Source organism: Macaca mulatta, chromosome 1 (assembly GCF_049350105.2).
Source record: "Macaca mulatta isolate MMU2019108-1 chromosome 1, T2T-MMU8v2.0, whole genome shotgun sequence".
Lineage (NCBI taxonomy): Eukaryota > Metazoa > Chordata > Mammalia > Primates > Cercopithecidae > Macaca > Macaca mulatta.
The window spans coordinates 172,086,503-172,158,591 of record NC_133406.1 but is presented as its reverse complement, the minus strand read 5'-3'; the positions used below and the strand labels follow the sequence as shown (position 1 = coordinate 172,158,591).

Here is a 72,089-nt window from a genome sequence, read left to right as displayed (position 1 = left end):
GGCCTCTCAGCTTTCACAGTTAGGTTTGTCCCTAAAAACCCAGGTAGATTTATCCTTTGAGAAGGGCAGTGCTTGACAGTGTTTCCTTGATTCTTACCAGTGAATTTTTTCAAGCAAATGGATTATTTCCTATAGCTAATAATGATACTGATAGTAATAATTACTGTCTATTGATCACTTTGTGTTGGATATTGCATGAATCATTCTATTTACATTACTCCACTTAATTTTCACAAAATCCTTAGCTTTTGTAGATAAGGGAATTGAGGCTCAGAATGTTGAAGTAACTTAGAGGATTCACAGACAGTGAAATGATAGTTAGGTTTGCATCTACATCTGCCTCCCAGCAGAACCAACATTTCTCTAATAAAATGGGCATGAAACCCACCACCCTTTCACATTCCCAGGTGCTTGTCACTGGACCTTCATTTATTCAGACACCTATGGAACAGATATTTATAGGACATTTACTATGTGCCAGGCACTGAACTAGGCACTGACAGTTTGAAGATGACAAAGGTGTAATCCTGATCCTTACGGAATTCCAATTAGGTAGCGTTTTTCTACCTTAGAGAAATAAAGTAAAGGCAAATGAAAGAAAATGGGTTCTTGCTATAAAAAGCCCAAACCACCTGATCTCTCTCCCTGTGACCCACAGGGGGAGTCTGCATTGAGAGATGCCAAGGAATAGGAAGCCAGAGAAGAGAGACTTTGACATAAAAGAGGATGGTTTAAAGATGGGCGAGACCAACCTGTTACATGAGCCGTGAGCGGCGAGGACAGTTCCTCCACAGTTTCAAACAGTTTCTTGTAACCACCAGCAGGATGCTCGACCCTGAAATAGTGGAAGAATAAGGAAGAAGCCCATGTTGACGCTCCAAGTCTGCAGAGATAGAGGCAGAGCTGCAGGAGACAAGGCACTCTAGGGCTGGCTCAAAGCCCGTTCTCTTCTGCCAGTCTAGTTTCAGCCGGTCGGTCGGTCGGTCGAGGGGACGGAGGCATGGGAGCCGGGGAAGGGGGGACGGGGGAGGGAGGAGCACATGAGGCTAGGGGTGAGGAAGACTACTCAGGTATGGAAGGGGGTCCCAGATCACTGCTCTGATGTCAAGAGAAATGATCTCTCTTTTAATGTCAATGGTCACAGTGAACTTAATCCTGTCCTCTGCAGTTTTTCCTTACTTCGGAAGACAAATCAATCAATCCTACTGCCATCACTTCACTTCCTAAAATTTGTTACTAAACAGGGTCCTTCCCACAGTATTCTCTCACCCTATCAACATGCTCAGCTCACTGCGTCATTCATTTTCTTGCCTCAAGGAGAGACTCATTTATCTCCTTCCTAGGGGTTGGAAGATGACAGCTTTTTGGGTCGGGTACCTCATCTTTCATTATTCACTCATATTATACCATAATTTTTCCCCATGATCTCATTTTTCTACCAGTCCCCAAGACCTACAGTACTTTTTCATCATAGTCAGACCAGGAGATTCAGGTTCTTTATTTTTGTTTATTTTCTACCTCCTCTGTTCAGTTTCATTTTATAACTTAAAAAAGTGGAATCTCTGACCAGACTCAATTATAATAATTACCTTTTACTCAGCAATTACTATGTCCTGCATACCATAAAAAGAACTTTGCATGGTATTAGCTCTTTTAAATCTCACAGTAACATAATGGAGTAAAAGCTATTGTGACATCTTTCTATATACGGGAAAAGCTAGACTTAAAAAGTTAGGTAATTTGTCCAAAGTCACATGCTAGGAAATGACTGGGCAAGAAGTGGAGCCCGAGTCTGTCTGAAATCCCCATACTCAAGACTGCTTCCAAACCCTGGGCTAAGTCACACAAATCCCCCATAATTTGGACCTGAATTCTAGAGAGTTGCTTTAATACATAAGCAGGAAAAAATGTCCCCACCAAAATTTAAGGGTCTTTCCTAAACAGGTCGTGAATCAATGCCTTCTCTTCAGGAGCTCTTGAAATAGCGCATTTATCATGAATCCACTAAGGTGTTTTTAAAAAGTCTCCCAGAAATACTTACTGGATAGACATTTTCTTCCAGTTCAGGATCCAGAGTTCTGGCACCAACTGCAGAATGAAGAAGCAAGTTCCCAGCCAGGGGCCTTTTTATGCCTTCTAAATCCCCTAAAAGGAGCTATGGCTTTGGGAGCCCTTTCCCACCCCTTCAGCTGAGGGAGGGGGAACAGAAGTTGCTTTCAGCTCTCAGATCCTCCTGATGCTTGAGCTTTATTTGGGCTTGCTGTTCCCATAACAGTTATTTGGCTGTTTTCCAGAGACCTCAATCCTTCCCAAGGAGAATGAGAACAGATTAGAAAGAAAGGACCCGGGTGGGAGTGGCCAGCATCAGGCCTGAGCTGATCCCAGTCACCCCACTGGACCTTGGCACCGTTCTCTGGGGCCCACCTCCCTGTAATGCCTCTGTGCCTTCATTCTCACCCTCATTCATTCACTCACTTATGTTTAAAAATATCTATAAACATACTATCTAGGAACCAGACAGAGATGGGTATTGTGCCTGTCCCTGTCTTCACAGGTCTTATAACTCTGTAAGAGTTACACGAAACAAACTATTCAACAACTTTTGATTAGTGCTGAGATTGGAGAAGTATAGAATGTTATGGAAGCACATTGTGCACCTCTAACCCTCTCTGGCCACCTTATTGATAGCATTCAGTACCAATATTCTTCCAACCAGGTTGAGGACTTTTGATTTGCTGAGAATGAAATTCTGCATATCTTTGCTTGTCACTTATGCCTGTCTGTTCTCTGCCTGACCTTATTGTCCATTGGTATATATTTGGCACTCAGAGAGTATACAGCACTAATTCATTCATATCTCCACACTCTTTCATTAAGTCTCAGTTGTTTGCCAGCACAGACATGGTGCTGCCCAAAGAAGTCCTTGGAAAACAGGCAAGATATATACTATGCCAGCTGACAACCTTAATATTTTTTGAGAAACTCATTAACAATTTTAAATTCAGTTAGTAGTTATGGCTACTTACCCTAGGGGTCTTCTTCAACAAAACTGTATAACAATTAATCCAAGTGCTTCCCAAGATATAAAACAATACTTCATTTCCTTACAGTGAGGGCATAGGCATGTGATGGGCTCCACCCATTAGGAACAGTGGTAGAAGTCCTAGTGGTAGCACCTGGGGATCAGCTTCCATAATATCTCTGCCCACCCAGGGAAATTGTAGTGTCTCCATTCCACCGTGGAGCCTAGAAAATTGTTACTGGCTGGGTAGCCTCCAAGGTCCATCCTTTAGCCATCCCAGAGATTCTGTTACCTCCCTAATATTTAAAATATTTGCATTCTGCTTTATTAGAGTTAGTTCCATTATTTGCAGCTAAGAACCCTATGCCTATAAAATGATGGTAGTATAAAATACTACCATCACTTTTTTGGGGGGTATAATCACTTTTGTTGAGTCTTGGAGAGCTAGAAGGGGAGATTAATATCTATCTTTGCACGTTAAAAGACCTATTTCCAAAATACTTCAAATAAGAAACTTCTCCTCAAAGTACAAGGATAATCCAAATCTTCTTAAACAGCAATAAAAAAATAAATTTTTATTTATAATTAAAGCAAATACTTCTGTATCATAAACACAATATTAAACTTCAATAAATATATTGCTAATTTGGAGTGAGCATTTATTTGCACAATACCATATATACATTTTTTTGCTATGAGAATGCTTTATTAGGCAAAACCACATACTATGAAAGTGCTTTAAAAGGCAACAGGAGGAGATGTGAAGACACAAAGAACAAGGGCATAGTGACACATGGATATTAGAACACACCATGGTAACAATCCACACTGCTTCCACCCTTTACCCAGAAAAGGAAGGATCTAGGCCACCTCCTCCTCATCACTGTAGGATGCTGTGGTACTACCCAGGAAGAATATTGATACTAGCATTAGGAAGCTCCAGGAAAAAAAGGAAGTATCTAAGCTGAGGCAGGATAAATATATAAAAGTTAGCCAGTCAAAGGGCAGGTAGAAGAGTTCAGGCACAGCTTGTAGAATTTACAAAAGTCTAGAGGCTAACGTAAGGTGGGAAAATAGCTAGAGATGAAACTGGACTAGAGATAATCATAGGCCAGATTGTGTAGAACATCATAAACCAGGTACAGAAATCCAGACCCTTGTCATGAGAAGAGGGGAATCACTGAAATATTTTATTCAGAGGAGTGACGTGATCTGATTTGCATTTTAGTAAGACCACTTAGACTGCATTGTGGATAATATACTGGAATGGGAGATTTGGGCAAGACACTTTAAAGGGAGGCACAGATCAAACAAGTGGAGATAGCTGTTATAAGCAGGTACACTGAGGGATGGATAGGAATAGTCAAACTCAAGAGATACTTCAGAGGAAGCCTAATCTAACTCTGGCACTGGTAAATGTGTTGGGGAAATAAAAGGCATAAAAAAGGATTACCAGTAGGTTTCCAGTTTCTGGTACAATTCATTGAGATAATGCACACTGTGTGTGTGTGTGTGTGTGTGTGTGTGTGTGTGTGTGTGTGTGTGTGTGTGATGTTTCAGGGATACAGAGAAAATGAATTATGATTGTGATTTGAACTTATTTATTAAAGGAGAAAATCCTCGGGGCCTGTAATCATTTGAGAGCCTAATAGGGAGGCTGAATGAGTTAGCATCTGAAGGATAAGCTCAATGTTGACACAGAAAAAAGATGGAGGTGGCATTCCTAGGGAAAGATGCAGAGTGAGAGAAGGCAGAGGAATGAGCATGTTAGAAAGACTCTCCTGCAGCATTTTTGTTGTATTTTATTTTCTCAGCAGAGTCTCTTCTCTTCGAGAAGAGCTACAGGCCATGTTGTCATACCTGTACATTGTCAGTTCATTGGAGAGAAATTCCACTAATATCCAGATCCAGCAGCTTTTTAAAATTTTCACCTCTCCCCTCCCATTACAAGAGGCTGAAAGAGAAGGCTCTGTCGGAAAGAAAGCGTCTGTTAGTTGAGCGATAGAGCATTAACAAACTGCATTTAACATCACTTCCTGGGAGATGAGAATCCTGTCTTACTGGTGTCCATGACTGCACCAAGTGCCTTTCTTAGATACCTCTGTGCTGCCTTTGGTATTCTGGGGCTGTAAACACATTGTTTAACGACAGCAACCAGTTTTAGCACTTTTTGCATTGTTTTGCATCTGTGGTATCCTTTATGCTTCAACGTATAGATCCTAGAAGTCAGCTTCTTGAAGGATATTTCTTTCAAAAGTGCAAATCATGGCAATTCATTCTAGGAAGGCTCACAAACTCATAGGCCTTATGAATCATCAAATTAGTATGCTTGGAGAAATTCAGGATGAAAACTAATTTCTGTGTATTAAATTTCATTGAACCCTGAGTTCCTCAGGTATTAGGCAGGGAAAATATGCAAAAGCATTCTTTAGCCAGAAGTATTCCATACAAATATTAAGTAATGCTTATTAATGTCAATTCTCAGGAAGTTTGGGAGTGTCTAATCTTCTGGCTTATACTTCCTACCTCAGAAGTAACCCATTTTTTTTTCCTATTCTGCCATTGGAGTGAAGTTAAAGATCAGATATCCACATCCTTTCAAAGCATGATTTTGACCTCTTTGCTCCTATAGCCTCAAATGTAGACCTCTTTTCTAGGTCTTACTTTATCTTTCAGTGGTTTCAGTGTGATTCACTGGATCCCCAATGTATTGTTACTTTTCCTTTCATCCTCTCCTTTTATTCCTTCCCCACCTTAATTTTTTGCCTTTTGGTAAAATCAGATCTTTATGTCCAATTTCTATGTCTGCCTAAGAAACTGTTTTTGATATACTTTGGTACATTTTGATATACTTTGGTACATTTACCAAAATAATATTCCATGAATTAAAATAGCAAAACACCTTTCTACAGAGGTTTCTAAATAGAAATGGATTCCACATTTCTTTGAAGAAACTGGTTTTGAGGGTATTATAAAAGCTGCTTTTTCATCCTGATATTAGGCAGATCAGCTGGGGCCTGCAGGTCATGGTGAGGAGTTTGGATTGAGTTCTGAGAGCTATGGGAAGATATTCAGGGATTTAAACAGGGGAATGACTGAGGGATCTGATTTATGTTTTGGAAAAAAATCACTCCCACTGATATTTGCAGAATGGATTATAAGTGTCTAGAGAGGAAGTAGGGAACTGGCAGTTCATTTCAGGTGAGATGATGATGGTGCTTGGATTAGAGTAGAGCAATGCATATGGAAAAAAGATGGAAAGATTTGAGATACGTTTTGTAGGTAGAAATTACAGGACACATGGGATAGGTTGATATATCTGGGATATAAGAAAATGAGTTAAAGGTCATCATGTATCTATTGCTAATATTGTAGCATAAAAGCCAGACAGCAAACCTCAGTGTCACACAAGAGTAAGTTTCTGGGGTGGTTGGCGAGGTATATCTGCAATGTGTCTTGATTTACTTTCATAACTGGAGTTTACCTTGCTGTCTAGATACTGGCTGAGATAAGTGAGGTTATTTGGCTCTGCTATACCTCTCCTCTCCAGCAGGCCAGCCTGGGCTTATTCTCCTAGCAATGACAGATGAAAGAGCAAGTGAAAACAGGAGAAGCCGTTTAAGGCCTAGGCTCAGAACTAATCTACTGTCACTTCCACCACTTTCTACCAGCCAAAACAAGTCATGCGGCCAGCTTAGACTTTGAGGTGGGTGAAAATAGCTTCTAGCTTGGTAGTCTTTAGTGAGAAGAACTACAGTGTCACACTGCAGAGGTCATGAAAATAGGGAAGGATGTAGAATTGAAAGCATTTGTTTCAGCTTAGCACATGGGAGACCCAAATTTGATTTCTAGGTTTTAGAATGAGCAATAGAATGACTGTCACACTACTCTCCAGGACTAGGGGAGAAATGGCAGAGCGGAAATAGGTATATTACGAATTCTCGGTCAAACACCAGATGCGAGAAGCCTGTAAGACATTCATCTTTTCCAAGACACTTACTTGTCCCTCTTGCTCCTTCCCTGATAGCAGCCCTCATCCTCCCTTCCCTGAAGGAATTTTCTCAGTAGAGGTAGGATTTGACCCAAAGTAGTCTGAGCCTATATTTTGTAAGTATTTCTTCCATCCACATATAGAAATTCTAGCAAATATAATTTTCTTGGTTTCATTACCTGCTCAATGATACTTTAGTACTCCTTATAGACAGATGATCCTGGAGGCTTCCCAGCTGTCTTGCTGGGAAGTTAGCTGGGAAGGGCTGAAATCTCTTTTCAACCCTTTCCCAACCATACTGCCAGAGGCATTCTTTTAAAGGAAAATCTGACCATCTTCCTTCCTTGAGGTTTTTAAGAGCTCTACAGAACTTACTCGATAAAGCACAGCTATAAGATCCTGCCCATCTTGTCCCCTGCTGGCTTCTTAGTGCCATCATCTGCCATTTTCCCCTTTCCTTTGTGCTCCAGAAGGACCAAGCTGGCCACTGTCTCTCATGGAGTGCATATTGTTTCAGGCTTCCCTTCACTCTGTCTAGCCCTTTGCTTGGGCCTCACTTCCTTCTCTTGTCTATCTGTCAAATTCCCAGTGTCTGTCACAACCCTGATAGAGTACAACCTTGCTGGGATGCCTCAGACAGGATGGTATCCTTTGTTCTTTTTCTGAAACTCATATATGCCTATTTTTGTATAGATCCCATTATATTATTTCACTTGTAAGCATGTCTGTCTTGCTGTTCTTGCTTATTGTAGAGAAATAGAATTGTCATCCCTAGCACACTGATAGTTGGCTAAACTGTTCAATATCTGCCATGCTGGAAACTGGAGACAGCCACCTGTTCCCCCAGGGGAAAATGGACAGACTAACAAAGCTTTGCACTCACTTCTGCTTTACACCTATAAATCACACGCAAGGCAACCTTCCTTGCTCCTCTTGTCTCCCCACCACTGTCAGAACTTAGTCTCTCCTGGCATGATTCAAAAATGTCATGGGGAAGAGGGACCTAGGGATAGCCCCGGCCACGTATCTTTCTATCTCCCCTCCTCTAGTGGATATCAGAGTGCCCTCTTGCTGGTGGGTTTCATCCCTCATTTAGAGAATCCTTCTTGCCTTCCACATGCCTGTGTGTGTAATAAACATCAAAATTACTTGTGGTCTCTGGCTTGGGTGTGATATGTATTGACATTTGATATCTTGAAAATGTAGAGCATTACGCTCAGGGCATCAGTACTTAAAGAGCTTAAAACTTGTCGATGGTTGACTAAGTTAGTAGAGGCCACTAGAAGAGCTGCCTGAGTGAACTGAGCAGGCAAGAGTAAAAATTTTGTTTATAAGTGAGTGCTTAAGGATTTGTTTTTTTTTTTTTTTTAGAGAATTTGAAATATTTTACTTAAAATCTTGATTGTACTCTGATTTTAGTTAATCAGCTCTTGATTCACACCCACCAAAAAAAAAAGCACAAAAGAGGATTCTGGGTCAGCCCTGTTGGATTAATGGCGGCTCAGCTATTGAAGGCCTGTGGTACCTCAGCTATTGAAGTTCTCAGGTCATGACAGTCGGTGCAAATGCAAAGAAGAATGGGCAGCTGAAATCTTCTAGGAAAAGAGACCCTTCTCCCTGACTCTTTGGACCAGAGAACTGGTTTATTTGATCAAAGAACCTCAAGTGTAGATTAAAACCACTTAACCTCTGACTGTAGGTATCAGACAAAGAGCTATTCTAATAGCATTAGGAATTCTGGTTATGCTGAGCCAGTTTATGGAATTTTTTGGAATTATTAGATTGCTTGGGGGGGGCCTTCTCAGACAATAAACAATAGGCTTCCTAATAGGAGATAGTTATTAATAAATTGACTGAATATCCACACTTATATTTATTTTTCTTTCTACCAGCATGTTTTTATTATCTGTTTTTATGTTTGACTCCCTACCTAGAGAGTTTCTTGAGAGTAGTGTCCCTGTTAATTTGTCACTGTATTGTAGAACCCATTAGTTAAAAAGTAAATCCTAGTCATCCCATTCTTTCTAGATTCTCAGTTTCATCTCCTCGACTCAGAAAGTGTGTTGCCTGGCTTTATCTACGCTCACTTCTTGCATATCACAGCCTGGAAACTTTTTATAACACTAAGATGTTGCAATTGGATGGCTTTCACCTTGTTTAGTGATTATTGTTCTTTATTCGCTGATGTCTTGTATCTTAAACACTGTTGTTTTATTTTTAAATTATTTTAGGCAGAGGCCAACTATGGTCCCTAGGGCTCAATCTTAGTTGGAAGCTGAAGTTCATAAATTGATAAGTACTTGTTTTGAAATAATTTCAGAGAACTGTCTGACCTTCATATAGAACAGTGGGTTGGGTTGGGAAGCATTTATGTTGTGAATCTTTAGATATGAGAAAATGAGATGATAAAGTTTCATGACTAAAACCATTAGGTATGATATGGTGGTAGTGGAAGTTCAATAATATAGGAGGCAAGAAACCTAAGAAAGACTACTGTTAGACTCATAAACTATAAAAGTTTCCTGTCATATACTGTGTATATGGCAGTGAATTAGAAGACAAAGTCCTTTTTTAAAATCAAACTTCATCCTAGTGAGGCAACAGACAATATAACCAAAAAATACACAACATATGACTTATGTTACATTATAGCCTTATGCTGCCCCTGTTATAGCACTTGTTACATTATTTTGTAACTGGCAATGTATTCATCTCTTTCTCCAACCAGTCTGTATACTTCTCTAGAGTCAGGACCAGAGTATCCTATCTAGTCTTTTATCCCCATTGTCTAGCACAGTACAGAGCGTATAGTAGGTATCAGTGAATGAATAGGTAAATGGACAGTACGAATTTTTTGTATCAAAATTGATGGTCAAGGAAGTTATTTTGGATAAATGGTCTTTTGGTTGCTTTTAGCTAATTGCCCTGACATCTCAGAGTTGAATGGCCAATGCATTCATTCTCAACCCCCACTGAGGGTGGTGTGTTGTAATATGTTAAGTCTCCGTATATGTTTTCTAAAGTTCTAATAATAATCTTCTAGTGACGACTTTGTTTTTCTAGTTCTTTTGCCTTCACATTTAAACAAGTGAACAGTTATTCACTTGTTTGAATCCACTAAATTCAAAGAAGACAGAAGCTAATTATGTGTCTACTTGTGTATTATTCAGTACTTACTTCACAATATGGTCAAGACAGCTATGTGGCAAAAAATGCTAAGGCAAAAAAGGACAGCAACTAATTGTGTACCATGTCCATGGCAGCAGGATCCTTGAACCTGTCCCTAGGATCTCAAATAATGTTTCGAAATGAATGAATAAATAGATGAATGGACAGTACCTCAGGTATCCTTCTCAAGGCTAATTCACCGTCAGTAAAATGAGTCTGAAAGGCTAGCTGGAAAAAGGAAGGGTAAGCCATTTTCCATAGAAATATCTACATCTGATGAGGATGCTTTTATCATGGTTTATAAAGACAATTCCCATTTCCCAACAGGTGTCCTCTAAAACTGCCTGTTCAGCAAAGTGGGTATTTTATAACCAAATGGATGGACTTGGGCTACTATATAGAGAATGGGCAAGCAGGCTATTTTTAAAAAAATATCTGTGGAATAAAATGTTTTAGCTCAGGCCAAGCTATTCAAGTCATGTTCAATACCTTAAATTTCAATCAAGTTTATAAAAGAGAGTTCGATTTGAAAACCTCTGCCAGAATTAGTTGTATCTTGAAGGTCCTTGTATGCAAACAATAAAATAGGACAAGAACACACAGGAGAAGAGAAGGAGAAAAGTCACATATAAGAGAAAATGTGGTAAGGTTATGCATAAGTTATTAGGCTTTAATCTTATTTTATAATTAAACATTTGGTCAAACATTTGATAAGACATCAAATGTAATTATGAAAAGGTAAAATAGCAGACAATAATCCGTTAAAGATGCCTAAATCAGACTTGTTAAATTAGTTATTTCCAGAATCTGCTTATCTTGCATATGGAGACTTCAAAAAGCTTGATGGTGGGCAGATTAGTAGATTCTAATAGTTTACCATGCAAGCTGTGATGATTAGTTTGCAGCTGCTGATATGTGCATTAAAGCTGTGAAGTATTTCATGAAACTGCTACAATGTCATTCTCTGACATCAATCTGTAAACGCAGAAATTCACACTCAATCAGATCTGCTAGCAATTTTTTTTCCACTGTAAATCCTTCATAATCTTTCTTTAGCTAAGTTAATCATATCTGCACAGGCTGTGTGCAGTTAAGGTAATTACCCAAAGAATCTTGGCCTTAAAAAACACTTTGATCGCTAATGTTCATACTTCTAAATGAACACTTTATTTCTTGTCTGAATAATCTAGTATTAAGTTCACATTTCATTTCTCTTTGTGAGGACAAGTTTTTGAATACCAAAATTATTATTTTTTGCATTCATTAATTAGAGATGTTTTGTTTAACTAGGAATTTTTTTAACAACTGGATTTAGAAAGGTTCCAATTGCACTTAAATTACATTTCAACTGTTACATTTAAAAAAATCTACCTTAGATTATTATGGCTGCAAAATTCATAATTAGCAGATGATAACAGATTTGGAAGAATCAGTAAAGTTAAAATTTGAAATGGGGTAGAAGAAGAAGCAGGGTGGCTCCTTTCTTCCTTCCCTCCCTTCCTCCCTCCCTTCCTTCCTTCTTTTCCTTCCTCCCTTCCTCCCTCCCTTCCTTCCTCCCTTCCTGTCTTCCTCTCTTCCTGTCTTTCTCTCTTCCCGTCTTCCTCTCTTCCTTTCTTTCTTCTGACAGAATTTTGCCCTTTTGCCCATGCTGGAGCACAGTGGTGATCATAACTCATGGCAGCTTCAAACTACTGGAATCAAGCAATCCCTCTGACTCACCCTCCCCAGTAACTAGGATTAAAGGCACATGCCATCATGTCTAGCTAATTTGTTTATTTTTATTTTTGTAGAGATGGGGATCTCTCTATGTTGTCCAGGCGGATCTGGAATTTCTGGCTTCAGATGATCCTCCCACTTCAGCATCCCAAAGTCCTGGGATTACAGTCATGAACCAACATGCCCAGCCTATTTTCTGAAGGGCATTAAGGGAATTTCTGCACTTTGAAATCAGTGAGCACTATTTCAACAATCGTTGGAGCATGGGACCATTTCAGGTCTGGAACAAGAAGTAAAGGAATGACAAGGAATTCCTTCTTCTTTCCACTTCCATATCCAAACTTGGATTAAAGAAAAATACTAGCTGGGCTTGTAGAAACACATTATTTATTGGTCTTTATCATATTAATCAATCAGTATAGTAAAACTGCAATCAATTCAATAAACGTTTCAGTCATATCCATGACTTGTTATATTTTGTTTGACTAAACTGACTCTAAGAATCCAAGATTCTTGTCTTTAAAGGAGTTTAGAGATAATCTCATCCAAACCTCCCATTGTACATATTGGGAAATTAAATTTCAAAAAGAATAGTAATCTAACCTATTAGTAAAAACCAGAGGGGTATCATTACTTTTACTTTCAATTCAGTCAAAATTGAAATGGCATTGTTACAGCATATAGCAACTAGATTTTAGGCATGTTAGAGCATATTTGTTTTTCTATTTATCAGTCTTATTCTTTTCTGCCACCAGAGAATGTTTATTTCCAACAGCTGATGTGTAGCCCATATGGATACTAGATAGCAATTTTCCACATCACATTTAATTATTAGGAATGGGAACCCTAGGTCTTGCCTCCTGTTTGGGCTATACCCAACATGTTGAAACAGAATGCCCAGACTGAGTTTCCAGGCAAAGTTTATTTCTCACCACGAAACCAATTTTCATGAACCCAGCATTTAGGACTCAGTTAAGTCCATCAGAATTAGACTGTATTTAAAGTCAATCTAGTTAATAGGTATGGCAGGATTTACCAAATCTACATGATTATAAGACTCACCAGGGGCACTTGTTAGAGATACAGGTTCTCTCCTGAAGACTGTGACTCCTTAGGTGTGTTTTAATATGTTATGCAAGGTTGAAAAACACTAGAATAGGATATGTGAGCTAACTGAAACAAGGCAGACAGAGTAGAGTGTATAGATGGCTGTTTCAAAGAAGGAAAAGTTTAAAAGGCAAGCTCTAAACAGAAGCAGAACAGACATAAAGGTAGAGGATCTTAGACTTATTGGACAGTGAGGACTTCAAAGTTGAGGTTGTTGAGTGACGTTAGTGGCTCTGAGGACAGGCTCACTGCTCTCGACTTTCCTATTTGGTGCTTCCTCTAGAATTGTCTAATCAGTTGAGTTTAATATATCAAACCCAAAGTCCCTGTGGATCTTAATATGCCCAGTGCCCGACACCATTGTCACTTGATACATATTGCTGAAATTAAAATAAAACAGATTCCATAAAGATGGTGAGGAAATCTTATGCAGAGGAATTCTTCCCATTACAAATGATTGAAAAGGTTTTCTTGTTGTTGTTGTTATTTTGTTTTTGTTTTCTGGCTGAGATGGTAAATGTACAAATATCTCTTTAACAATGATAGGAAAACTTCACTTCCTCAAGTACTTTAGCCTCTGAATCTTGTGGAAAAGATATGCCTTTTGGTGTGACAGGAGCTCTGTAAAGGTGTTCATGTTCTCAGATGATCCAGAGATTGCTATGAAATTATCATTACCATCACATAGTTTATCCTCTGAGGCCTTTTGTTTCCTGGTGCAAAGGTCTTAGTAAATTGTTTTACCTTCCTGTGCCTCAGTTTCTTCACTGTAATATAGCAAGAATAATTGTACCTACCTCAAAGAATTCTTGTAAAAAATAAATTATGAATATAAAGTGCTAAAAATAGTGTCTGGCAACAAGTTCTCAGTAAATCGTTAGCTATTATTATTATTGTTGTTGGTTAAGCAATCTAAGATACTAAGGGGAAGAAAGAAAAAATCATTGGACAATGGGGAAGATTGACAACAATGGTGACCCAAATTTATGTTTTCCCTGTTTCCATGCTTTCTGCAATGTGTCTGGGCAACTCCTCTTATCAAGAGATAAATCTATTTTTCCAACTCTTAAATCTGGGCTGTCCATGTGACTTCCTTAGGCCAGTAAAATGCAGTGGAAGGGACGGTGCACCAGTTCCGGGCCTAATCTTCTGCAGGCCTTGAACAATTCCACTCTGTCTTTTGAGACTTTGCCTCTATCTTGAGAAAAAGCCCAGGGTAACCTGCTAGAGAATAACAGACCACATGAGGCAGAAATGAGACATTTCAGCTGAGACCATTCTACAGCAGCCAAGACCAGAAAACTTGCCCTTCAGACTCCAGATGAAATTGATCACCTACAGAATTGTGAACTAAATAAGTGCTCATTATTTTTAAGTCTCTAAATTTTGGGGTGGCTGTTTAATGCAAAAATACTTACCTGATACAAGCTATAATTAAAAATAAGGGACAGGCATTAAGTAATAAATATTTGCTTATTTGCTGTGAGTCACCTCTTATTAGCAGTTAACTAATCCTATAGAACATATTATCATATAATAAAATTTGAAGTAGACCTTAAAGGTCTCTTGGTGGAAAATACTCCGTTTACAGGTAAAGACACTGAGACCCAAAGAGGTTAAGTGATTTGTAAAAGATCATATAGATCATTGTAAACCTTGATTTACAGGGTGGTAGCAGAATAATAAAAAAGGCAAACCATAGCAAATGAATGTCAATTTTGGAAACACAGTAAAGAAAAACGCTCAGAAACTCCTCTCATGAGACAGAAGAGAATGACACGTGGAGAGCTTAAGAGAGCAGCTCTGCCTGAGTGGGGATTTTCCCATCTTTAACAGTGTTCATGTGCTTCTCAACTCTCTTCACCAAAATATGCTCCATGTTTAAGGCCATAGCCAGAGGCTACTGGCCGGAGGGACCACATTTCTTTGAAGTTTCTTAAAAATTCATATAGCCTACCACATAAAATACTATGTTTATATGAGTACACACTTTTTCTTCTCTAAAATGTTATGATAAATTGATTCTGCAGAAAGATGGGTCCTTTCTGTCCTGTGTGTTCACTTACTCCCTGGCATATGACCTTGAATGCTAATGGAAAAGCACATTAGATCAAGATGGTGGGGCAAAACAGTCACATGCTATGCACTGAGGACTCAGTAGTTAGGTCTCAGGTTTTCTCTGTGGTTCCTCATTGTGAGTCCTCCCTCGCTCATTCAATTCACAAACGTTTATTGAGTGTCTTCTATGTGCCGGACACTGTTTAGGCACTAGAGATACAGCAGCGAAAAAAACAAAAACTCTTGCTCGCAAAGAATGTTATTAGTTTCCAATTGCTGCTGTAACAAATTGCCACACATTTAAGCGGCTCAAAACAACACAGATTTATTATGTTATAGTTCTGGGGTTCAGAAGTCTAAAATAGTTTCAGACTTCCCTTTCTTTAGCCCATCGAGACCTTTTCTTGGACCTCCCTTCCTTCCCTTGTCCATCTGGCAAATTCCCAGCATCTGTCACAACAAACTCCTTCTGAAGCCCCTGGGGGATAAGATGTTCCCTTGCTGGTTCCGGTTTCTAGAGGCTGCTTATAGTCCTTGGCTTGTGGCACCCTCCTCCCTCTGTTAAATCAGCAGCACAGCATCTTCTGTCCTCTCTGGTTTCTGCTTCCATCTCCACACCTTCTCTCTTTGACTGATCCTCCTGTCCTCTTCTTATAAGGACCCTTGTGATTATATTGAGTACATCCAGATAATCCAGGATAATTTCCTCATCTCAGAATTCTCACTTTAATCACTTCTGCAAAGTTTTATTTTATCACATAAGGTAACAGAATCACAGGTTTTGGACATTAGGATGTGGACTGATTTGGGGGCCCATTATTCTACCTACCAAAGGAGGTTATATTTTAGTAAAGCTCATTTTTCTTTTCTTTCTTATTTTTTTTGTTGAGATGGAGTCTCTCTGTCACCCAGGCTGGAGTGCAGAGGCGTGTTCTCGGCTCACTGCAACCTCCCCCTCCCAGATTCAAGTGTTTCTTTTGCCTCGGCCTCCCCAGTAGCTGAGACTACAGGCATATGCCACCCCACTGGGCTAATTTTTGTATTTTTAGTAGAGACGAGGTTTTGTCATGGTGGCCAGGTTGGTCTTGAACTCCTGACCTCAGGTGATCCACCTGCCTTGGCCTCCCGAAGTGCTGGGAATACAGGTGTGAGCCACCGCACCTGGCCATAAAGCTCATCTGTACAGAATAAAGTTGAAGTTCTTGAATATGACTCAAATGAATTTCTGTGATGTTCTTTCTTCCTAGCCCTATCTCTAGTAATTCTCTACTACAAATACATAGTTCAGCATCCTGACCTTCTTCTATTATCCTCCCCAACTCAGAACACCTCTGCTATTTCTCACCCTTGTGATTTCCAGCTGTCTGCCAGGCCATACACCCACATTCCTCTTCCCTACATCTCTACACCCTTTGTCTGGGAAAATAATCAGCTAGGGCATCACCTTGTCTAAGAAATGGGGCCTCTCCCATTTACTCTCAAAAGACTCTGTGCCTGCCTCTACCACCAACTTCATCACACTATATAGATCCGTTTAGGTGTTGCCTGTCTTGCTCCATTAGTTAAAAAGCTATTTGAGGGCAGGGAAGGTGTCATTCATTTTTCTAGCCCCATCACTTAGCAAAATACCTGCACACAGTTAAGGGTTTAAGAAATGTTAATTGAACATGTGAGTATCACTGAAACGGTTTATCAGTTAATTAGGAGAGGAAGAAGCAGGGGAAGAGAAGGGGAAATAGTTTTAATCTTGAGTTGGTAAGAATGTTTAGTAAAGAGTGGATCTCTGCTGGTGTGGAGAAGGAACAGCAGACAAGGGAAAGATGAGATGAGATATACATGACTTTCAGGCAGTGAGGATAATGAGCCTGAGGCGCTGAAGCCTCAGGGCTGCATTTCTCAGCAGGGTTGCTTTTGATGTGTGCCTGCTTTGATCCCTGCTGTGTAACTATGGCCCAGGATGTTCTGGAATGAAGAAAATCTTATTGTGTCCTGTTCTCAGGACCCATGGTGTGTGAGAGAAGAAACACTAGGGGAAAGGAGTGGTTTTCTGGTGGCAAAATAAAATCATTTCCCAAAGGTAAATAGCCTTTCCAACGTGGTGGAGCACTGAAGCAGAAGAGAACACGCAGAGAGAGGACATAATGTAAGGTAGAGAGACACAGAATGCAACATAAAAGCTGAGATAAGATCAAACAGCCAAATGCAGAAGGGCTGCAACCCACGGGAGAAGAGAAGCAAACTCTGTTCATGGGAGCAACAGGACGCTGGGCCATAGGTGGAGAGAATTTTTCTGCCTCGTGGACAAAATATGAGAACACAGGAAGTGACACTTCAAATGTCCCTACACCAAGGAACAGGGCAACACAGGTGGGTAGATCATGGCTGGCAGAGAAACACAGAAGTAAGGAGAAACACAGAAACACACTGCTACCCCTTCTTGTATGGGAGGCCAAGGGGAACTTCCTTGTATTGTGTAGTTTAGTTTTAGAAGCATAAATTCTGTCACTAATTATGTGCAAGTTAAATCAACCTTATTAAATGTAACTGGGATATGAATTCAGTTATTCTCAAAAACCCCTTTTAGAAATAGTTTCCATTTTAGACATGTTAAATGTGTACACTAGTCAGGTCCTGTTGACCATCACAGACTAACCTAGTGTAAGTGTATTGCTATGTTAATCTGCCCAGGTTGTCAGAAAGAGAGAGGAGAATGTCATGAACTCTCAAAGGCAACATGTGGAACAGGCTTTGGAGAATTATTGTTTGAAAGAAAATCAAACACTCCGATGCCACACATATTAAGCAGTTTAAAGAACAAACAACTGGGGTGGTCCTTGTGCAACTACTTGATGGGACTTGATTTGAAAAAGAAGTACTTTTTAGAATATGCTATATTTTATGGTTAATTACCTTAACCCTATATCCCCATATTCAAAGTGGTATATAAATGGGAGTCAAAATCACTATAGTTCTCCTACAAAGATATAAATTATATGTTTTAACCCATGGCAAGAACCAAGGCAAGACCCTTGTCTATTTTAATCAACATTAGTATAGTACCTGCCCATCATGAATACTCAAGAACAGTTGATAGGCTGGGTGTGATGGCTCATGTTTGTAATCCCATTGCTTTGAGAGGCTGAAGCGGTAGGATCACTTGAGGCCAGGAGTGGACAATATAGCAAGACCCCATCTCTATGAAAAATAAAACAATAATTAATCGGGTGTGGTGGTGTGCACCTGTGGTCCCAGTGACTACGGAGGCTAAGGCAGGAGGGTCACTTAAGCCTAGGTATTGGAGGCTCTAATGAGCTATAATTGTACCACTGCATTGCAGCCTAGGCAACAGTGTGAGACCCTGTCTCTCTTAAAAAAGAAAAAAAAAATTGATAGAATGAACATAAGGGATGAGAAGCTGAGGCACTGAGTCTGTAAAATTTGTGCTTAAGAATGGGGATAATAACTAGGATAAAAGTCATGATTTCCCAAAGATGTGTGAGCCACTGAGGCTTGATTTCCTGTAGTTTAATCCTAGGAGAAAGTTAATAATATTCATACCTGCATTTTTATTGCATGTCCATTGTATGCTAAATATTGAGCTGGATAACTTAGCTATATTGTTTCTAATCCTCCGAATAAGGCCCCATAGTGTTATCCTGGTTTTACAAATGGAGAAATAGGTTATGAAAAGTTAAACAACTTTTCCGAAGTTACATAGGTAGTAACACTTACCACATAGGTAGTAAGTGGCAGCATGGTGACTCAAACCTAGATCTGACTGCTACATAATTACCTTTTATGCATACTACAGTATCACAAACAGCATCTCTATTTTTAAAAGCTTTATTCCTTGTCACAAAATTAGTACATATTCATGATTATAAATTTGGAAAATATAGAAATATTTAGGAAAAACAAATCAACCATGATACCACCACTGTTTTGTAAAAATATGGTAATACAATTGATTCTCATTATTTGTAGAAGTTATGTTCTATAAAGTCACTGCAAATACTGAATTAGTGAATACTGAACTTTTGTTCCTAGCAGATACGTAAGATTAGGCTACTGTAAGCCCAACATTTTTATCAACCAGTCAATACATTACCTTATTTTATGTTTATTTCTATTATAAAGACACATTATTTTATATATATTGCTGCATGAAACTCACAGCCAACAGCACTATAGCTCAGACCTGAATGAAGTTTATCTAACATACATGTTTTATCTGTAAGTAAGGCACATTGACCTTGTCCTCAGGAATGCTAGACAGTACCTTAGAACCAGACTACGTGGCCATTTCAGACAGTGAAATCGGCAACAAAAAGCAGAAAAATGTGGCACTAAATACACCTCAAAAAGGACACTTGTTTATAGTATAAGAGCCGAAACAAGATGGTAGAATATCACCTTGTTTGACTTTGATGAGAAATGGGTATGTTGGGTGACTCAAATATTGCACAACTCTGGGTAAGTCTTTGAATAGCCATGAAAGTGCTGCAAGTACTGATTTGGGGGTTACAAATACATTTTAGCAAGTAGGTGCATTTGTAAATATAGAATTATGAATAATGAGGATTGACTGTTTCCTTCTGAGGAGTCAAAAATCTGATTGATTTTATCAAAATCAAGAAACTATAGAAGAGGACTTTTCAGAAACATTTTCAAAGCTTTCTATGTACAGACTTTGGTGCCACAGGCCTGACACAAACCCATCCTTCCATTTATTTCATTTAACATCATTTGAATAACTTCTAAGTATATGTTAATGTAGGAACCAAGGGAAAATGTCTTTACCTTGTGAAGGTTCACTGAAAAATCACATGACAAAAGCCAGCTTGGAGAAAAGGCACATAAATCTATTAGCATGCACACGGGGAGAGTCACGGAGTGATGAAATTCAGAAGCTCATATACTATCTGGAGGATACAGAAAAAAATAGGGGTTCAGAGCATGGCCCAAAGTACATGATGGTGGTTAAATCAGGTTATATTGGCAAGACATGTTATGGGAGAGAGAAGAGAAGAGGAGACCTGGCTAGCAATGGTAGTCTTGTTATATAAATGAAACCTCACGGGTAGTAACCCTCAAAGAGAATAGATGGTAAATATTTCTTTCAGACCTTTAAAGCATTCTGACTCTCAGTTAATCTTTCCTAGATCTGGACAAGGGAAGGCCTGCCTGCATCAGTGCAGATTCTCTACAGATGTAAATCTCCTCCGCAAAAGACAGCTTAGTAGAGCTACTTCTGTTTACGGGATTTCTAAACAGCTATCTCAAAATATGTCAAGGAAATATATTTTGGAGTGAAATAGTTTGATTTACTTCACTAGGTACTGTGATAGGTATTGGAGTTAACAAGAATGAACAAGAAGGTTCCTATTCTCCAGAAACTCATGGTTTGACGGAAGAAGCCAGGCATATAAACAAAATAGTTTAGCACAATGTGGTAAGTTCAGTAATGGACATAGATTACAGGGTCTTTTGGGAGCACACCCAGGAGGAGATCCACTTAGTAGGGTGGGTGGTGCCTCAGCTGAGTACTAAGAAATTAGTCTGATTTAGTCAGGTGAAGGGTGGCAGAGGTTGGTGACTATTCCTGTGGATACTATGCAATAACATAGTAGATGTTAAAGTCTAATAAATTTGATTCAGAAGTCTTTGTAAACTACAGGTAAGATGATTAATTACCAATTATTCTAGCCTATATCTTAGCTATATCTATAGCTATATCTATAGCTATATCCAGATAGCACAGATTTTATTGTATCTCTTCTTACCTAACTTGGAATTGTTGCATCATCATAGTATGAGGAATACATGTAACATGCCTTAAGTGTTTTGTTAGATAGGTAAAGAATCTTGTCTTCTTGTAGCATATACCAAGGTCACCGTACTTATGTTAGTTTTCCACATAGATGGTAGGCTCACTTCAAGGCAGAGTGCTTTGTTAAAAAGTCTTCAAATAGAAGCCATTGTCTACTACATGACAAAGAGCCAGCAGTTGAATATGTCTACCTCAACCTCTGCTTCCTGAGAGAATTATAGGTAGTTTATTCTAATCAATTTTGAGGAAAATTGTATACAGGTTCCTTTAATAGTATATTTTATGATTTCAAAGGAAGTTTATACAAAATCTAATCGCTCTATTAAACTTTCTTTTTTTTTCTATCTTGTTATACTTAGAAGCAAAGATTAGATGGGGAGAGATAATTATCTTTTGTTTTGTTTTGTTTTGTTTTTGTTTTTGTTTTTTAAGGCAGTGTCTCACTCTGTTGCCCAGGCTGGAGTGCAGTGGTGCAATCATGGCTCACTGCAACCTCAACATCCCTGGGCTCAGTGATCCTCCCATTTCAGCCTCCCAAGTAGGTGGGACTTCAGGCCTACACCACTGGGCTAATTTTTGTATGTTTTGTAGAGATGGGGTTTCACCATGTTGCACAGGCTGGTCTTGAACTCCTGGGTTCAAGCAATCTGCTTGTCTTGGCCTCCCAAAGTGCTGGTACTACAGGCATTAGCCACCATGCCTGGCCTTATCGTCCATTTTTAATGTAAGAGTAGTCTCATATATTTTTGTTTTCTAGGTGTTTATTTTTGTGTGTTTTTATTTTCAAAAAGTAATACTGTACATGACTTAAATTAAAATAATACTAAGGATATACACATTAAGAAATAAGACCCTTTTATAGCTCCAAAATTCAGCAACCACTGTTTATCAATTTCTTATAACTATCTAACAGTTATATTCTATGCAGATATTAACATATACATCTATAGCTAAATTTTAAAGGAAGTCAGAATGAAAACAGGTGGATGAGTTTTCTAGGAAGACAGTTCCTTCATACTCTGTTTTCTCTAAAAGAGTAATGATATGTTCACAACTTTAAAATTTTCTGGGCACAAAAGCAATAAATGGTCTAGAGATATTTCTGTTTTAATTTCAAGGAAAAGGGCACTATTATCAATCGAAGGCATACTGTGTGCACATTCTGTACTAGGCACTTTATACATGTCATTTAATTTCAACTCTCAAACATGTAGTGAAGAAAATATTATCCCCTATAAATAAAAAGCCAGCATCTCAGAACGTTTAAGTAACATTTTAAAGGTTTCACACACCTGGTAGATAATAGAGCCCCAAGAATGCAGTTCTGTGTGATCCCAAAAATCCATGCTCATTCCATATATATTCCAGATGCTGTACATTATGTTTGATATTTTGATTATAAATCTAGACAGTCGATATTAGCTTAGTGGTTAAAAAATTTCTATCAGAGATCTGTACCTGTAAATTCACCCTTTTAAAATTTGTGAATAACATCACTGTGTATTTGATATTATAAAGCTGTATTTAGTGGAGCCAAATCCCTTTTAAGAAGAGATTTTCACAAACTAAAAAGAGCTGCATCAGAGGAGGCCTGCAGATGGCACTGCTGCCTGAGAGTCACTTAAAAAAATGCATAAAGAATTACTTTAGAAATTATCCAATGCTGATTCCAAAAGTTAAATTTCAATCAATATTTGAGTAAGTTATAATTTGTGTAATTCCTTCCAGTTTATGGTTGATGTTGAAATTTAATTTTCAATTTAATGAACAAGTAGAGTAATGCTTAGTAGTATTTCTATCCAGTAAAAGGTAGAATATAAGCCTTTGTGGATGGGACACATGAAGATCCATTAAGTTGGAGAAAAGAAAGAGATTCAGATTCTTTGCTTGGGCATAAGGTGCTGCCTGACAAATCAGATTACTGAGGAAACAGAAGACAGATGGAGACTGCTAAGATCTACAGATGAATGCAGGAATTTCTGAGTTATAAATTAGAAAGCTAATGAAAACACATGAATACAGAAGTCTGAGACATCAATTGTAATAAACAAAAATGGAAGGTCTTTTATCAGTGTATTTTTAGTGTTATCATGATTTTTTTTTTTTTTTTTTTTTGAGATGGAGTTTCACTCTTGTTGCCCAGGCTGGAGTGTAATAGTGCAATGTTGGCTCACGGCAACCTCTGCCTCCTGGGTTCAAGTGATTCTCCTGCCTCAGCCTCCTGAGTAGCTGGGATTACAGGCATGGGTCACCACACCCGGCTAATTTTGAATTTTTGGTGGAAACAGGGTTTCTCCGTGTTGGTCAGGCTGGTCTTGAACTCCCTACCTCAGGTGATCTGCCCACCTTGGCCTCCCAAAGTGCTGGGATTACAGGTGAGAGCCACCGCACCCGGCCTCATGAATTTTTAAGAAAAGTTATCGCAAATCCTTAACCCTAGCTAATCACATAAGCTTTAGAAGACAAAAAGATACTTTTTCTTGAGTAGTTAAGATATATAAAGTTCTGGAAATAGAATACTCCAAGATTTTCATACGGTCATATCTGGATGATAAGATTATAGGTGATTTAAACTTTCATTTTCAAATCATCTATAATATATATTTTTAAAATAAGATATAATCAATAAATATTAAATTTTAAGATAATCAAAACCATTGTTCTCATTCCTTCTGTCTCTGTCTGTCTTTTACATATTAACACAAACCGTTTTTTTTTTTTTTCTTTAGTTTTAAGGCTATGGATCCCTTGTAGTGAATGTGGGGTATTCTGCACAGATCCGTTCAGGGTTGAGTCATTTATTCCTCCAGCTGTCGGGAATATTGGCTACATTCCTCTTTAGGAACTGTGCTTGGCTAAAGGGAACTACGTTACAAAGCTTACATCTCTTCCCCAGGATCAGCCCATATCCATTGACTGGTTTATATGAAGGTAAAAGACCCAGCTCATTTATTAATTTAGGACAATTCCGAAAAGTCATCACAGCTCCCGGATCCTGCCATGGGATCAGCTGAGGCCTTTATTGCAATTGCATTGTGGTTAAATTTTTTCTTTTGCCCCATCCCACCTCCATCACTTTCTTACAAATGTCATTCCCAAGTAAACCTCATAAACACAAACATTTGTCTCAGTATTGTGGGGAACATGACCTAAGACAAAACCAGGAGTAGTCCTAAGAAGCTCACAGCCAAGTTAGCAAATCTACAATAACATATCACTCAGTTGTTTTCTGGATTGCAGTTTTTGACAAGAAATCTACCTTCATTCTTACTTTTTGTTCCTCTGTGTATGTTTTGTCTCTGGCTACTTTTAAGATTTTTTTTTTTTTATCACTGGTTTTCAGCAACTTGATTATATGTTGCTTGGTGTGGTTTTATGGTTTTTTTTTTTGAGGTTACTTTAGCTTCTGTGAGTTTTTCATCACATCTAGAAAAAAATTAGTCATTATTTTTGGCCAATAATTTTGTGTTCTCCCTCTTTCTTCTCTCCTTCTCAGCCTCCAATTGCACATGTTAATGTTTCGTATTTTTACACAGCTCACTGAAGCTCCTTTCATTTTTTTTCAGTTTTGTTTTCTCTGTATATATTATTTTAGTTTCTATTGCTATTTTTGAATTCACCAACGTCTCTTCTGCTGTATCTAATTTTCTCTTAATCTCATTCCATGTATTTTTTTCAATTTGGATATTGCATTTTTCATTTCTTGAATTTTTTATTTGGATCTTTTTTATGTCTTTCATTTCTATTACTTTATTTCTGATTTCCTTTTTATCCTATATTTATAATAACTCCTTGGAAGTTTGCCTGTTAATTCCATTACCTCTACCATTTCTGGGTATGTTTTGATTGATTCATTTTTCTCTTGACTCTCATCTTTTTTGTTTCTTTGCATGTCTGGTAATTTTTGATTGGATGATCAACATTGTGATTTTTACATTGCTGAATGCTGGATTTTGCTCTGTTTCTTGAGTGGGAAACCTTGTTTTGGCACACAGTGCTACTTGAAGACTAATTTGAACATTTTAAGGCTTGCTTTTAAATATTAGAGTAAATCCATAGCAAATTACTTTTATTCTAAAACTATTTGGCCCTGCTACTAAAGCACAACCATGTTGACGATGCCACCCAATGTCCCCTGTGTTACAAGCTTTCTCCATTTTGGCTGATGGGAATGTGAACTATTCTTAGCCCTGTGAGACCCAGGAACTATTTACTGCTTTCCAATCATTCTTTCCTTGGCTTTGTTACATTACCACTCAACTCATTTCCTTTACTCCATGCTAATTAATACTCAACAAAAACCTCTAGGGAGGACTACTCTACAGATCTCTGGAGCTTTTTCTCTGCAGCTCCCTGAGTCATTCTGAACTCAGTCATCTTTGGTTTCTCAATTGCAGCGAGACCACTGGGCTTTAGTTTGGTTCCTCTGCTGGCAACTGCCTTCAGGCAATAATTTGGGGAAATCACAAAGCTCATCACCTGTTTTCCCTCTCTTGGGGATCATAGCCCTGCATCACCTGTAGTCCAATGTTTGAAAAGCATTGTTTCATATATTTTATCTCATTTCCTAGTTGCTTATGGTAGAAAGGACAATTTGGAAGTCCACTAATATACATGAAGCTAGGCTTTGATAGAAAAATTGTGAGTTTTTATAATGAGCAAAAGTCAACAATACTTTCACTTGTCTTATAAATTGTTTCCTCAGTACACATTCTGAGAGGTTTTCAGAAGACATAAAAACAACTAATATATATATTTCTCCCAGTTCTGAGAAAACAAAAAAATCCTTTATAAAACTTAATTTGGAGTAAATACGTAAGTCTGAGTTGCTGTACTTACTGTATTTAGAACTGTTAAATTTATTTTGGTGAAACGATTTTTCTTTCAATTTAATATTAAAACTAGCTATCCTTCATTTCTTTCCCAGAAATACTTCAACAATAACACCACACACACACACACACACACACGCATGCACACACACACATTTTCTCTCTCTCTCCACTTTCAAAATAAAAGGGTGGTATATCTCTTGGTGGTACAGATTACCAGGATATAAAATTCCATAACCATTTTTAATTTCACCAAAAATGAGGTAAAAAATATTACCACTGATAGGGTAGAAAATATATTGTGAAATATAAGAAAAGAAACTTGATAGCAAAAGAGTTTTAATCAGTAGAGATCTTAAAGTCAATACAAAGCAAGAGGAAAGGATATAAAAATTTTTAATCAGTAGAGATCTTAAAGTCAATACAAAGCAAGAGGAAAGGATATAAAAATTGAGCATGGGCTTGCTAAATTCAAGATTTAAATATATTGCCTTTCTTTCGCTACAATCACAACTCAGTTAGGTAGATACTTTAATTCACATTTTATAGATGAGAAGATTCAGAGTTTAAGTTTCCCAAGGACAGAAAGATAAGTCAGTGGGAAATTCCATGTACATTCCATTACTAAATGCCACATAACTGTTTGGATAATGTGAGAAGAGTGGGTCATTATATGATACCAATTAGAAGATATTATGGATGGTAGAGGCAGTAATTTCTGGGATAAGAACTATAATTTACAGAATAACCAGACATCATTTGATCTGGTGAAACCTGTGCATTCCCACAATTAGACTTCACACTTTCTCTCTTTAAATGTGCAACACCTTCCCCATCCCCTCTTTACTTGTAGCAGTTGATTTTGATTCTTATATCCTGAGAAAGCAACTACCACCAAATCTACCAGTCAACTCATCTATATTTGAACTTAAAGATCTTTCTGTTAGAATGGAATCTATCCATGCTCCAGCTTAGGCGAAGCTCTTCTGAAGATATCCATTCCTTCCTTCCTCATCAAATTTTCCCTCTCGACTAGATTAAAAAATTTCAACGAGTAGGCATACTCAGAAACTTTGTCTCATAATGAAAAGATAGTTATTAACTTATTAACTAAGACTCATCAATTGTTCATAATTTTGTTTTGGTTCATGTCTGTCCAAAGCAACAGAAGGGACCATATTTTTGCTAAGATCTCTTCTAGTGCTATAATCCTAGGCGATTCTAGTAAAAGCTAATCTTTATAGAGTGCTTATTCCATGCGAGACACTGTGCTAACACTTTATATGCATTATCCTACTTAATCCTCACAATCCTAAAGAGAGGTACTATTATAATCTTCATTTTAGGGGGCTTAGATAAGTTAAATAACTTGTCTGAGTTTACCAGCTAGTTAATAGCACAGTGGATTCAAACCTGACTGGCAGAGTTGATGTTATTAAAGCATTGTACCATGTATTTTGTAATCTCTATTGCATGCACATTAATGCAAATGGAAGTTTCCTGCCTTTATGATTTATATATTTGTTAATAATACAAAAGCAAAATTATATTGTTACAAAACCCCAAATAATTTTAATCTCAATTTGCAACATAATCCACATTTTACATATCTGTAAACAATAAAAGTTTTAGTATATAAATGCCTTAGGAAGAATTCAATTTGGTCCAATAATTTTATAGCCAGGATAAAGTCATACTTATAATTTATAATTTTCTGTCCAGGTTTTTAATAAAAATCAGTAATGTTAAATGAACACTATCGTTTTATAGAGAAATAGTATGAATTTACATTGAGAAATAAGAATAGTCATTAAACATTAAGATTTCATTACAACCCAGGCATGATATATTTCTTTACACTTAAGGAATACATATGAAACAATCTTAGAGTAAAAAATAGAAGGTAACTTGCTTTTTTGTACCAAGTCAATCAGCAGAAACCTGAATAATCTTGTTTTAAGATGAGAGTCATTTATACTTGGTAGGCATTTTCTTCCAATGAAAAAAAAAAATCAATGTGCCATTATCTTGACCCTTATAAAAATGTTTATGAAAAGCATTTAGGCCATTGATTCTCACAGTTGGCTGAATATTGGAATCACCTAGATTAAAAAAAATACTAATCCCTATACAACATCCCCAAAATTCAGATTTAATTAGTATAAGTTAGGCCCTGGGCATATAGACTGTTTTAAAACTCCTCAGGTGAGTCTAATGTGCTGTACCAGTTTGAAAACCACTAGCTTAAAGACCTGTTCCATCATCATAGAAGTCAGTCTTTAGCTGAATGATTCTATACACCCTGATTTCAGTGGGTAGTGTTGTTATTTTAAGCATCTGATAGGTGTATCTCTCATGATTAAAAAATAAATACCTTATGGAAGAGATTATATGTTTTATTTATCATTGTCTCTGCATATCTGGAACAATGAAAGGCACATAGCAGTTGCTAAATAAATATCTTTTGAATGAATATATGATTGCCTTATACATCTTTTATATCCCCATCTTCTAACAGATTACGAAAATGAGAATTCAAAATATATATATATTGAACAAATGAATGACTGAAGCAGTTGGGGATAATATTTAAGGCAAAGTCAAATCTGATAAAATATACACATATTATAAAAACACATACATATATATAAATAGATCAAAAGTAGAAAAAGAATATATAAGAGAGTGCAACATTTGGCAGCTGAGAATTATTTCATTGAGTTTTCAAATATTCTTCACATTCTTATACTTAGAAACAAAGAAGTAACCCCAAACAACTAATTCATTAGCTAATATTTCAGAACTTGCACGCATGCAGATAAATTTTCTTTTAAAAACAGAATTATAGTTTAATCCCTAACACAGCTTAGTTTTCAAAATTCAAGTAAATAAAATTTTAGCACACATCATGATAGCCTTATTGGATAGCTGTGTTAAAAACAAAAAGTATTTGGTATCACCTATTGCTATGTGCTCTCAATTGAGATCTAGTTAGTTTACTAGGAGTCTCACATTGATAAACAACTATTTTGGCACTTCCTTACATAATGTGTTTATTTAGAAATACCTTATTAATGACAGACTTCCTTTTGAGTAGCTACATTCTCAGATATGGCTTCATTTATCAAAGTTCCACAAGTATTACATAATTTTGAATTCAGTTAGTATCTTAGACTACGGAACTTTGGTTTTCTTAAAATCAGCATTGGTTGCTTGATTGTAGGTTTGTCACCAAAAAGTGCTGCTTCACTCTCCGTGGTTGGAAATCTTTTCTGATATATCAAGGGATATTCCTTCTGAAACTTAAAGATGAGGTGAGAAATTAGAAGGTATTTAACATTATTTCCCCAGCTGAAGCAGTGCTCAACATTTTATAAGAATTCAGTGTCTTTCTCAAAGAAGTATTATAGAGATTAGTATCCTTTCATTTTATCCTTGCCTTTCCCTCTCTCTTCTCATGTGAATACTATAAGATCTCTTAGATCTCATTAACATTAACATTATAGGATTCTTTCTCTTCTGATGTTAACTATCCCTCTAAATTCCAGATCTTCTTTCCCACTGGTAAAACCTATGAAGGGCATAGGCATCTAGTATTCATACTTCTTTGAGTGTCTCAGACTTAGAATTGGACGTGCCAAAATCATGTGGCTACTGGGCTTTCAGAGCTAAAAATTCTAAAACATAGTGGTAAGTCACTCAAAGATACCTATCCATACCTTATAATTGTTTTCCCAGGCTAATCCAAGCTATAATTATACAAAATACTAGTGGAAAAGGAGAGTATATATTATTATTGTTAGTATTATTTCAAAATTCAGGATAAAGAGCAAAATCAGGTAGGTACTCACATGTTTTAGGTTAATGCACATATACAATACATCATAATATATAGTCCATATACCTCAAACTTAAAATCTAAAATATTAAAATAAGAAAGTAGATTCTAAATGTTATTAACAACCAGGAATAGCAGATTAGAAAATATTTACATAATTGAGAACTTGCTCATTCTCTTACCTGTTTTAGTTTTTTCCTTTTCTCTTTTAGAGGTAAACTCCTGTTTTTAATAATATTTTCTAAAAGTTCTGCAATTGCAGCTTGAGAGGTAGAAACTTTTTGCTCATCAAACTCCTGAGCACTAATCTGCTTACAGTATGAGTAAGTTGGCAAAGGAGCAAATAGTCCATCTCCAGGATTTTCAATCTGTAGTGAACAAAATGATATAACTCTGTTAATTCTGGTCATGTTCTTATATGATAAAGTATTCTTTTGACGGGATCTAGCACCTATTAAGTTACCACCAATCAAACATTCAGCACATTAAAAAAACTATGTATTATGCAGTAGAGGTGTGTAAGTCAGTAGGTTCTAAACCCAGCTCCATAATCTACTTCGTCTGTAGCATTCAACAATGTATTTAACTTTTCTTGGTCTGTTTTTTCATCATTAAAATGGAAATTACATAAGAAAATGTATATAAAGGGCTCAGCACATTATAAGCATTAAATAAAGACAGGTGTTATAATTATTACCATTAACTATGGATTTTATTCTTTTAACTATAAAATAACAATCTAAGTATTATTCTAATTCATCTTAAGACTTTAATGTTCCGACAGTGCAGATAGTAGATGATCAGCATATTTACTGAAATATTTTTAGTTTTCATGTATTTTTGTTTTGAGGCCTAGGGACATAGGCAGAGCTTCTAACATCTTCTGATAAGAGAAAGAAATTCTAGGAGATAGTTATAATTATAAGCCAGGGCAATATTAGAATGGTATGTATGGGAAAAACATAAACATGTATTGGGCAGCCAAAGACAATACAGTAGATGTCTGTTATTTTGGCTGCTCAGTATTCCTTCTTTCCTTCTCTTAATAATTCCTTTCCATTTTAACCCCTCTACCTTCACCTTTTGTGAAGAATAAATTCTCCTTTAATCTGTGTAGAACCAATCAGAGTAAGGCCCTATCTCCATCCTACTCACTCTTACCTAAACGATGCATATTTAACCTCAACTAGGCTAAGAGTTTATATTCAGAGCTTTTAAAATTGGAGATGGAGGAATGACTCTTTTTCCTTCGAACTGCAAATGTAAGGCTCTAACTCATGAACTTCAACTAGCCACATTCCTCATCATGTGAAGGAGCCACTGTCAAACACAGGATCAACACAGAAATAAGAGATGGAGGGATGGAAAGAGTCATACAGCTATTTGAGTCCCAGATTCTGTCTACATTCCTGACTTTTAGAGGTTGTTTACGGGAGCTGAAAAAGTCTCCCTTTTTGATTAAGCTACTGTGAGATGAGTTTGCCACTTGCAACTGACTACTGCAGAGAATTTTAAGACTCACAATACTTACATGTCCCTTTTTTAAGTAGTCAAGATGTTTTTCCACTGCAGTCTGTAAGTAAGAGGGTACTTGAAGAATTTCCTGATGATGATCCATTAAGAAAGAAACTAATCTTCCAGCAAGAAGCTCATCAAGATCCACTTCTTCAGCACAGCATAACACACATCGAGAAAAGGTATGTATCATCTAGAAAAATATTAAAAGATGTGAATTTAAAAAGCTAAGGTTGCATACAAACTAGAATATCAGTAATTTCCAGGTAGCATTATGTGAAGTATTGGGATAAAGTGATAAGCAGCCCTCAGTTTAAAAATGAGGACAATGATTTATACAGTTAGAAATGTAAGAATTTGATTATACTTAAATCCTTTTTAAAGTTTTTCCATGGCTGAGCATGGTGGCTCATACCTGTAATCTAAGCACTTTGGGAGGCTGAAGTGAGAGGCTCACTTTAGATAAGGAGTTCGAAGCCAGCCTAGGCAACATAGTGAAACCCTGTATCTACAAAGAAATAAAAAACTAGCCAGGCATGATGGTACGTGCCTGTTTCTTGAGCCCAGGAATTCCAGGCTGCAGTGAGCTGTGATCACAGCACTATACTCCAGCCTGGGTAACAGAGCATGATCCTGTGTAACCAGAAAAAAAAAAAAAAAAAAAAGTATATCCTTAATGTAATTCCCAAGAATTATAAAGGCTTTGGTTTTTCTACAATTTTGTCACAATTTTATCAGTAAACACCATAGGTTCTATTAATACCACATATATATGTTGCTTAAGCTTAAAGATGGTCAGAGAAAAATAACTAATTACATTAAATGAACCCCACAAAAAAACACAAAACAGGAGAATGTATAACATATAGAACACTTATATTCATAAGTGGTTGCAAAGTTGATGCCACTTAGCTTTTGAAATGCTGGAAAATAGTTTTTAAAAATGCTTATTCTGTCAGTCTTTAGACAGCAATTTAAAACACACATTTTTCAATTCCATCTTATGGGATCTTCAAATCCTGGGATAAAATTAATTACTATCACTTATTACTCTCATTACTCTCACTTATATCTATGCAACCCTCTAACTGTAACACACACACACACCTCATTCTAAAATACTTAGAAATCAGAATTCTGTTTTAAATATTTCATACATAGTAGAGGATTAGCATATTTACAGAATTGATAGATTTTCAGTTTTATTCCTACACATCAGTCAGGGTTTCCTGTCTCCTTCCATGGCTTAGACCTCAGCCTTTTGCTCTTTCTCCACATTCTCAGCCTTGTAGAGATCATCTACTCTCATAGCTTCAAGTACTATCCCTATGTAAAAGACCAAAACAATTTGCCTTCTCCCCTGATCTCTCTTCACCTGGCTCATAATTCCAACATTCTGCTGGATAAATTTCACTTAGAGTTCCTATGACTTCAAATCCTAAAAGTGCAAAACCAAAATTATCACCTTCCCAGTCATGTCTCTGAAAACGTCTTCCTCTATAAACTTCCTATGCTTTTTAATAGTGCTATAATTTCTCAAGAATAATTCCTCTTCTTTATATTAGGACTGTCATTGTTAAAGAACTATCTTTAATAACAAGTAGAAGAAAGCATAACTCTAGATTCCTTGCTATAAAAGCCTCTTGTCAATTGAAGTTGCATTTTGAGGAAGTGGTGACTTAAAAAAAATGAGAGAGAGAGATTAAAGATACTATTTCTTTTTTTTTTTTTTTTTTTTTTGAGACGGAGTCTCGCTCTGCCCCCCAGGCTGGAGTGCCATGGCCGGATCTCAGCTCACTGCAAGCTCCGCCTCCCGGGTTCACGCCATTCTCCTGCCTCAGCCTCCCGAGTAGTTGGGACTACAGGCGCCCGCCACCGCGCCCGGCTAGTTTTTTGTATTTTTTAGTAGAGACGGGGTTTCACCGTGTTAGCCAGGATGGTCTCGATCTCCTGACCTCGTGATCCGCCCGTCTCGGCCTCCCAAAGTGCTGGGATTACAGGCTTGAGCCACCGTGCCCGGCTAAAGATACTATTTCAAGAGTTCATTTCCAATCAATTATCAATTCATATGTCAAGGACATATGAATGCCCTTGTCCTCATTCTCACAAGGAGCCTAAGGCTGTTTGGCAATAGTGCTTCCCAACTTCTTGTCCACAATGACCTACTTTCCTATCACTATATTCTTTGAAACACTGACTTACTGTATTAAGTTCATTAGTTCTCTACTTCCACAGTTACAGTCTCCTTAAGCTTTCAACAGTACCTACATTTCCTCTTCCTTATCCACCAAACAAAACTGGCACAAGGCAACATAACATGTTCTGACTGGTCAATCACTATGAAGTGATTCAGGATGAATGAGCAGGCAAAATCCTCAGTCAAGATTAACACCAGCATGTGAAAGTATAATGAGTGTGTACAAAAGATTAATACACTAAAATTCTGCTGTTAGGAAAGGGTAAAGAGCCTTTCCAACCTAAGAATCCAGCACTTTAAGACTAAGACATCATTTGAGTAGTACTTTTACATAGTTTGGTCTTCTTATTTTGGTTTATGAATCAGATTTATTCTTTCTGTAAGAAATCAACTTACCAGTGATCTCGTACCCATTGCATCATGAAGTTTGGGCATATCAACATTTTGACTCATTCGGGAAATCATACGCATTAAAAGTTGCAGCTTTCTACGATTTGGTGGGGGAAGTAACAAACAACATAACTGTAGAGCATTGATGGCAACCCTCTCTAAATGAGGTTGCAGCAAACCTAGAATACAAAAATACCCCCCCCAAAAATCATCAATGACACTAGTTGCTTTCATACTACCAGTATATACACCTATAGAAAGAAGGTAAAATAATATCTTAGTATTTCATTTCTTTTAACTATTTCTAGAAATTACATTCCTCTAAAGCATGGTAAGATTCTCATTTTCTTTACAACTTATTTCTAAGTATAAAAATTCTTCACTTATTACAAATAAAGTGACTCAGAATAAATGAAATTGCAAACAAGAAAATAAGTGCTTTAGGTAAATAGAATAAATCTTGGTTACATCATAGACAAAAGTCTTTTATAATAATTCCTCTTGGAGGAAAAAAAATTAAGCAACTTCAAGGAATAAAAGCCAGGTAAGCAAAACACAGAGTTAGTAAACACTAAAAGTTAATATTGCATGCATTGAGAGCAACAGCCTTACTTTGTGTGCCAGTCAACATAGAAGAAGCTGGAAGTAAAGAATTTTCTGAAAGTTCTATTGTACTTTTGCAGAGTCTTTTATTGATTGTGGCACTAGACTCTCCAAGTTCACCTTCCATAGCTGTTTGCACACTTGTGCTGCCTTGTCCAACATTTGGTTTCATGATAATTTCAGCCACTGGTGTATTGATATAACTATTCCTTCTTGTACTACTTCTTAAAAGCAAACTCTGAGACCTACAAAGCTCTTTTGACTTGCATTTCCCATTACACAACTCCTCTTGGTCTTGAACAGTCAAAGTAGAGGTTCTCTTAAAACCAGCACTGAATGGCTTTTGAGTATTTTCCTCTGAATGAAGATTCAACAGGAATTCCTGTTTAGGCTTAGACTCTAAAAACAGTTTATTATTTTGTCCTTCTATGTTCGGAAAAGATTGATGAAAGACACTGGATGCCTCTTTACTTGAATTCCCTGACACATCTACAATTCCTTCCAAAGAACAGCACCTTGGTTTGTTGTTAGAGGCTAGATCATGCATACTGCTTAACCCTATTAAATTATGACAACTTCCTCCCATTATGTCATTAGCACTCACTCTTCTGTTTCTTAAATTAACTAGCTGCGTTTTCTTAGCACATCTTTCTTGAAATCCTGGATTGCTTATCTGTAGTCTCTCAGTAGAATCTGATTCTTCTTTGTTTTTTTCTCTATGAAGCAGACTGAGAAGAAGGCACTCAGTTGATTTGAAGGAATTCAAATTGTTTAAGTGAAGGAATTTTGAAGACTGTAGATCATCTTGGATTTTATGAATCCCACTGGATCTATCTGAAACTGTGACGTAGCCACAAACAACTACCAGGAAATGAAACAAAAATTAAGATGCAACTGTATGACAGTGGACAAAAATAAAACAAAAACAATAGTAAAGTTAAAAAATAAAGCATTACTACAGTGTATGTTGTTAGTATAGTATACATAGTAGTTGCTTAATTCAGAAGCCACTTAAATAGGACACATGCAACATTCGGTTACAAACGTGCAAGACAGATGAGTGGTTTTCCCACTTGTAATATAACTTTAAAAAATTATTTCAAGAGCCTAATTAAATGGATTGAGCCAGAATACGTTTAAAAATATCTGTTCTCAGTCTGCAAGTACTAGAAACCTCATAAATATAAGACAATTGTGGTGTTATAAAATACATATATTTGATCTTTGTCCTTAGTACCTGGTATGGAGCTCCTAAAATCCTTGGAATTTCCTGAATGATAAAGGTCTTTGGTTATTCATAACAAGCCTATTTCAGCATATATGAGTTCATGCTAAGGTAACTGAGGGCTGGCCATGGTTGGAATTTTCATCACCAACTACAACCTTGTGGGAGGAGAAATGGGCTAGAGATTGAGTTCAATTGACAAAAGTGACCAACGATTTGGTCAGTCATGCCTTGGTAATTAAACTTCAATTAAAACTCTAAAATATGCAGGCTGAGGGAGTTTCTAGCTTGGTCAAACACATGGATGTGCTGGGATCACGACATGACTAGAAAGGGTAGAGAAACTCTGTGCCACCCCTACCCTCATACCTTGGTCCTGTGTAACTCTTCCATTTGGCTATTCTTGAGATCTAGCTTTTATAATAAACTAACAGTTATAGGTAAAGTGCTTTTCTGAGTTCTGTGAATCATTATAGTGAATTATTGAATCTGGTAGGGGGTTGAGGGAAGTCCCGAATTGGTAGTTGGCTGGGTGGAAGTATGAGTAACCTGGGGACCTTATTTCACTGAATTTTAAAATAATTTGTAGGCTGCCACCTTCATATTTACCTATGGTTTTAGATCTTCTAAATTATAAGAAATGTGAAAACTTTAACAAAATGAACTAAAATCAGTAAAATCCATACATACCCAAAATGTTCACAAATAACTCGTAATATTCAAAAGTAAGTAGAGGTTCAGGGAGATCTAGAAAATAATCTGCGATTGTTCTGAATACATCTCGTTCAAATCCAACATAAGTTGGATTATTCATATCATTGCTTCTTGGCCCTAAGAAGTAGAAGGCAAAAGAAAAAGGTAAAGTATATTTTAATTTAAATACAATTTTTAAATACAAAAAGTATAAAATCTGTGTTTCATGAAGGAGTTATGTTTAACAACAAATTCTGCCACCGTTCAAAAATTTAAAGGGCATATCTCATTTTTCCTCATTATCTTTCCACTAGAAGCAGTCAATTGCTAGTATTTTGTTTTATTTTAACATTTGTATACCTGAAAAATCATACAAAAAGTAAAATTTTAATATCATTTTAAAAGCATTAGGGAAGCTTAGTTTACTAAGATTTTACTGTAATTCATTTTGTAAAGGAAAGAATATTTGGATAATACAAATAATTCCTTCAAATTGTCTTTGTGTAAATTTACATTTTCATGAATACATTTTGTCTGACATGAAACATAGCCTTAATGAATTTAAATAATATCTTTACATTGTTGTTTCTTAAGCTTTACACAACTATTGAAATAATCATACTTACTCATTTGTTTTTTCCTCAAAAATAAGATCTGATCTTATTTTATAGATAAGAAAACTGAGGCTAAGAGTACCTTGCCCAAGATGAAAAAGACTTTGGTAGCAAAGTTTGAATTAGAAGTTAGAGCAGTGTAAAATAAGAGCAAGGACCAGGACTTTTAGCTCCAACAACACTTAAAGTGTGGTTCATGGATTATATCACAGAATCATCCAATGTACCTATTAAAAATACAAACTCCTCTATGGAGACCAGAATCCATGAAGGTGGGGCCAGAAATTTACTGACCTAGAAATGTTTGCTTCTAGTTCACTAACTGAGTGGTTTCCAAACACTAACCTGAGAACCTTCACTATAATAATCTTCCGGGGGCATTTTTTTTTTTTTTTTAAAGATTCCTGACCTACTAAATCAACCACTTCAGAATCTCTGGAGAGTCTCTTTAGTGACTGTGGTGTGCATCCAGGTTTTAGAGCCATTATACTATCTTTCAAGTTAAAATGTTTCTCTTCCCAAGTCCAAATACTATTTCTTACTTCCCTGTTTCCAAACTTTTGTATGGACATACAAATGTGAGAACACACTAAAAAGAATTAAAGAAAACAATTCCCAATCTTAACAATAGAGCAAAATAGATATTTTTTTAAGGACATAAGAAATAGTATGTGGAATAAAAGATTTGATAATCATTAGAAAGTTCTCTAAGAAAATACATGTTTACAGGAATTAAAATATTAAAAATATAGAATTTATAGAGAATCCAGGTTTGAGCTGTAGCTCCTTTGCACTAAAAGAAGATACTCTAAGCTTTGGTTTTCTCTGTTGGAAAAATTGGGATGGTATACTGATTACTAATTCTTACATCTCACAGAATTACTCTAGGGGATCCAATAACAAGTAAAGTTAAGTCTTAACTGTGCCTCTGGCTAAATACATTGTTGCTAATTTGGAATCCAGTAAGTTATATAATTGGTATCATTTAGGTATTACATAGACTGGAAAGAGAAGGAAGACAGGCTCCCTAAAGACCAGATGTCAGAGAAATCCCTGTCAGTATGCCTATCTGAATTCCTAACCGTGAGCAAAGGAATGAAAGAGAAGAATACTTAACTATACTTGGAAAGTAGAAAGACAAATTCAAGTCTTAAGTTCATAATAAAGATTTTTATCTTAATTTGACAAATAAAATGTTTCTGTAAATGTATTTACTTTATTGCTATTTATTCAATGTCATTTTATCATATTGACAGCCAGTGGACAACAAAGGAATATAAAGTTACCCTCAACATTAATAAATCCCTATTAGCATTTTAGAAAACGCTAATTTTATATGAACTAGAAAATTATATTTGTAACTAAAACATAATTTAGCTTTTGATGATTTAGCTTATACCTTTGTACATTTAAAAAATTAACTTTGAAAAAATTAGGATTTTGTACTCATACTAGGGTTTTATGTTACAAAAATCAATTATCACTGATCATGATGAAAAAGCTCGATCAATTAAATGCTAAAAAAATTTCTGGATTAGTGACTGATAAGGTTTGGATCTGTCCTCACCCAAATCTTATGCCAAATTGGTAATCCCCAGTATTGCAGGTGGGGCCTGGTGGGAGGTGATTGAATCATGGGGGTATATTTCCCCTTTGGTGCTGTTCTTGTGATACTGAGTGAGTTATCACAAGATCTGGTTGCTTAAAAGTGTGTACCACCTCCGCACACAACCTTCCTCCTGTTCCAGCCATGTAAGACATGCCTGCTTCTCCTCCGCCTTCTGCCATGACTGTAAGTTGTAAGTTTCCTAAGGCCTCCTCAGCCATATTTCCTATAAAGCCTGTGGAACCATGAGCCAATTAAACCTCTATTCTTTATAAATTACCTGTCTCAAGCATTTCTTTATAGTAGCACGAGAACAAACTAATAGAATAACAGATAACCTTTTTTTTAATAACATAAAGTCACATTAATATATCTAGTATTCTATGCTTCTACACTATAGAAATCCCATGGAGTTCAAGCCATTTGAACTCTGTGCCTTATTCATGCGATTAGTGTGGATTTCACTTAAAAAATCCTTTGAGATCCTCTAGGCTATGACTTTATAATTTATGTGAACTAAACCATAAATAATATGCTTGAATTAAAAAATCACCTTCTTTCTAAACAGAAAAAGTTAAGGGCTTCATAATGTAATAAATTCCATTAGACTTTGATTTATATATCAAGATAAATGATATACTTTAATTTTATCAGGACTTTAATAAATTATTTTAAAAATTTCCTTGGTTCTTGTTAAATACTATCAATATAAAACACACACACACACACACACACACACACACACACACATTTAACTTACAATTTGCTAGGCACTTCATGGCAGATAATACCCAGTGAGGGAGGTCATCTACACAAAAAGAAAAATATTACTAAGTAAACCATACAATTTTTATGACAGTATATTTCAAAATATCACGCTTATGTGCAATTAAATGTATCTATACACATACACATACATGTTACATTTGTATATGTGTGTATTACCAGGATTAAAAAGTATTATATGTTTAATAAGACACAGGATCGAGTCAATATTTTAAAATAGAAAAAGTCTGAAAAAATTATAGAGATTCTGAGTTTGATCCATATTACATATAACAATTAAATACTGCCAAATTGAGGATTAATTATTTTGAGGGAGTGTTTAGATATAAATTCCACATTCATTTTTATCTACTATCACTACCTTTGCTTCATCCTTGTTTCTATTCTGCCTATTGCTATGCTATTTGAATATTAATGATTTGGGTGAGACCTATGATTGAAATGAACTGTATGTCGTTATTATGCTCCTTTTATAGTGAAGTTTGCTTAAAATCTTTCAAGTGCTACTGAATAAAATATGTTCCATAGAAATCTAGCACTTTTTTTACACAGGGTTACAAAGAATAGAAATCTTAAATGAGGGCATATACTGTTAACCATGTTATTTTAGATAATGGAAGAAGGGACTGGTCTACAGCCACATGCATAAGCCACATAGCAAACTCATCAGTTTTAACAATTACCTTTTGCTCCTACAATTAAAAACTCAAAGTTCTTGCCCATAAAAAGAAAATCAAAGTAATATATGTCAGTTAATTCCACAGCCAGAAACTTAGCACAAAAACATTAGCTACAATTTTGAGATTTATTGATACCTTTCTCATAATCTAAGTTTTCTAATACATCTATCTAGCTTGAATTATTTCCCTGATTTTTGTATCTAAATCTGAAATCAATCAACTATATAAATATATAAAACAAAAAAGCCTCATCTTTAGGAATCCTAGAATCCTCATCTTTAAAGTCTGAGCTTATTTTGTTGTGTTATTACAGTTTTGTATATATGTTTGACTCCTGTTAATTTGTACATAACTACTCATGTAAGCCTCATGAGCGTATGGACCATTTCTATCTTATCATTAAACTTTAGCACAATGTCTGACATGTTGGAAGCCCTCAACAAAAATGTGCTTAATCAAAACTTTTCTTATACTTGTATACCTTTTGGATGTTTAACTTTGTCATTTTTTTAATACCATGCATAAATCTATCTTAGCAGATAAAATATTTCTTATAATAGCATGAATAATACTCACTTATAAATTACTCCACTGTTATTACTAAAGCACTTATGATAGCCCCTCTGATGCTCCATGAAAGTATTCTACTTTCAACATTTGGGTCTCTCTTTACACTACTTGCAACCTTGTTGGCAAGTTTTTAAAAGTTCTAATTATTTTATTAATACCAACCTGATTTGTTTTGTAGTATAACTACTCCATGTTTACTTGTATTAGCCATGTTGTACATTATATATTGGGGAATTACTTGTTTTGGATTTATGACTTCTTCTAGGGATGGCACACCTAAAATGGTTTGCAGGCTAAATAGAAGAAAGAATATTAACTTTTTGTCTTTGTAAATAGGATAGATTATACATATGAATGAATATGACTAGTAAACAAAGCCATCAGAATATTTTATTTTTCTTAACTTCTAAAGACTTATATTTAGTATCCCCTTTCAAATGTATTTATCTCAGTAATCTTAAAAGGATTACAATATATATCCCAAACTATGGCCACAATGTTGATTCAAAGAAAAGGTGAATCATACCAAAGCATTCAATTTCTACTCTATTAAGCTATAACAAGAGTATTTATTTAAAAACACATATACAGGTTGCATTCTAACCTTTGATAATTAATCTGTTCTGATTCATTTGCATATTTTGATGTAAATGTCAAAATAATAATCAGAACACTTCAGGAACTTCATTAAAGCTTAATTTTATCTTACTAGATCAGAATAACACATTTCCAAACTTCTTCAACATCTTCCTGGCTTAGTTCTCTATTATCAGCTGCATTTTCTTGATCTTCATTGATTATTTTATGCTTTATTTTCTCGGCCTTTTCCTGAAAAAAGGATTATTTTGGTTTAATCTGGTATGCTCAAATTTTTAAATACTGAAAGCAACAATAATTCTATTACTATCAGTCCATTGTGGAGCTATAAAGTGTCTCCCAAAGAAATAATGTAACACGGTAATGGGGTTTTTAATTTTGCAGTTGTCCCTAGCACCCTCAAATCAATTTAAACCAAAACACACTTAAATTATATAACTATTGTTTTCAATTATGTCTCACTACCATTTTTGTTATTCTTTCTATGGGTCACAAACAATTTTATACATACATTTTCAGAACGTAATGTAGGTTAGGAGGTTTCAGTTCTGGATTTAAATATTAAAGAATCATTTACTTTTAATGATTCTATTATTGAGTATACCATAATCATATTTAAACTAGTAATTAGTAAAAGGATGTGTTACCTGAGATAAATGTAATCCATGCTTTTTAGGAGTTCTACGAGATAAGTTTCGTAATTTAAAAATACTATCTTTATCTTTGGAAAAGTTCTCTATGTTGTTTCTTTGCAACTCTGGATGCCTTCGTGGTGGAGTTTTAAGTGGCGAAGTTGCAGGAAATCTGGTTTAAAAATAATAAGCAATTAAATAAGGTGAGATTAGAAACAAACTTTTAGAGTCTATTTATTTCAAAATTCACATAAAGAGCCTGATTTATTAATACTACCAAGTAATAAAGATTCTAGACAAATAAATTTTCCCATTAAATCTTTAAAAAAATAGGTTTCTTCTTTCTTTAGTACATTGTGCATATTTTAACTTTATTTCTGGATAATTCAGGGTTATTACTAGGGTCAATTCTGGTAGAGGGGTATTGCTTACACAAAAAATGGCTCTAGAGTGCTACATTTTCTAAATTTCTTTGATGAGTTATCCAGTTTGTATATTCCCCCTTTTGTTTGTGCTTGTCCTACATTGTGGAACTTAGTTTCTGTTGCTTCTTTTGATTGTAATATTTTGGCCTCCTTTTATTTTAATATAAAATATTTCAAAGATATAATAAAACAATACCCATGTATGTAACTGGCAACCAATGTAATTGTTGACATTTTGCGACTTCTCCTTTATTATTTTTTTTAACTTTTATTTTAAGTTCAGGGGTACATGTGCAGGTTTCTTACATAGGTAAACTTGTGTTGTGGAGGTTTGTTATACAGATTATTTCATCACCCAAGTATTAAGTCGAGTACCCATTAGTCATTTTTCCTGATCCTATCCCTCCTCATACCTTCCATCGTCCAATAGGCCCCAGTGTCTATTGTTCTCCTCTATGTGTCCATGTGTTCTCATCAGTTAGCTCCCACTTGTAAGTGAGAGCATGTGGTATTTAGTTTTCTGTTCCTTAGTTAGTTTGCCTCCACCTCCATCTATGTTCCTGCAAAGTACATTATCTCATTCTTTTCTATGGCTGCATAGTATTCCATGGTGTATATGTACACATTTTCTTTATCCAGTATACAACTGATGGACATTCAGGTTGACTCTTTGTCTTTGCTATTGTGAATAGTTCTGCACTGAACATACGTGTACATGTGTCTTCATGACAGAATGATTTATATTCCTTTGGGTATATACCTAGTAATGGGATTGCTAGGTTAAATGGTAGTTCTGATTTTAGGATTTTAATGAATCACTATACTGTTGTCCACAATTCATATGGAACCAAAAAAAGAGCCCAAATAGCCAAGGCTATCCTAAGGAAAGAGAGCAAAGCTGGAAGCATCATGCTCCCAGACTTCAAACCATACTATAGGGCTGCAGTAAGCAAAACAAAATAGTACTGGTATAAAAACCAACACATAGACTAATGAAACACAATAGAGAGCCCGGAAATAAGACCATGCACCTACAACCATCCGATCTTCAGCAAAGCTGACAAAAACAAGCAATGGGGGAAACAATTTCCTATTTAACAAATGGTGCTGGGATAACAGGTTAGTCACATGCAGAAGATTGAAATGGGACCCCTTCATTACACCACATACAAAAATTAACTCAAGGTGGATTAAAGACTTAAGTGTAAAACCCAAAACTATAAAAAACCTGGAAGAAAACCTAGGCAATCTCATTCTAGACACTGGAATGGGCAAAGATTTCATGATGAAGATGCCGAAAGCAACTGCAACAAAAGCAAAAACTGACAGATGGGATGTAATTAAATGAAAGAGCTACACAGAAAAAGAAACTATCAATGGAGTCAACAAACAACCTATGGAATGGGAGAAAATTTTTGCAAACTATGAATCTGACAAAGCTCTAGTATCCAGCATTTACAAGGAACTTAAAAAAATTTACAAACAACTTCATTGAAAAGGGGGCAAAGGACAAGAACTGACACTTTTCAAAAGAAGACATATATGTGGCCAACAAGCATATGAAAAAAGTTCAATATTACTGATTATTGGAGAAATGCAAATCAAAACCATAATGAGATACCATCTCACACCAGTCAGAATGGTTACTATTAAAAAATAAAAAAATAACAGGTGCTGGCAAGGTTGCAGACAAAATGGAATGTTTATACACTGTTGGTGGGAGTGTAAATAACTCCTTTTTCTAAAAAACTGAAATTCTTTGCTCACTCATATCCCCCTCTTCCTGAGAGTAAAATATAAACTTATAGTTTCATAAAATAAGCCTATAGTTGTATTTCTTTTCCATGCTTTTATATTTTTAATAAATGTATATAAACAATATGTGATTTGGTGTTTTTTCACTTTATTGTATCTTTTACATCTTTTTTTTTTTCTTCTCTGTCACCCAGGATGGAGTGCAGTAGTATGATCACGGCTGACTACAGTCTCAATCTCCTAGGCTCAGCCTCCCAAGCAGATGAGTCAACAGGCACCAGGCACGTGCTACCATGCCTAATTTTTTTTTTTTTGTAGAGACAGGGTCTCCCTATGTTGTCCAGACTGGTCTCTAATCCCTGGATTCAAGTGACACTCCTGCCTCGGCCTCCAAAAGTGCTGGGATTACAGGTGTGAGCCACCCTGCCTGGCCTCATACATCAAATTTATTCAAAAAGTTTGTAGTGATCTCAAAAGTTTGAAGACCTCAGAAGTATGACCTTGGTCTTCAAAATTCTCTTAGACTTTTACCAAATGACTTTTAGAATCTGCTTATTAAGTTCCACAAAGAAACTATATTGAAGTTTTGAATGAAAATGCACTGAATTTCTATTTCATTTTGGGAGGAATTGACTTGTATATACATGATACTAAGTATTTTCATTCATGAACAGGGTATCTTTCTCCATTTATTCTATTTAATACAATTTAATACTTTTCTCCAATAAGGTCTTACACATTTTTGGTAAACTTTATTTTTACATACTTTATAGTTTTGTTACCATCATAAAAGACTAGGAGAGGCCAGGCGTGGTGGCTCATGCCTGTAATCCCAGCACTTTGGAAGGCCAAGGTGGGTGGATTGCTTGAGGTCAGGAGTTTGAGACCAGTCTGGGAAACACAGTGAAACCCCATGTTCACAAAAAATGCAAAACTTAGCTGGGCATGGTGGTGTGCGCCTGTAGTCCCCGCTACTTGGAAGGCTGAAGCGGGAGGATCGTTTGAGCCCGGGAGGCAGAAAAGACTAGGGGCAGAGAGACTAGTTGAGGATTTATGCAGAAATCCAAGTAAAACAAAAACAAAACAAATAAAGAGAAATCCAGGTAAGAATTATAGCCTAACAAAAAGAAGATTCATCTTGGAGAGAGATGTGCAAAGATCAGAGAACTACTTAGGCAGCACAATAGACTAAATCATATTTAAAGGAGAAGAAAGGGAAAGAATCAAGGCAACCAGAGGGAAGGCAATGCCATTTATTCAGATAGGAAACCTAAGAAGACAAAATTTAGGTTAGGGGGTGATAGTCATTTTTCTATATGGTATATTTGAAGTGCCTTTCCAGGAGGCAGTTGAAAAAAATGGGCCGAAGGCTCAGGAGAGATATTTCAGGAGAGGCCTGAAAGTCTTAAGAAAAGTAGGTGAAGACATGGCATGAGATTGCCTAGGGAGAAGATGAAGTAAAGACAAGGGCAGGAAGATGGGCGAGTTAAAGGATGAGCAGCAGTAAAGGAGCCCACAAAGATAACTGAGCAGTAGTTAAGACAGGAAAGATTTGTAGAGTGCTATACAAAATGGATTATTCATGATTGTTATTGTAGTTTACTTGTACGACATAAACCATTTTTGGTACGTAGGAAACAATAAATTCTTAGACATTTCATTTGAAAAGTACCTAATGTAGAAAAAAAAAAAGCATGGACATTAGATTCCACAGGCCTACTTTAATGGCTATATAACAAAGAACCGTAAGTCATAAGAGAAAAAGCAATTATGCTGACCTGTGGGAGTCAGAAAATCTCCACAGAAGAGGTTATGAAAGAGCTGAGATTAAAATAAATGTATAAGTTTACTAGCCTGACAAATGTGTACAGTGGAAAAACATTTCAGGCAGACAGAACAAGATTTGTTGAAGCATGGTCTCAGTTTCCCCATCTGTTAAAAGGGGTTAATATCTACCCTGCTTGGCTACTACAGCAATTAAGTAGGAACACATATGTAAATCATCAAATGGAGTTTCTGTTATATCTTAACTGCTTAATAAATATTCTCTTTAACCTGTGGTATACTTCTTCTGTTATCATTGTTATTTTTTGAGAGTCTTGCTCTGTTGCCCAAGCTGCAGTGCAGTGGTGCAATCTCAACTCACTGCAACCTCTTACCTCCCAGGCTCAAGCACTTCTCGTGCCTCAGTCGCAGGTGTGCACCACCACACCCAACTCATTTTTTGTATTTTTAGTAGAGACGGGGTTTCACCATGTTAGCCAGGCTGGTCTCAACTCCTAGCCTCAAGTTGATCCCCACACCTCAGCCTCCCAAAGTGCTGGGATTACAGGCATAAGCCACCTCACCTGGCCCTGCTATTTGTTATGTAAGATTTGCTATTACTATATTACATGTATTCTTAAATTAAATGTTCGAAGGGAAGGATCTGTGAACTTATAAATCTAGAAACTATGCAACTAAGGTCAGTAATATGTCCTTAAAACGTTATAAAGTGTTCAGAATATGCAGAAGTGATAATATCTCACTATTTCCCTTCCAATTCCCTACTTTATTATATATGCTAACACTTAAAAACTTTAAATTTTGTAGCAATTAACTTTCACATTATAATTTTTCTAAATGATTTTAATTGAACTGAGAGCATTAATAGTTTTCCAAAGAAATATTACTTCTTTGAAGAAGCTGCTGTTATAGTAAAAATATAAGTAGAGATAAAACTACAGTAATTCAGTTTTACAGTTACATATCTGTTCATTACCTGAAGAGCTGGTTGTTATCATCAACATTTTCTGATCCCCACCTCCCTTTGATATCTTCAATTACATGATTCTTAAGAAATTTCCTCAACAGTTGGATAGTCTGTTGCCTTGTAACTTCAGGACCAAAATTGCTATTATTTCTTAATAGATCATAAAGCCAATCCACTGCTTCTCCTGCTGTGAAACAATTACCATATTTTTTAAAGTGCTGTCTGTGTTTTCTTAGAGGCATTCCTGCTCGAAAAGATGTGGTAACTTCATTCCACTGTAAAAAGAAGGAAAATATTTTTAAAAATTTGAAGAAAAATTAAATCTCATATTGATTTGAAGTACATTAGGTAAAGATAATTCTTTAATTCACATCTGATTACATCATAAAAATTCTTGAAGAATCATTCATCTTATTTGTGCCACATAAAATTTTATATCTGGCTGGGCGTGGTGGCTCACCAGAAGTTGGGAGTTCGAGACCAGCCTGACCAACATGGTAAAAACCCATCTCTACTAAAAATACAAAATTAGCCGGGAATGGTGGCGCATGCCTAAAGTTCCAGCTACTCGGGAGGCTGAGGCAGGAGAATTGCTTGAACCTGGGAGGTGGAGGTTGCAGTGAGCTGAGATCGCATCATTCCACTCCAGCCTAGGCAACAAGAGCAAAAAAAAAAAAAAAGAAAGTACATCTTACACTGCTTTCTTTTTATTAATTCTAGTGCTGTAGTAATATTTTTATGTAATAGTTTTTTTATTAGAAGCACTTCATTGGCTTATCAGCTTGTTTAAGAAACCTAGAAATAAGGAAGAACTACAATCAATATAGAAAACATTCATCCTTGTTTTTTACCTCAATTAATATTAATGTTGGTAGCACTGTGCTTCACATTCATTATTTCACTTTAATTATCACAATTCTATGAAAAGGTACTATTAATTTCTCATTTTTCACATAAGGAAAATAAAGCAGAGAGATTAATAAAATGACCAAGGTCACACAGCTAGGTGATGAACGTAGGCATTCAAATCCAGGTGTGACTGACTCTAGAACCTGTACTCTCAACTACTGTGCTGGCCAAACAAAACTTATGGCAGGCAATAGTTTTACTGGTGAAGTATCTTTAACATGAAAAATGGCTTATGTATTTACTATAGCATCACTTTTGTGAAGATTCCTGTAATGAACATAGAACAGATGGGATACATTAAGTAAGATGAAAGTCCATTGCATATTTAATGACCCTGTGACATGTACATTTTGCAAAGATATGATATTTTTTAAACTGTCCTCAAATCAGCCAGACCTCTACATTTATGACCGCTCTAACGGTGGAGCATGGAGGTGATGTTGGTATAGAATAAACACATCACTTTTTAATAGAAAAATCCTACGTTAGCGGTCAAATCTAATTTGCAACCCATTATGCCACTATTAGCTATGTTACTGCTTTTCTAACCTATGTGGCCCCCATACCACAAGACAGAATTTAAGGGCTGAAAACTTGATGATTATATTGTTTTCTTTCCACACTTTCCCACTTTATATATTTATTTATCCAAGAAACTGATATTGAGCTGCTCACTCTGCACTGGCCTGAGGATACAGTAATAAAAATGACAGAAAGGGTCTCTGTACTAAGGGAGATTACAGAATGGCTTTCCTGAGATGTAGTACAGGGTAGTGGTTTTAAGAACAGGCTCTGGAGTTAAGACTACTAGGGTTAGTTTCCCAGTTCTAGCTCTGCCACTACTGTTTATGACATTTTGGGCCTATCTTCAATCTCTATGCCTCAATCTCCTTAACCACGAAACAGGGACAAAAGGACCTAACGAATGGGCTTATTGGAATGATAACATGATGTAATATATGTGAAGTACTAGTAAGCATTCAGTGCATGTTTTCTTTTTCAGCGGGTTTATACTACTTTCATCTAATGGGTTTTAAATTACGTGGCAGGACTACCTGATTGAGGTTCCTTCCTGTCCTAAATTCCACCCTTCATATTGATAAATATGGCCAATAACTTCCTAAGTAGCAGAATCCATGTGAGATTGCCATACCAGGAAGATCTGAATTCTACCTCTGCCATTTTCTGTTGATGTGACTTTAGAAGGCATGTAACGTCTGTGAGCCTCAGTGTGCACACTGGTAAAGTAGGGCTAATAATACATGCTCGCCTGAAGGGCATTCCTAAGAGGAAAATGCTTGTTATTCTGCAGATCACAACACACTTTCAAAAACAGCATCCTCCTGGGAAACCCCTTAAGGCGAGCATGTATTAGTAACCTTTACCAGTGTGGAAACAGGCTCGCAGAAGGTAGGGGACTCCCCTAACGTCACATAACCAGTACCACAGTATCCCATAGAACTGAAGACCCAACGGCACGAAACGCGTTGGGAGTGCTATACATGCAAATTCAGGAGCCGCCAGCAGTGGTTACTGACGGGTACTCAGAAATACCGTTTTGAAACAGGCAGCTGTTCTCCTAGTGCTATTCGGCCGGTACATCCTGCTTTAAATTCTATGGGTTCAATAAACAAAATTGTCACATTCGGGCTTGCCCACAACCTAACCCTACAAAGCTTTGGCGCTCACTCCCAATTGCTCCCTAATTGTGAGGCGGGCAGAAAATCAGACGGGGTGAGCGGCGAAATCGGAATATTCTAAGACGCCCCCAGGGCACAGGACTTGCTCCTCAAAGCGAGTCTGGTGCGGTCTACGCGCGGTGCTTCCTTTCGGACCTGAGACTCAGATCCTCAAAACAGAGGGAGCGGTGAGTCTGGCAAAGGTCGCATACCCGTTACTTCTCCTCGCCAGCGTTTTCACTGAACCTAGGGCTCCTGGGACTCATCCCTCCAACCGAGGTAAAACTGCGAACGGTCCAGGTGAAACTGCGGACAGTGGTGACCGCCGTCAGCTCGCTGACCGGTCCCGTCTATCCGAGCTGTCTTACCAGCTTGGTGGCCCGATAAGGCCCGGGAGGCACACCCCGACTCTCCATAGGTCTGTCAGCGCCTGGTGGCGTCCATGGCGGCGAAGGCGACACTCAGGCCCAGCGGCCCGGGTAGTGGCGAGTCTCGGCACAACCGTTGGCCCCGCCGCCGATTTGAATAGCATAGAGGGCTGCGCGGATTGGCCGCGCCGCGGGTCACGTGATGCCGCAGCCAGCCTTGGGACTGAGTCGGCTGGGGCGGAGGAGGCTCGGCAGCATTTCGGAGCTCCGGTAGCTGGCGCGGGCTGGGGTGGGCTGGGCTGGCCTGGGACCGCCCCGGTGAGACAGGTTCGGGTTTCCCTGGCGCTGCTTCTTCCTCCTCCGGTCTACGGCGAGGCGGAGTCATGTTTTTGTACTCAGAAGGGATGAGCTGTTTAGTTCCAAACGAAATTACTTGGAGTCCAGCCTTTGGTTTAAGGAAATTTGAAAAGACAAGAAAATACGGTTTTTCTGCCTGGCCCCACAGGATATTCAGCAGTTAGCTTAGAAAGCAAAGCAGCCTGATGGATATATATCGCAGTTTTTCTCTCTATCCTCTCTCTCAGCAGGGGCCATGATTCTCTGAAGTGCTAAAATGCAGGGTCACAACCCCCTAATTGTGCAGTAAAATGGATCATTCAGAACCCCCCCGACTGGGTAATAAAGTGAATCATAGGTAGACTTTCTTAAGTACATACAATGTGGGGCTTGGGAAAGGTTGTGTACAACTTGCCAAATTGCTTGGCTTAAAATCTACCACTGTATAAGAATCCTGGTTATGTTTGGATCATGATTATACACTTAAAATTTCACTGGGATCTTAGAAAATAAATCTTCAATAGAAGTCAGTTTTCAAATGACAAAAACTACATTCCGAAAGTTGAATAGACTTACTCAGTCTTAGGTCTCCTTGGCAGAGCACAGACTTCATGATTTTAATAAATACCCTGTCACCAGTCTGAAACTATTTGATGCTAAGAATCCCTTAGTACAGTGGGAGATTGCTTGAGTGATTTGAAGCTGTGGAAGAATTCACTTGGAAATTAAATAGCAGTTTAAGAGGATAGGATGCAGTAAAAAGAAGAGATAAAGGAAAATGTTCAGGGAGTGGTAGTGTAGGTCTGTGGAGTTTTCCTTAATTTGGGTTATTTAGGCAGAAACACATCTATTTTCTACCAGAACCAGTGGGTAGGAATTTTCAAAACACACTTGGTAACCAGGAACAATCTACTCAGTTTTCCACTTATGTTAAGGAAAAGTAAAATGATTGATGTTACAAAATAATGTTAACCATTTCTTACCTGGCTTTATGATACATTGTCCCAGGCTTTTCCTTTTTCTTTTCTTTTTCCTTTCAGAAGGAAACGGAGATGAGACTGTGGAAGCCAAAATTTATTTTTGCCCAGTTCCCCAAGTTGAAAATCATCTCACATATAGCCTTTGATATAAGTAGCCACAGCTTAATAGTACCTTAATAATCCACTGTGGCTATGGATTCACTCTGCACCATCCACTTTCACATTTATAGTGTCTTTAGATGATAAAATATTCAAAAGTCAGGTTTTTGTTGGGTGGTCTGAGTTTCTTTAAGGTAACGTTGCATACCTCTGCTCTTAACAATTATTCATTGATTGCATAGTTTATATCCTGGAAGTAATTTTATTTCCTCTCATTACCAATTCTGTGAGAGTCACTTTATCACCCTTTTCCTAATTCTACATCAGAATTTCTCAGAGTGGGTTACAAACTACATGTTTTAGGATTTCCTGCAATACCTGTTAAAATACTGATTCCTGGGATTCCCCAAAACCTAATCAGGGGTGCATGTGTGTGTATGTGTGTGTGTGTGTGTGTGTGTGTCATGGGAGGGAAAGTACAGGGTAAATGTGTAGGGTTGGAGGAGCCTGGATCTCTGAAGGCTATGCAGCTGAGATGCTGTAATGCCCATGAACTGCCTAGCTGTGGACTTATATATGAAAGAAATATGAGCCTCTGTTAATTTACTCTTCTAGCTGAACCTAACCTAACCTACTCATTGTGATACAATGAGTATCACGAAAGAAAATGAGCTCTTTTCTTTTGTCTGCCACCATGTGAGATATGCCTTTCACTTTCTGCCATGATTGTGAGGCATCTCCAGCCACACAGAACTTAATTCAGGTAGCTGGAGAGAGAATGGTGGATGGGAGGCAGGACTAGACGGCAGCTCCCACTTGGATGGAAAGAGCAGAGTGTGGAGGCTTGCATTGTGAACTTTTGCTCCAGAATGACTGTAGGAATAAATCAGGAAAGCTGAGAGAATTGATAGACCATCTGAAGGAAGCAGATTGCTCCTGCAGGACCCGGGAGACACCCCAAATACTGTGCTGGCTGGTATCCGTGACTGAGAGACCCAAAGACAGTTCACATCACACGGTTCTGTTCAGACAACCCCCAGTACCAGCCCAGAGCCTGGTAGACTTGCTGGGTGGTTAGATCCAGAAGAGATAACAATCATTACATCTCGGCTCTCAGGAAGCCACATCCCTAGGAAAAGGGGGAAAGCACGACATCAAGGGAACACTCCGTGGGACAAAAGAATCTGAACCATGGCCTTGAGCCCTAGGCCTTCCATATGACAGAGCCTACCCAAATGAGAATCAGAAAACCAACTCTGGTAATATGACAAAACAAGGTTCTTTAACACCCCTCAAAAATCACCCTAGCTCACCAGCAATGGATCCAAAACAAGAAGAAATCCCTGAATTACCTGAAAAAGAATTCAGAAGGTTCGTTATTAAGCGAATCAGGGAGGTCCAGAGAAAGGTGAAAAACAATTTAAGGAAATCCAAAAAATGATACAAGAAGTGAGGGGAGAAATTTTCAATGAAATAGATAGCATAATTAAAAATAAAAACTTCAGGAAACAATGGACACACTTATAGAAATGCAAAATGCTCTGGAAAGTCTCAGCAATATAATTGAACAAGCAGATGAAAGAACTTCAGAGCTCAAAGACAAGGTTTTTGAATTAACCCAATCCAACTAAGACAAAAAAAAAAAAAAAAAAGTATGAACAAAATCTCCAAGAAGTCTGGGATTATGTTAAATAGCCAAATCTAAGAATAATTGGCATTCCTGAGGAAGAAGACAAATCTAAAAGGTTGGAAAACATATTTGATAGAATAATCGAGGGAAACTTCCCTGACCTTGCTAGAGACCTAGATATCCAAATACAAGAAACTCAAAGAACACCTGGGAAATTCATCACAAAAAGATCATCACCTAGTCACATTATCATCAGATTATCTAAAGTTAAGACGAAAGAAAGAATCTTAAGAGTTGTGAGACAAAAGACCAGGTAACCTATAAAGAAAAACCTATCAGATTAACAGCAGATTTATCAGCAGAAACCCTATAAGCTAGAAGGGATTGGGGTCCTATCTTTGGCTTCCTCAAACAAAACAATTATCAGCCAAGAATTTTGTATCCAGTGAAACTAAGCTTCATAAATGAAAGAAAGATACAGTCTTTTTCAGACAATCAAATGCTGACAGAATTTGTCACTACCAAGCCAGCACTTATAGTGCTGTTAAAAAAACCTCTAAACCTTGAAACAAATCCTGGAAACACATCAAAACAGAACCTGTTTAAAACATAAATCTCACAGGACCTATAAAACAAAAATGCAATTGAGAAAAAAAAAAAAGGTAAGGTATATATACAGGCAACGAATAGCATGATGAAGGGAATGGAAACTCACATCTCAATACTAACATCGAATATAAACGGCCTAAATGCTCCATTTAAAATATACAGAATTGCAGAATGGATAAAAATTCACCAACCAAGTATCTGCTGCTTCAAGAGACTCACGCATAAGGACTTACATAAACTTAAGGTAAAGGGGTGGAAAAAGACATTCCTTGCAAATAGACACCAAAAGTAAACAGGAGTAGCTATTCTCACAACAGACAAAACAAACCTTAAAGCAACAGCAGTTAAAAAAGACAAAGAGGGACATTATATGATGATAAAAAGGCCTTGTCCAACATTAAAATGTCACATTTCTAAATATATATGCACCTAACACTGGAGCTCCCACATTTATAAAACACTTACTGCTAGACCTAAGAAATGAGATATACAGCAACACAATAATAGTGGGGGACTTCAATACTCCACTGACAGCACTAGACAGGTCATCAAGACAGAAAGTCAACAAAGAATGGATTTAAAGTATACCCTGGAACAAATGGACTTAACAAAACGCATTCTACCCAACAACCACAGAATATACATTCTATTCATCAGCATATGGAACTTTCTCCAAGAGAGACCATATGATAGGCTACAAAATGAGCCTTAATAAATTTAAGAAAATTAAAATTATATACAGCACTCTCTCAGACCACAGTGGAGTAAAACAGGAAATAAACTCCAAAAGGAACCTTCAAAATCATGTAAATACATGGAAATTAAATAAATTGCTCCTGCATCCTTTATTGGGTCAACAATGAAATCAAGATGAAAATTTAAAAATTCTTTGAACTGAAAAATAATAGTGACACAACCTATCAAAACCTCTGAGATACAGAAAAGGCAGTGCTAAGAGGAAAGTTTATATTCCTAAACACCTATATTAAAAAGTCTGAAAGAGCACAAACAGATAATCTAAGGTCATATCTCAAGGAACTACAGAAACAAGAACAAACCAAACCCAAACCCAGCAGAGAAAGGAAATAAGCAAGATCAGATCAGAACTAAATGAAACTGAAACAAACAAACAAACAAAAGATAAATGAAATAAAAGCTTATTCTTTGAAAAGATAAATAAAATTGATAGACCATTAGCAAGATTAACCAAGAAAAGAAGAGAGAAAATTCAAATAACCTCAAATAGAGGAGATGGATAAATTCCTGGAATGATACAATCCTCCTAGCTTAAATCAGGAAGAATTAGATACCCTTAACAGACCAGTAACAAGCAGTGAGATTGAAATGGTAATTTAAAAATTACCAACAAAAAAATCTAGGACCAGATGGATTCACAACAGAATTCTACCAGACATTCAAAGAAGAATTGGTAGCAATCCTATCAACAGCATTGCACAAGATAGGGGAAGAGGGAATCATCCCAAATTCTATGAAGCCAGTGTCACCCTAATACTAAAACCAGGAAAGGATGTAACCAAAAAGAAAACTACAGACCAGTATCCCTGACGAACATAGATGCAAAAATCCTTAACAAAATGCTAGCTAACGAATCCAATAGCATATCAAAAAGATGATTCACCTTGATCAAGTGGGTTTCATGCCAGGGATACAGGGATGTTTTAAACATACACAAGTCAATAAATGTGATACACCACATAAATAGAATTAAAAACGAAAATCACAGGATCATCTCAATAGATGCAGAAAAAGCATTTGACAAAATCCAGCATTGCTTTATGATTAAACTCTCAGCAAAATTGGCATACAAGAGACATACCTCAATATAATAAAAGCCATCTGTGACAAACTCATAGCCAACATAATTCTGAATGGGGAAAAGTTGAAAGCATTCCTCTGAGAACTGGAACAAGAGGAGGATGCCCACTCTCACCACTTCTCTTCAACATAGTACTGGAAGTCCTAGCCAGAGCAATCTGACAAGAGAAAGAAATAAAGGGCATCCAAATTGGCAAAGAAGAAGTCAAACTGCCACTTTTTGCTGATGATATGATTTTTTACCTAGAAAATCCTAAAGACTCCCAGAAAGCTCCTAGAACTGAAAAAATAATTCAGCAAAGTCTCTGGATACAAAATTAATGTTCACAGATCAGTAGCTCTTCTATACACCAGCAGTGACCAAGCTGAGCATCAAATGAATAACTCAACCCCTTTTACAGTAGCTGCAAAAAATAAAAACGAACAACAACAACAAAAAACTTAGAAATATATCTCACCAAGGAGAATAAAGACCTCTACAAGGAAAACTACAAAACACGGCTGAAAGAAATCATGGATGACACAAACAAATGGAAACACATCCCATGCTCATGGACGGGTAGAATCAATATTGTAAAAATGGCCATACTGCCAAAAGCAATCTACAAATTCAAGGTAATTCCCATAAAAATACCACCATTGTTCTTCACAGAACTAGAAAAAGGAATCCTAAAATTCATATGGAACCAAAGAACATTCCACATAGCCAAAGCAAGACTAAGCAAAAAGAATAAATCTGAAGGCATCACATTACCTGATTTCAAACTATACTGCAAAGCCATAGTCACCAAAACAACATGGTACTGGTATAAAAATGTCACAGAGACCAATGGAGCAGAATAGAGAATGCAGAAATAAGCCCAAATACTGCCAACTGATCTTTGACAAAGCAAACAAACACATAAAGTAGGGAAACAATGCCCTATTCAACAAATGGTACTGGGACAATTGGCAAGTCATATGTAGGAGAATGAAACTGGATCCTCATCTCTCACCTTATACAAAAATCAACTCAAGATGGATCAAGGACTTAAATCTAAGACCTGAAACTATAAACATTTTAAAAGATAACATTGGAAAACCTTTCTATACATTAGCTTAGGCAAGGATTTCATGACAAAGAACCCAAAAGCAAATGCAATAAAAACAAAGATAAATAGCTGGCACTTAATTAAACTAAACAACTTTTGCACAGCAAAAGGAACAGTCAGCAGAGTAAATAGACAACCCACAGAGTAGGAGAAAATCATCACAATTTATACATCTGACAAAGGACTAATACCCAGAATCTACAATGACTCAAACAAATTGGCAAGAAAAAAATAATCTCATCGAAAAATGGGCTAAGGACATGAATAGACAATTCTCAAAACAAGATATACAAATGGCCAACAAACATGAAAAAATGCTTGACATCACTAATGTTCAGGAAAACGCAAATCAAAACCAAAATGTGATATTACTTTACTCCTGCAAGAATGACCATACTAAAAAAATAAAAAAATAATACATGGTGTGGATGCGATGAATAGGGAACACTTCTACACTACTGGTGGGAAGGTAAACTAGTACAATCACTATGGAAAACAGTGTGGAGATTCCCTAAACAACTAAAATAAAAACTACCATTTGATTTTGTAATCCCACTACTGGGTATATACTCAGAGGAAAACAAGTAATTATATGAAAATGATACTTGCACTCGCATGTTTATAGCAGCACAACTGCATACATATATGATAGAATACCACTCAGCCATAAAAAGGAATGAATCAATGGTATTTGGAGCCACCTGGATGAAATTGGAGACTTATTCTAAGTGAAGTAACTCAAGAATGGAAAACCAAACATTGTATGTTCTCATTCATAAGTGGGAGCTAAGCTATGAGGATGCAAAGGCATAAAAATGACACAATGGACTTTGGAGACTCAGGGGAGAGGGTGGGAAGGGGGTGAGGGATAAAAGACTACAAATAGGATGCAGTGCACACTCTTTGGGTGATGAGTGCACCAAAATCTCACAAATCACCACTAAAGAATTTACTCGTGTACAAACACCACCTGTTCTCCAATAACCTATGGAAATAAAAAAATTTTTTAAAAAGGAAATGAATTGCATGTACCCTGTATTATATATAGTGAGACAAAATTTTTCCACCTAGACAGAAATTATCTATTCTAGTAGGCTTTCCTCATTCTGCCCATGGAGTTCATATATTACCACTAGAAAATAAGTTCCATGGCCAAGACTTTATTCAGTTTGATTACTGCTCTATCTCCAGCCCCTAAATAACACATAGTAGGAATGTAATAAATATTTGGTGAATGGATGAATTTTTTCTTAACATAAAAAGGAAAGACAATATAATCTAATTTTCTTTCCTTTCTAGGTAACCTTTAAAAAAAATTCCTGAAAGTCTTTAAAATTTATTTATCCTTGAAGTTAGCCATTGCACCATACTATGTCTAGTTATGAGTCTTATTTCACGAATTTCATCTAATATTTGGTCTGGTCTGAAAATTTTTATTTTTTTCTTTTAAATTGCTCCTGCCTCTTGTCCCCGCTGCTTCTGAAACTATTATTTATTATTTGATCTTCCAGATCTATCTTATTTTTCTGATGTCCTTCCTTCTATAATTTTCCTTTTGTTATGTTTTTCTTCAAATTCTGAGATAATTCTTCCAGCTGAGCTTCTATTTAATTTTCTTTTATGCCCAGTTTTTCATTCATCTCCAGGAAGACTTTTCTATTCTGTCATTATTATTTATTTCTGTATTGCCTCCTCTTGATTTAGGCTTGAGAATACGAATTATGTATAAGACTTTAATTATTTTTCCCTTTTGTCTTAAACTAACTCACAGTAAAATGCTCAGAATGACCCTCTTCTTTGAACCGCTGATTATTTTATTGTTTGCATTGCTTTTAATTTAAATTTATGTATTCTTATAGAGGACTTTTTTAAAAATTTAACATCAGTAACTGAGATAAGCCTCAGTAAAGATCAGTTATGTCCATGTAAGTATTTCCCAGATAATGACTTTTTATTTTTCAACCATCATTCCCCAAATCCTGCATCCTCAAGTATTCAGACAGCTGGTGTAGTTTAGGATTAGAAGTACAACTGACATGTATTGTCTTGTCTGGCAATCAGCTCTCATTTCCTTTGGGAAAAGTATACCTCCTCATTTGGAAAAATAGCCTCATTTGGGAAAATACTTCTCTAGCTTTTTTTTTTTTTTTTTTTTTTTGAGACAGAGTCTTGCTCTGTCATTCAGGCTATAGTGCAGTGGTACGATCTTGGCTCACTACAAACTCCACTTCCCAGGTTCAAGTGATCTGCTGTCTCAGCCTCCTGAGTAGCTGGGACTACAGGTGTGTGGCACCATGCCTGGCTAATTTTTGTATTTTTAGTAGGGATGGGTTTCACCATGTTGGCCAGGCTGGTCTCAAACTCCTGATCTCAAGTAATCCTTCCACCTATGGCCTCCCAAAGTGCTGGGATTAAAGGTGTGAGCCACCGCGTCTGGCCCTCTCTAGCTCTAAAATGTATTCTGAGAGAATTTTCTTTCTTGTCTCAGGGATCTAGGAGTGAACACTTGCTCCAACTGAGTCACAGTGTTCTACTCCAACTGAGTCACAGTGTTCTGCTCAACCCAGTCCAATGAGGTTGTCACATGACCCAAGCTGAGTCAATAAGATTTTTAAAAACTGGATTAAGAGGGAAAAGCCTTCTCTTTCTGGTGACTAAGATGAGAGGCTATGAGCCAGGAGCCAATGTGGTTATAGTTACACCCGAATGGAGACTCTCTAGTCAGGTGAAATGCACTGATGACCAAAGAGAAGCAGAAAGGAGAGGTAGAGAGTGCTAATTTTAGTCTTTCTGTGGTTCGCTTAGAATCCTGAAATTTTATTAAATGAGAGAATAACAGGTTTTTTTTTAAACAAGTCAGTTTAGATTTCTCTCATTTACCCTCCAAAGGTCTCCAGTAAAAGACATGTTTTCAAGAATGCTAACGACAATGACTTTTCTCAAGGGCCCGGATGCCATTGAGCTCCTAGGTAAGGTTCTATATCATTCCGGTACATTACAACACTCTATATAGATGTCAGAGCAACTATATAATTGTATTTGGGAGATTTTTCAGGATTGCTGATATAGTTTGGATATTTGCCCTTGCCCAAATCTCATGTTTAATTGTAATTCCTAATGCTGGAGGTGGGTCCTAGTGGGATGTGTTTGGATCATGGGAGCAGATTCCTCATGAATGGTTTAGGCTCATCCCCTCTCTGAGTTCACAGGAGATCTCATCATTTAAAAGTGTATGGAACTGCCCACTCTCTCTCACTTGCTCCTGCTCTGGCCATATGACATGCTTGCTTCCCCATTAGCCTTCCACCATGCTTGTAAACTTCCTGAGGCTTCATCAGAAGCCAAGAAGATACCCCGTGCCATGTTTCCTGTACCGCCTGCAAAATCGTGAGCCAATTTAAACTCTTTTCTTTATAAATTACCCAGTCTCAGGTATTTCTTTATGGTAATGCAAGAATGGCCTAATACAATTGCTCACAATAAAGTGCTCTCTTCCTGAGAAGTCCAGATGTTTGACAGCTAAGCGTTCTTGAGACCTTTGAGTGTTTGTGAGGAGTTTTACCTTCAGAGACCACTGATATCCCACCTAGTACCAAGTAGATGAAAGTCCCGAAGTTCTCCAAAGATTCTGTTAAAGCCTATGGTATGAAATGGACCATCCACATCTACTGAGAAAAACTGGTAGGACAGTGACAGGTACTTGTAGTCATGTTGCCATATCCCATATAATTCTGTGCTGTATTTGTATGTAATAGGTTGATTTACAGGAAAAAAAATCATTTGGGTGTAAACCAAAAAGTAGCTGAGACAGGTTTCAATCACTTTCAAAGTTTATTTTGCCAAAGTTGAGGACATGCCCAGGAGACAGGTCTGTATTTTCTCCATAGGTGATTTTGATGGTTTCAGGGGAAAAGCAGGCTGGAGGGGAAAGAGGGAGAATGTGGTCACATTACTGAATTCGTATGTTGCAAGAGAAAAGGAACAGGTATGGGAATAGTTAATTATGTATTCACCTCAGGCTCAGTATATTGGCACTTTACATAAGATAAGGTGAACATAGTAACTTTCTGTGAATATTTTTTCTTTCTTTTTTTGAGACAAAGTCTCGCTCTTGTTACCCAGGCTGTAGTACAATGGTGCAATCTCAGCTCACTGCAACCTACACCTCCTGGGTTCAAGTGATTCTCCTGCCTCAGCCTCCCGAGTGCTGGGATTACAGGTGCCTGCCGTCACGCCCGGCTAATTTTTGTGTTTTTAGTGGAGACGGGGTTTCACTGTATTGGCCAGGCTGGTCTCGAACTCCTGACTTCAGGTGATTCGACCGCCTCCACTTCCCAAAGTGTTGGGATTACAGACATGAGCCACCGCACCCGGCCTCCTGTGAAGATTTTTAACCTTTTATTTGTAAATATTTGCTTAGGAACAAAAGGAAAGGCAGCTTCTTGCATGATTCAGCTTTCAGGTAATTTTTTTTCCTTTTGGCATAGTGAATTGGGCTCCCACATTTTTTTAATTTTCTTTCGAATTTCTCTCCCCTTTTCTTTTTAAAATCTTTAGAGAAAAGGTTTTAGAAGAAAATGAGTCTGTGGTCTTGAGTTTTGTCTCATCTCTCATGGGTAGGATGGTTTATTTCTAGAAAGGTCTCATGTTATTAGAAAAGCTCATTATTAACAGGTTGTGCAGTTTCGCCTCCTACAAAGAAAAAAAAATAGGGGGAGGAAGAGAGAAATAAAACTAAAAACGAACAAAAAAAGGGAGAGCAATCCTGGAAAACCCATAAAGGCCATATTATTCTAAAGTCCATACATCAGTAGGAAGCTATGAAATGGTATATTTTATATATATGTAATATATATATACACACAATCTATATATACACATACATATATGTAAGTGTGTGTGTTTGTACATATACATATGTTGCTGTTATTTTCTTCTGAAGTTTAAGTTGTCTAGTTCCAGTTTTCTCAGTTTAACTTTTAGTGATTTCAAATCAGGAAAAATGATGAAAAAAGGAAAAGAAAGAAAGAAAAAATGTAAGACATTATTCTGGGAACTTGCAGCCAGGAAAATCTTTAGAATTCTGTCCAATTTATAGAAAATAATAAAAATTAAAAAACATTAGGCAAGGCCAGAACCTAACAACAGGTGTACTATAGTTTATTTTGAAACATGATTTTTCTTTTTCTAATTACCCAACTTTATTAGAGACAAAATCATAGTAGGACCAATTTATTGTGAAATAAGTTTTAGTTTTATACTTGACCTGATTATTTGAATAAAGTACAGCAAGAATAAATTATTTGCCACATAGGCTCTTTTTAAATTGGCTTTGATGGAAGTTTGTTCCATATGGAATCTCAGATTTTTCAAAGCATTGAGCCCAGCCACAGATTTATCTGTGCTTTCAAATACTTATATGAGTTGGGTAAATTGCTCTCCTCTCAAGGTGACAAGATAACTTGGGATTCCTGAGGCTGTCAGAAAGTGACATTCTTTGCTTACCACAGGTCAGGAACCCTGTACAGGGACTGTGTAGACAAGGTATGAGGCCAGTTTTCTCAAAGGGCTTTTATTGACTTTATAAGTCACCTTTGATTATTTAAAGCGGTCTCTTTATATTTGAAAATACACCATTCCAGTCAAAGCCTTGGTAAAATAACCAGTGTCTTCAATTGGGTCCTGTGCTAAAGAAAACAGACTCTTATTGCACTTATGCAAATAACTATATTGCCATAAGTTAAGAATATTCACCAATAGTTTCCAAATTCTGGAGAAATCAGGTAGAGAGAAAGAAATATGCTCTAAATTTTTCTTACAGGAGTATACTTTACTCATTTGCTAAAAGCTGTAAATAGCTCAAAAGAAAACAAAAGTTTTCTTGACTCTGAAAAACAAAATGAAAAGGATCAGCAACACTTTAAGCAAAAAAAAAAAAAAAAAAAAAAAAAAAACATTAAAAGATTATTTCAGCCTTTTATTAATTTAGTCCATGCCAGGAATCCTTAGGAATATATTAGCTTTCTATGAGAGTCCTGGAAATTGTTTTGTCTGTTTTGTTTTTTCTACTTCAGTGGCCCAATTTTCAAAGTTATCAGAGAGTACAGGAGTCCTATAGCTGAATATAAACTGCCTTTTGAAGAGGATTAAAACAAGACAACAATTGTCTGTGGATGACAAAATTCTTAGAACAGCCACAGTTAAAGATACAATTGGCAAGAAAATCTGGTCGCCTCTGTGGTATACAGCAACTTAACATAAAAATTGTAATTATTACTGATAATATATACTGAGACATATCAGAATGTAGAAATTTTATATGATTTTATAATGCATATTAATAACATTTATATGATTATAGCTTAAAGAAAGAAAGTTAAACAAAATTTTATATATGACAATGCTTCCTATATGATTTTAGTGTATCAAATAAGCTGAATATATCTCTTTTGGTCTTTGGGGGACCTAATATCTCAAAGGCTTAATTAGGTCCAAAAAACATAATTTAAAATTTGATTATGGAAAGTTTGTCAAATATCAAAGTTTAAAACACTTGATATTACAAAATAGAATTTCAGGTCACTATAAGTCATTTATTTACCAAAAATCAAAACTCAAAAATTTTAAAAAGGCAAAAAGCTTTTACTCATTGATAGAGGAGGCTTAATTTCCCAAACAATAAGCCCTAACAAAGACGGCATGAGGCCAATTAAATCTATCTCTCAAATCTTATAAACATCTATAAAATTTAAATAATCTTGACCATAAGATATAGTGTCCATTAAACATTTTTGTAACCATTTATAAGTTTTTAAAAAGGCAGGTTAATGCTCCAAGAAAACCTTGTTAATCTGACACAGAGGCCCTGATGCTGGTCTTGCATCAGTTTGCCTTTAACATTAACATTTAATTTATAAAGAAACTGAATTAATTTTATCTCTCAAAATTGGTCCTTACAATTTCACTTGCCCACCTCTTCCACAATAGTCTCTAGGCCTAGAGGGGTGAAATACTTTTAATTCTTGGCCCTGTGTCTTATGAACACAGTTTGTTTTGATTATCATCTTTCCCCAAGTCTGAAGATGATGCTTTAACTACTGCCCTTGTTTAAGATTTAGCAGGACTTGATGTGCTTTTTAGACCCAAGAATCAAAGCCCTGTAACTTAACAGCATAAGGACTTTAAAAGAATTACAGAAATACTGCATGTTCTCCCTTGTAAGTGGCAGCTAAATGATGAGAACTCAGTGATACAAAGAAGGGAAAGGGAATAACAGACACTGGGACCTACTTGAGGGTGAAGGGTGGGAGGATGGGAGGAGGGAGAGGATTATAAAAAATAACTATTGGGTGCAAGGCTTAGTACCCGGGTGATGAAATAAACTGTACAACAAAACTCTGTGACACAAATTTATACCAAACTTGCACATGTACCTCTGAACCTAAAACAAAAGTTAAAAGAAAAAGAAATTACCACAGCCACCCCAAACTTCAGCAATCACAAATTTTATTAGTCAGCAGTCATCAACATCCAGGCAAGAAACTCCATTGGCAAAAAGACTATGACTCACTGAAGGCTCAGATAATTGCTAGCATTTTTTAGTAATAAAGTATTTTTAAATTAAGGTAAAAAATAAAAGGAATACAGAAAGTTACATGGATGTAATAAACTTAATTTTAAAAAGTTTTTAAAAACCTCAGTTTTCCTAAGCAAATCAAAACTTAATAATAATTAAATAGTAATAATTTTGATAAAATGTAAAATCTGTTTGTTAGTCCAGGTACCAAAAGGTGAAAAAACAAAAACAAAGAACCCCCCCCCCAACAAAAAAAGAAAAACCTTCTGCAGTGTGATTCCTTTCCCCTATGGGAAGTCCGCTTAGATAACCTACAAATCGAAAACTAATGAAAATGGTGTTTGAATTACTTAGACATAGGAAGAATGTATTCCAGGTCATAAGTGAAAATTTTTAGTTTAATAGAACAATTTAAAGCCAATGCACAGGATGTTATATTGGAAGAAAACATTTGCTTTAGACCTTTAGGATAAAACATTTTTAGCATCAGGCTACAACAATAGTTAGAACCTGAGGAAAACGTTATAGGAGCTGATTAAAAAGTTGAAAGAGAGAGTTATTATCTCAGCCCTTCTCAAAAAGGAAAGAGAGCTCAAAACAGCAAGATGCAATAAAAGTTGAACTTCTGGGTTAAAAATAAATTAAAATTTCTTGTAATTATTTTTTGTTTTGTTGTTTGACATAGGGTCTCACTCTGTTGCCCAGGCTGTAGTGCAGTGGTGTGATCATGGCTCACTGCAGCCTTGATCTCCTGGGCTCTAGAGATCCTCCCACCTCAGCCTTCAGAGTAGCTGGGACTGCAGGTGCATGCCACCATACTGGATAATTTTTTCTTTTTGTTTTTTGTAGAGATTGGGTTTCACTATGTTGCCCAGTCTGGTCTTGAACCCCTGGACTCAAGTGATCTCCCATCTTGGCCTCCCACAGTGCTGGGATTACAGGTGTGAGCCACCACATCCAGCCCTCTTGTAATTTTATTAAGAGATAATACCTTAAGAAAATTTTGTACTTCTAACCAATTATTTAGTGTATTAGTGTATTTTAAATATCAAAGCCCAATCTCTAGAAAGACCATTATCAATAATTTTCTTTTAATTATAGCCAGCTTGATCACATAAAGTTTTTTTTTCATGAAGCCTCTTTTTATAAATTTTATTGACTTACACAATCCATTTATGACATGCTTGGGTTTTTCATTTTATCCTAAACATCCTAGTCATTTTATTTTAGGACAAAAGTTTACCATACAGGATTTTTTTTTTTTTCATATGAAATTATTCCTCCTTCAGTTTTTCTTACCCAAAGTAGCTCTTTATAAGTTTATTTATATGTCTCTTATTTACTGGTACCTTTTGCCCTGTTTTATAAATAACATTTACATAACTTTGAATAAGACAAAAATCATTTTCCTTTAAGAACACTTTTTTTGAGAAAAATATTTTCTTATAATTTTTTAGATGGGAAATAGCCCAGATATTTAATTAATATCTATTACTTAATTTACTATAACTTTAGATTCTAAATTATTTGACATGTTTACTTATAAGCATTTATTCCATTATATTTACCTAATAATTAATTTTTAAAATAGTTTACCTACATTACTTATGAAAACTGTGACAGTCATTATTTAAAGATGGGAATAATTAAGCTTAAGAGAATAATTGATAATGTACAGAGAGATAATGCAAACTCTATGAGAAACTGAGAATAGAGTAGAAGTGGAGAGACTGGCCTTTAAAGGAGCAGGAAATACTTCCTTTTTTGTATTAAGGAGACAGTGATACGCCTTTTCTATTGTAATAGAAAGAGTGTGGGAATGGAAAATGGGTCAGAAAAACTGTCTTGTGTCTTAACTCCTACCTCTATTATATAATTTATTGAAGAAATTACTCTTTGGCACAAAGTTTCAATTATTCATTCATTTGACAAGTATATATTGAACTCCCCAAAGTAGAAGTTACTTTGGCAAGATAATATAATATTTTTCTCTGGGAAATTAAAACCTACTTCGGAAATGGTCATGCAAACAAGCACTGAACTGCAGTTATTTAACTGTGACAATGGAGGTGTGTTCAAAGTGCTATGGGAAAAGAAGGACCCATACATTTTCAGGAGAGACTAGAAAGACTTCATCGAAATGTTTAATGACAACTAGAAGGAGAAGCAGAAATTTATATTTGGGCTGGTTAAGGATAGCTGTGATAATAAAAACTGCAATGCAATGATGATAAATGATGAGTCTAAGAAACCTCACTCACATATGGGACAACACAGAAAATTACTTTTCACTTTTCTCCCTTGGTTTATATGAATGCTTTCACATAATTGCACATTATTTTCTTAGAAGTAGAGTTAATATTTTATTCTCATTCATAATCAGAAGGCAGCTGGATCTCCATAGTTCATACTTCCTGTAAATAAAACATTACAAATTTTAAGCAGCAAATGGCTGGTTATGTTTTCAGAAAACATGATTAGGGTTGGGTGCAGTGGCTCACACCACAAAGTATTATGACAAAATAATTCCAGCACTTTAGGAGGCCAAGGCAGGCAGGTTGCTTGAGCCCAGGAGTTTGAGACTAGTCTGGGCAACATGGAGAAACCCCATTGCTCCAAAAAATACAAAAAACTAGCCAGGTGTGGTGGCACATGCCTGTAGTTCCAGTTACCTGGGAGGCTGAGGTGGGAGTATCACCTGAACCCAGGAGGTGGAGGCTGCAGTGAGCCATGGTTGCACCAGTGTACTTCAGCCTGGGTGAGAGTGAGACCCTGTATAAACAAAAAAGAAATAGAAAACATGACTAGGTTAATTTATTAGTAGTGACTTCAAGCTTTTTCTTATTAGAAAATTTACACACCTTTTGTCCTTTAAAAAAAAACTCAAAGGTTGGCATGCATTTAACTTCACACTCTGAAGCAACTTCCTGACAGTCCTCCATGTCTACTTCAGGCAGCACCATCTTGGAATACTTTGCAGAGAGGGAATGAAAGTCTCAATTATTTTGTAAAGCTTGCAACACATGGCTGAGAAATCAACTACTATAGGTTTATCTCCTGGATTGTCCAAGGCCTCCTGAAAAGCATACTTGTTCTCAATATGCTTCACCATTTTGGCTGTTGGGGTCTGACTAGAAATAGACAGAAATGAATCCAAAGCACCAGGCTGAGCTTTTTGCATATTAGATCTTTAGTGGACTGTCTTTGGAGTTCTCTGTAGTAGCACATCAATGTACTCACTTAAGCTTGACTACTTTTAACTCATACCCCATTTAGAAGTCTTCAGAGATAGGGAATTCAAACTGTTTTTAAAAGATGAATACCAATATCTTAGACTTTCCAAATGTAAATACTGCATTTTAGAGTTTATTCTCTGTAAAAAAACTGTTTAAGCATCCTAACTATATATCCATATATCTATTTTTATATATCATATATGTATATATTTGAAATTCAGGTTAAAATAATACTTAAGTGTGTATGAGGTATACTAGTTTATCAGAATTTTCTGTTTAATGAAAATACTATTGGTTTCAACATAATTGCTGAAAATCCTCCTAAAATAAATCACTTCCTTTGATGTTCTGTTAATGCTTAATATGTGTATTAAAAGTTATGTGAAAATGTTTTTAATTAAGCACTTCTTAATTTTGTTTTGCCTGGGTTTTACTATACTTGAATATTATTATTTTTAGCTTCCCTTGAATTTCTTCTCTCTGAATAATTCTTATTTGTGTGTGTGTGTGTATTTAGTGCATGATAATAAAAGTAATGCCATTTTGTAAATTATATTCCATGGTTAATACAGAGTTTTAGTTTTTCCATTATAATCATTCACATGCAGTAGTTTCCTCTTATATCTTCCTTCATTCTGTCTGCTTTTTGCTTTTCTTTCTATATCTTTTGTCTTTTCTGCAGAGAGATGGAAGTAAGGGATGTAGCTGTCAGAAATTCTAGGCTTCATATCACATGTAATTTTATAGTCTTCTACTTTTCTTTGAACTCTAATGCCAACTTTTTATTCTCTTTTAACTTTGCTCAGTCAGAGCTTATCTGCAGGGACATAAGCTATGAATTTCAGTTAATGAATTTCAATTCTATACATGAAAAATGCTATTTTAGTATACAACCATCAAATGTGTGGATTTGCCCTTGTTTAATGTAATTTTGTATGTTTTTCAATAAAAGTGATTATTAAAAATCAGTTGGTCTTTAGCTATACAATTATACAAGTCTAAGACACAGATACATATATATGCATTATGTTTATGTTCATTTACAAAGCAGAAAATTATTTGGCTGACTGCTTTGTAACTATAGCGTGTACATGGGAAACCTGATAAACTCAGGGTATGAAAATGACTGGTAGAAGGAGATTTGTAGAGGAGGAGGTAGTTTGTGAATTTTGTGTTGAGGAAAGACTGCTGTGAAATCTGAAAATGACCCTGTGTCTAGAAGAAAATTCATAGAACAAGGAACATTCTCTCCTGCTGTAGTGGACATTTATTGATTGATCACTCAGTGTCCATTTCCCTTATAATACCCAGATTTTTCTTAGGTCTTTCATCCCTCTTACATACTTCCTATGAGTTTAGGGAGATAGTCACATTGCTGCCGTATCTAGGGTAGGCCTACATTACTTAAGATAATATGAACATTTAGTTCCTCTGGATAGTCAGTGTTGGACTTAAGCCAAAAGTATGTTGAAACTGTCATATTTAATGCAAGTCTTTCTAGCTCCCATAGAAAAGTTCTGGAGTCAGGAAGGCACACAGCTGAGGATGGCTGGCAACTATAAGACATCTGGCAGATATTCTAAGTACAGGGGAAAAAATAATCTAATCCTTATGAAGTTGGATATTAAATGTGGGAAACTGTTCTAGAATCACAATAATACCTGGTTAGAAAGTCATCCTGCATTTTTCAACTGCAAGAATCATTAGTAACATGTGTTCATGAAACTTCATCTATGATGTGTAAGGACTTTCACGTAAAACTAGCCTTCCCTTTAACTTTAATTCTTCCCCATTGTGCAGGCTGTTGAATTAAAAACTACTAGTTCCTTTATGTGGGTATTATATTAGAAATTCTGTAAAATTTTAAGAATTATTTCCAGGGTAAAATGAATTCCCAGTTCAAGCCACAAATGATTCATAAATGAATATTTAAAGTACAATCCATTCATAAGTTTAGAATTTACTGCATCTATGAAAGGTTTTGTAGTGTGCTAGAACGAGCACTGCTTTAGGAAGGAGTCAAAGAATATGGATTCTAATCCTGGCTCTGCCATTAATTAGCTATGAGACCTTGGCAAATCCCTTCCCTGGTTCTTAATTTTGTCATTTGTAAAATGAAGGAGTTAAAGTAGATGTCTAAGATTCTTCCAGTTCCAGGAATTTGTGATAAATTAACCAAATTTCAGAACACATGCTTATTCAACAGTGACTTTAAAATACTAAGTTTTAGAAATATGTTTTGAAAATTATCCTAAAATCTATGATATTAAGATAATTAAACATCCTAAATGTTTAATTTAGGATCATTAAACATTATTCATAAAAGTAATTTTACCTTTGGGCATTTAATTTAATACATTAGTTAAGATCATTCTAATAATGGTACTAAGGTACAACTAACTAGGAGAAGTATTAGAGGTCATATTAAATGCATTTTTAAACTAATCTAAATTTATTTTAAATATATTCATTTATTTTCAAATTGTTTTTATGATGCATTGATTTAAGAGAACTTTTGCTTTGTACACATACATACACACACACACATATACATGCACATGCCATGCACACAAACATATATAATGTTTCTTACATTCATTCAGCCTACTTTATACCAGGTACTATGCTAGGATCCAGGGACATGAAACTTGCAGTTATTGGCTGCAAGGAGCTTATGGTCTGTTGAATGAAATAATCATGTAAACTGACAGTTGCATGGTCAGTTAACCTATGAAATATCTGCATACACTAATAATCAGAGAAATTCTAATTAAATAGTATATTCCAGTTTTTGCACATTACAAGATTTATAATATGTAAGGCAGAATGTGGCAAAAGGGACACTGTTTTGGAATGATTATAAATCCTACTCCTTCTTTGTCCCATTATCCTGTTTAGTTTTTCTTCTTAGATACTATCAGCATCAACATATTATATTTACATTTTATATAATCTGTTTTCACCCACTGGAATGAAAAGCTCCATCAGAGAAAGGATTTAAGTAAAAAGAAAAAAAACTGGGTAAACACACGCTCATCTGGGGGAGGCAAAGATACATGAAGCAAATGTTTACTCCATGTAAAATTTGTGTTCGTTGTTTCTGTAAGATGCATTTTATTCTCTTGTTTGAAATTTTTATATTGGGCACAGATTTCTTTATTAATTAAATATGAAGGCAAATGAACAGATAGTATATTTTTTTAAGCACCATGGCCCCTGTAATAAACTATGTGGAATGCTTAAGAACGTCATGAAACCTAACTTTGGAGGGAGTTATGTCAGGAGGAAACACCTGAGCTAATCTTGATGAATGAATTTAATTAGCCAGGTGGAGAAAGAAAGGAAGGAGGTCGATCTCACAAGAAGCAGCAACTTATACAAGAGTCATAGAGGCATGTAAGTGTAGAATACACAGAGAATTGCAGGTAATTTGCATAAGTAGAATATATAGTACAAGGAAAAGGAGAGTGATATGAAGCTGTAATGGTGAGTATGGATCAGATTCTGAGAATTTATTTGCTATTTTAAGAATTTCACTTTACACCACTTCAAATCTATTCCTGATAATTCTTGCTTCTGACTTTAAAGATCACTTTCCTGTAGGCAGGCAGTCACATTGTAATTGTAGCTCCCACATCTATTTTTGTTTTCTTATAGTTTATCCTGCATAAAACAGCCAGTTACCTTTTCACCATATAGTTCCCTCTTCAGTTGTATTTACCATAATGTATTATATGTACGTACATTCAAAATGCATGAGAGAATGTTACAATTTTTGCTTTTAAAGATCAAACACACTTTAAACAACTACAGAAGACAAGAAGACTTTATTATATTTACTGAGATGCTTAACATTTCTGTTGTTCTTCCTTCATTCTCGATGCTACAGGCATCTTTTGGGTATTATTTTCCTTCTGTCTAAAGAAGTTCCTTTAATGATTCTTGTAGAACAGATCTGCTGGCAACACATTTTTTAGTTTATTATCCATCTGAGAATACTTTATCTTAATTCCTAAAAGACATTTTCTCTGAATATGGAATTCTGGGTTGAAAATTATTTTCTTTCAGCACTTTATAAATGTCGTTTCACTTCCTTCTGGCCTCAATGAAACAGCTGCAGTCATTAGAATAAATGTTTCCCTATAAGTAATACATCATTTTTCTTTGGCTTTTTTCATGATACTTTCTTTGTCTCTAGTTTTCAGCAGTTGGAATAGGATGGCTCTGGGCATTTTTCATTGTTGTTGTTATTTTTCTGTTTGAGTTTGCTGAATTTTTTGAATCTGTAGCTTAATGCCTTTTCTTCACATTTTCAGCCCTTATTTCTTCAAAGTTTTAAACGTTAACATATTCTTTCTTGTCTCTGTGACTAAAATAACACAAATATTAGTTCTTTCATGATTACACCACAGGTTCCTGAGGTTCTGTTTAACTTTCTCAATCATTTTCCCCCTGCTTTTCAGATCATATACCATAGTTCCCCCTTATCCTCAGGGGTTATGTTCCAAGACCCCTCGTGGATGTTTGAAAGGCAGATAGTATCAAACCCTGTGTAGACTATGTGCACATTTCCTTTTCCTTCTTTACAATTTCACAAACAGAACATTCATTCTTACCGTAGATCTTAGTAATCTCGACATATGATTTATTTGATTTCTTTATTAAATCGAAAACTTTCACCTTATTAAATCAAGTTTAGCCTAAAGCTACATCCTTACATATTCTAAGTTCAGCCTAAAGGGTTCTCTGTACATCGTGAACTATAACAAGTGGAGATGTAAACAGACCATAGCCTATTCTTGTGCCAATCACCGAGTTTTGGCCAATCAAATGCAGCCAGCTATTCAAACCATGTTCACATAAGGTAAACACCAAGCAGTAACTGATCCAGGTGTTTCTGCACCTTACTTCTGATTTCGGTAGGTCACATTCCTTTTTCTGTTCATAAATCTTCTTCCACCACATGGCTATGCTGAAGTCTCTGAGCATACCCTGGCTTGGGGAGCATACCCTGGCTTGGGGAGCATACCCTGGCTTGGGATGCTTTCCAATTGGTAAATCATTCATTGCTCAATTAAACTCTTTCAAATTTAATTCCACTGAAGTCTTTCTTTTAACAACATTTTCACTTAAAAGTA

The 72,089-nt window shown here is 36.3% G+C and overlaps 2 protein-coding genes and 1 pseudogene across 4 annotated transcripts in view; all 3 read right to left on the bottom strand.

Moving 5' to 3' along the window:
- RPE65 (retinoid isomerohydrolase RPE65) overlaps positions 1-4,981 on the bottom strand; it is a 24,213-nt gene extending 19,232 nt beyond the window's left edge. Inside the window, exons 1-2 of one of the 2 annotated variants that reach the window (XM_077988396.1) lie at positions 4,883-4,981; positions 753-835 (exon numbers count right to left, since the gene is read on the bottom strand). In XM_077988396.1, the coding sequence (XP_077844522.1) occupies positions 753-835; positions 4,883-4,890 (91 nt within the window). In that variant the 5' untranslated portion in view covers positions 4,891-4,981. Of the gene's footprint in view, positions 1-752; positions 836-2,041; positions 2,102-4,882 lie in introns of those variants that run through there. The other variant, XM_015142119.3, reaches the window with a different exon arrangement.
- A 23,751-nt stretch (positions 4,982-28,732) lies between these two features.
- Positions 28,733-49,732, bottom strand: DEPDC1 (DEP domain containing 1). Of its 2 annotated transcripts, XM_015142097.3 has the most exons (12): positions 49,559-49,732; positions 46,612-46,877; positions 41,686-41,842; positions 41,151-41,269; positions 40,604-40,734; positions 39,166-39,213; positions 36,183-36,323; positions 34,277-35,128; positions 33,671-33,843; positions 31,094-31,270; positions 29,745-29,930; positions 28,733-29,026 (listed from the first exon to the last, which is right to left on the bottom strand). In XM_015142097.3, exons 1-12 carry the CDS (start codon positions 49,604-49,606, stop codon positions 28,886-28,888), a joined length of 2,439 nt encoding a protein of 812 aa, XP_014997583.3. In that variant the 5' UTR covers positions 49,607-49,732; the 3' UTR covers positions 28,733-28,885. The 2 variants fall into 2 exon arrangements, with proteins under 2 accessions (XP_014997583.3, XP_014997594.2); XM_015142108.3 differs by lacking the exon at positions 34,277-35,128 and having other exon boundaries at positions 28,803-29,026.
- A 16,787-nt stretch (positions 49,733-66,519) lies between these two features.
- LOC100430508 (thioredoxin pseudogene) lies at positions 66,520-66,827 on the bottom strand (annotated as a pseudogene).
- Between the last annotated feature and the right edge of the window lie 5,262 nt (positions 66,828-72,089).

Coding starts and splice junctions, on each gene's coding strand:
- DEPDC1 (XM_015142097.3), bottom strand. CDS start 49,606: ATGGAGAGTCGGGGTGTGCCTCCCGGGCCTTATCGGGCCACCAAGCTG. Junction 41,843..46,611: donor GATAACAACCAGCTCTTCAG/GTAATGAACAGA, acceptor TTTTTAAACCAG/ATTTCCTGCAACTTCGCCAC. Junction 35,129..36,182: donor GTTATTTGTGAACATTTTGG/GTATGTATGGAT, acceptor ATTTCCTGGTAG/TTGTTTGTGGCTACGTCACA.